This window comes from Hyposmocoma kahamanoa, unplaced genomic scaffold, assembly GCF_003589595.1.
Source record: "Hyposmocoma kahamanoa isolate Upper Pololo Valley unplaced genomic scaffold, ASM358959v1 100021, whole genome shotgun sequence".
In the NCBI taxonomy this organism is placed as follows: Eukaryota; Metazoa; Arthropoda; class Insecta; order Lepidoptera; family Cosmopterigidae; genus Hyposmocoma; species Hyposmocoma kahamanoa.
The window spans coordinates 8,515,861-8,587,949 of NW_020653200.1; the positions used below are offsets into that span (position 1 = coordinate 8,515,861).

Consider the following 72,089-nt stretch of genomic DNA (forward strand, 5'->3'; position numbering starts at 1 on the left):
ATTTCCCCTTATTATCCAGAGATGAATTATAAACAAATTAGAGTGTTAATAAGGGTGTAGAAAATAGGATGAAATAAAATTCGCTTGGCGTTTACTACGTCTTAAAAGATTGAAATATATTTTTTTACACAAAATAACAACGGAAAATGTTGTTTTACTTTGCCACCGCCCAGTGGCAGTGGCTTGCTGTGGAAGACAAACAAGTCGCTCATCTGTCGTATCTCACTTCCCACTTACCTCTTTTCAGTGAAGCTCTTTTCGAGTAGAAGATAAAACTATTTTACTCAGTCCCGCTAAGCTCTTTGCCGCTCATTACCCTCACAGTGGAAGGCAGGCATTAGTCTATGTCAACTTATTACGAGCTGTATGTCAATCAAAATTTATTCTTGGAGTTTCGATTTTCACGTAACGGCGAAACATTGCAGAGAATTCGCGTACAGCGGTTGCGATGGCAACGCGAATAGATTCTCAAACATCAAATTCTATAGACTTATGTGTGCCCCCATTGAGCGATACTAAAACTTTTAATACGGAATAGCTAAATATAGCTATGCAAAATGTTTAAGAAACTTAATGTAAATCTAAATATAAATACTATGCCATATATCGGTTTCCTACTGGAGCTCAGCAGATATTTTTATTTTCTATTTTTACTGGAGTAAATATTTTCTATTTTTTCTTAGTTATGTGTTTAAATGCGTGTGTAAAATTTTGTAGCGGCATTTCACATGGCTACTTGTATTCGTTATTAGGTTTTGATTTGTTTGATGCACTTGGAACAATATTTGGCATACACATGCAGACGCTGACAAATATGAACGTCTACGCATGAAGCCAAATAATGTATATGACTATAGTGTGGACAGTTTACTTGCGCATTTGCCTATTGCGCTCTTTTGACGTGTGTCGAGAAACCCACCATCGCGCGGTAACGCGAGTTTAGTGTTTGCTGTATTTGTCGAATACGCAAACAAGGCAAATACTTTTTCACAGATGCTATCTACGCACGGTGATTGTTTGACAAATGATAATATACGCATACACAAACAGCCATGTGAAGTGCCTCCGTTATAACTGAATATTTTTTCCACTGACAATATGGTTTAATTCGACCTCCATTATTTCAGATCAAATCGAAATTTCTGCAATTCAAAATTCGAACTTCGTGATAACTGCCTCTGTGGCCACACGGTTACCATGCTGGACTCCCACGCTGAGATCCTAGGATCGATTCCCAGGCCGGGAGTAATATGTGTATGACCTACATTTATTTCTCTCGCTAGTTTGGATGTAATTTGTGGTTGTCTGTGTGTGTGTTCATGGCACCCGCGATACAGTATTTCCCTAGAGCGGGCCTATGAGTATGTTTTGCGTTATTATTATTATCCGTTTAATTCTATTTTTTAAACTAGCATTATTTTCAAATTTCATGCACGTCGGTTGAGAGTTGAGAGTAATACATTTTACATTTTCTTGGTATGTACAATTTGAATGGATACCAAGAAAGTTTCTCTCGCTTTGATAAAACTGTACATATTGACTGACGTATCAACTCAAAGCCAAATCTGCTAAATCTAAAAATATGAAATTTTGACTGCAGGTTCATTTTACGATGTAAGCACCGCATTAGAAGGGATTTTCCTACACACGTCTCCTAAGGGGTGAAAAGACATAAAATCGATGAATGGATATTCTAAACCATTGAAATACGTGACTGAAAGACGTGACGAATGTATTCATTAGGTTCGCTACAATGTATAAAAACGTGTTTCAATGTATTTGGAAAATTAACCCTTAATAGGGTGAACCAAGGAATGAAATATATGAGAGTCCCATAATTTAGGAAGTTAGTAACAAGGAAAAATGGAAATGGATAGATGGAAAGTTATGATGATCTTTAAGGTCTTCATTAAAATAAGCAAGTACGTGTTATACTTTGTTTTTAAAAAAAACAACGTTATAGGAGCGAATAATAGATACAAGATTGTTGTCAAGTATGGTATCCATCCACGTCTTTACAAAAACATATTTTTCACTTATATTTATTTACTTTCGAAGTTTTCAAGTTGAGATATCTGTAATAAGTGAAGTTAAATAATGGTCGTAATAGATTATCCTTTAACTTCTCTTACAATAACATTTAGGCATATTTTTGCATAAAAAAGTAAAATTTTATTTTTGACGTTACATTCCCAAACATAATATTATTATTAATAATTACTACTAATACTGTAAAACGATACATTTATTGATTTTGAAAAAAGGTTGAAAGACGGTTTTTGCGTCAAGGCGCACACGTGCCCACACACGCACGCAAGCACGCACGCACGCACCCACGCACGCATGCAGTACAGCTCCTTGTGAGAGTTCGTCGAGAGAAGTACTGCCACCTTACCTATTTTTGCTGCAAAGCAATAATGTGGCCATTACTGGCTTCCGGTTGAACCTTATCGTCCACAGAATAACAGTAATGTATATGCATGTGGACTTCGTGCATGTCTTTTCTATAAACGTACAGGTAAGTAGGCTTTGACATATTTTAGAACAGGATAATTGTTACTTTAAATTAATCATGTCGTCTAAGCGCCGGCGTGTCGGCGACGGCGTTGAGATGACAGAGTGTACTATGCCAGCGGCCAATGAAGTGGCAGGCGCGCGGATGAAGGGTGGCAAGCGTTGTTTCCATGAAGTTTCCATGTCCATGCGTAGCAGTTTCAAGTCGAGTAAACTCGATGTCCACCTGTCGTCCACTATTTTGAAGCTCTGAAATACAGTTTGTGCTACCAAACTTAAAATCCGTTCTTCAGGTTTAGTATTGAGGCGTTAAATTGACGGTAAGTGTTCAGCTCCATGATGTCAACAAAATATAAATAAGTTCCATGTCGATGTAGATTCTAGACCTTGTAAAGAGTGGTATTGGTTTACATATTCATGGTTCACACGGTCCTGAAAGCGATGAAGTAGCAAATGAATTCAGCCAATGCCAGTAACTTGTAATTAAAGTAAAGTTGGAAGAAGAATCTTTTTATTACCAAGAACTTTTTTTTTTCAATACATGCAATTCTATTACATCGTTTTTTTAAACATCGTCAACAGTAGTGATTGTTAATACAAAGAACACTAAGAAAAAAATGTTTTGAGTCGGTTGGATCCGAACCAGCGTTTTCAGCATACCAGGCCGACGCTCTCCCAACTGAGCCATGGAACGTACGTGTGCGTGATAATAATAATAATAAGTATCTCGACCTGGCGCACGAGATTACCGACATGTGGGAAATAATCCCAATTGTTTTGTCCGCAAATGGGTTAATTCCAGTCAGACTTTCTAACAGCTTGAGGCGGTTGGATTTCTGTGGCGTGTCGCTTCCAGCACAAATGGAGAAGGCGGTCCTGCTCGATACGACATGTATTGTTCGCCGGTTCTTGAACCTGAATCCCTGACCCCGGCCGACTGTGCCAGTGCCGGGAAATACCGCCTCTCCCATTTAAAAATTCAAAATTTATATTTTAGGCCCAAGGCCTATTATTATTACTTACTATTATTATTATTATCTATTTTAGATAATTAATAATAATAATAACGCGCACACTCAACATAGCCCCGCACTAGGGAAACCATGAGTCACGGGAGCCATGTACACAAACATAGACCACCACAAATTACACCCAAATTCACGAGAAAAATAATGTAGGTCATACAAATATTTCTTCCGGCAAGGGAATCGAACCTGAGACCTCTGCGTGGCAGTCCGGTATGGTAACATTGTGATGCTCAATAAACTTCATACTACAATTATAAAGCAGTGATCATTTTTTTGTTAATCACTTGTAATGTCTATACAGCCGAATAGTAGTAATATCGTCCAAATAAATCCTTTTTGCCAATATGTTTTTATATAGAATTCGAATGAAATATTCCTTCACGTTTATTGATATTAAATTTTAAAATTTGATTCAATGCTATAAAACTCAATTTTATGTTCTGCAATAACAAAGCACTGGAACGATATTTGTGTAATAGGTGCTTACATATAATATTATGGAACTCACCTGAGGATCTGCAATGAAAGGTTCTTTAATTCTGTTTGTTTTTATTATTTCTATTTCAAACATTGTCAAAAGCAGCGTTATAAAAGGTAACTGTTGTATATGATGTACATCGAATCTAAGCACTTTATGTAATTAAAAATGCACTATTCGAAAATTAAAAAATAATAATACATTATTTGCCTTGTTGGGAGAGCGATAGCCACGGTATAGCGAAGTCGCTGGTTCGAGTCCGGCCGTATCGAAGGAATTTTCTTTAATGTTTGTTCGATCTTTGTGTTGACAATAAACTAGTGGAATATTTTCACAAAAAAAGTATGAATATCATGACTAGAAAAAACAAACAATCATAAAATAAATATTGAATTATTGACCATTGATTTTAAACTTACAACTTAGGCTAAAATTCGCGGTGTGGACCTAAGGCCGCGTTCAAGATAGCAAACAAGAAAAGTGATGGTGGAGGTCACATACCACGTAAATTTCTTCCGTGGTGGAGATAATATGCCTACAATGTTATTTTTTAATTTTCAGAATGTTTGAAAAATATTTTAGGAGAATGTATACAGCCATTGGTAAAACACCACAAAGTAAAAACGACGCCCTCTATAGCGGCCAATGTAAATGGTATGACTATTCAAGTAAATAATGTAATCAGCTGTAGATAAATAATATTCTAAAGGAGTAGCGTTTGTTATTTTTGTTTCTTTGTTGTATTTATTTATTTGGGAATCTCTGAACCGGAATTATCCTATTACCTCCGTGTTATACAGGATACACTACATATTATATACTACATTTTAAGCGATGATAATTAATGATGACGAGAACGACGAGATGTTTGCCAATGCTGTCTATCCCGACGTGCTTAAGTATACAAGACAGTGCCCAGTGTATAAAAGTAAGGGTGCCAAAACATCGATCGACAACTGTAGGCCAATATCGATAGTACCTAACATCTCCAAAATCATAGAATCGATTTTGTCACAGCACTTAATGCACCACCTTGAAACCAATACTTTACTGACCGACAGACAATTCGCATACCGACAACACATGTCCACTACAACAGCAGCATGTAAAATAATTGACTGTATAACCACAGGCATCGATGGCAAGTGTAAAATAATATGGCATATTCTGCGACTTGTCCAAAGCTTTTGACGTCATAAGTCATGACCTAGTCATAAAAAAAGATAATGTGCTACGGTCTACGAGAACGTGGTAGTGACCTACTGCGATCGTTTTTAGAAAACCGAACACAAACGGTTGAAGTAATGTCGGGTGGAAAAAGGCTGAGGTCGGAGTCTGGTAGCGTGACGGTTGGGATTCCACAAGGATTTGATTTGCGCTAGGGAATACCCTTTTTATGACCTTTATAAATGACCTACCATCTGCCGTATCGGAAGGTCAAATATATCTGTATGCTGATGACACAACAGTAGTAGTCAGTGCGCGCACATACGAGCAACTCAATAAAAAATCACTACAGTAGGCGAACAACTAGAAAGATGGTTTTCAGGAAATGGTTTGTTTCTCAACGTTAACAAATCAAATGCTATGCTCTTATGCTCTGGTAGGCGCGTTCCGAATGTGAGTATCCAGTTTCCTATTCCGATGAGTGACAAATGCAAATTCTTGGGTTTTACGTTGGAACCTACCTTGAATTGGAAACAACACGTAGACTCACTATGTGATAAGCTGAGTGGTGCGGTGTTTGCTCTGCGTAAACTAAAACTGTTGGTGTCTCGTAATGCGTTGAGGCAGGTGTACTTTGCACACTTCCACTCAACTATGACTTATGGTGTTATTCTGTGGGGCAATTGTGGGTGTTATTCTATGGGACAGACGCTGATAGGATAATGCTTCTACAAAAACGATCGTTACGAACTATGGTTGGCATAACCTAGAGGCAATCCTGCAAGGCGCTGTTTGATGTACACCGAATAATGACCCACTACTCACAATATGTTTTTGAGGTCATTATGTTCACGCGGAAACACTTAGCACAGTTTGGGCGAGTGGAAGTGATAGGTGGGTGCCTCAGTCGTGCGGGACAATTCCGAGCAGTACCGCGTCGCACTGCACTTCACGACAAAAATCCGCGGGTTATAGGCCGACCTACTATGAACATCTACCTGCCGAACTAAAAAACGAATGTTGTGAGGAAACGTTCAGGTGCAGACTGAAGAACCTTTTACTGGAAAAGTCCCTTTACTCAGTAACAGAGTACACTCAAAGTACATAATAAATAATTACATTATTATATTTATTAATGAATTTGACATTCATCGTATCATTATACTGTAATATACATTTATTAGTTATTAAGAATCCATATTGCCATTTCATGTATACACTTGACATTGTTCGTTTCATTCAGTTATTTATTAGTTTAATTAATCATGTTAATTTTGTATATGTACACTATTGTGTACTTATGACCCACTATTATATAATTATTTCTTCATTATTTTGTAAACTGACGTTCATTTTTCGAAGAGTAGTATAAAATTACATGTAATTTTTTTATTAATTACATGTATTTGTATGAAATTTGTCATGTTGAGAGAAATACACTAAACTAAACTAATAGGGCAATATACCTACAGTCTATTCTGCATCGCTGAAGGGAATCAAATACAGCCCAGTATTGTACAGAATCGAAGCTTTTTCGTAGTGGCGGTTATCCTTGCAGCGGCGGAGTTATCCTAAATTCCAGTTAAAGGCAAATATACCTAAAACTTACTACTTTTTCAGAAAAACATTGAATCATATAATTTAACTAATCACGTATAACTAATTAAATTTTTATTGAATTGATATTCAATTATTTTTTGTGAAATTACTCCACTAGTTTGTTATAATTATTAATACAAAGATCGAACACTCACAAAAAACACTCAGAAAAAAATCCTTCGATCCGGACGGATTCTATTCTTTGATGAGTTCGATCTTTGTATTAATAATTACAACAAACTAGTGGAGTAATTTCACAAAAAATAATTGAATATCAATTCAATAAAAATTTAATTAATACAGTGAATAGCGACATCTCTCGCCAGGACTGGTAGCTGTAAAGGTACTAACTGGGTGATAAATCTGTAATAGATTTCTCATAGATGGCGCTACGACAAAAAAGTCGTTGAAAGACCAAGTACAAAGACACGACGCAAGCACATAGAAAAATTCGTGAGGTCCGTCGTTCCGTGGCTTAGTTGGTATAGCGTCTGGCACGGTATGCAAGAAGACGTCGGTTCGAATCCGACCGGATCGAAGGAATTTTTTCTGAGTGTTCGATCTTTGTATTAATAATTATAACAAACACGTATAACTATTTTTACTTTGTAAGAGCCGATAAATAAATTGAGTGATTGGTTGATTGATTGATTGACTGTCATTTTACTTCTTAACAGACTAAATGACGTGACAAAAATAAATGATTGATTTGTCAAGGGTTCAACCAAAGACACAGATATCGTTGAATTCAACTAGCTGTATGTGGTGAAACATCATGGTTTATTGTCAGTGTCAACATTGTAGAAAATGTGCGTGTAATTTTTAATTCAGGAAGCCTATTTACGGATAGTTAAAATTGAAATTGTCACAGGACATTGGCGAAATCGCCATTTTTTTGTATAATTTTTGTAATAATATTAAACTACCGTACATAGTTATTTTAACTTGACATTGGCAAAATCATTGATTATTTCGATGGAGCCATAACATTTAAAAGAAGAAGAAGAAGCCTATTTACATATTTCACAGGCACTCTCTCATTTCAATTTACTGAATTAAAATTGAGAATGAACGAAATGTATAAATATTTAAAACCCGATCGATTAGAAATCGATTCGACGTCGAACGTTTCATATCAACAACAATGGCTGCATTGGAGAAAAACATTTGAAAATTTTCTTCAGGAATCAAGACCAACTAGGGAAAGTGTAAAGCTTAAACTTCTGATCAATTAAGTATCACCCACAATTTATGAAATGATAACTTCTTGTGAAACCTATTTGTGCGCTATTACAACGCTAGAAGGTATCTCCGTGAAACCAAAAAGTATTATTTTCGCGAGACACAAACTGACTACTTGTACTTAACAACTTGGTGAGTCTATAGATCAATATGTACAAGCTTTAAAACTCGGTAGTCAAATACTGTGATTTCAAAGCCGTTAGTCACTACTCCAGAGAATGAATGACTGACTTGATTCACGGAGCATTCATAGCTGGTTTAAGATCACCGCAAATACGTCAGCGACTATTAGAAAACCTAACATTAACACTGGATGAAGCTCAGAACAAAGCGCGCGCTTTAGAGTCCGCGGTGATTCAATCTGAAAGTTTTAATGTTCCATCTCATGCTGATGCTTCATCTCATGTTGCCGTTGCGAGCATTAGCGTAAATAAAAATAAGGCTTTATTTTTATCAATAATATACATGAGATAATCTAGCTGAGAAATATTACTACTGCGGAAATCTTAGACGTCTCAACGTCGGTTTTGCCCAGCCGCTAACAGCACGTGTTTAAAGTGTAGGAAACGCGGGCACTTCGTTAAATCATGTCAGAGTCAAACTTCAGCATTTACTGCAAATGCAGAAGAGGAAGATTCGATTTCGTCTAGTTTATTATAGCTACAGTTGGCTTGAACAGATGTGTAATCCCAATAAAACTAAATGGGATAAATGTCAAAGCTCTAATCGACACTGGGAGTACAGCAAGTTTTATTGATGAAAAAGTTGTACAAAGGTACAATATTCCAACACGTTCATGAAAACAACGTATCAATGGCCTCTCAATTATTAAAATCTCAGAAAACATCCGCCAGTTATGCGTCTATACAGTTAAAAGGAAATGTAAATCTAAATACGCTACTTCGCGTCATGGAGAATTTATGTTCTGATGTTATAATGGGACACGACATCATGGGGCAATGGTTCTCATTAGAAATTAAATTAGATGCACCCAAACCCTCTTTGCCTATATCTGCATTAAAAGAAATGAAAATATGTAACCAGTACACCTCTTTCCGCACCTAAGCCTTATTTGTACACCTATAGCTGTAAAATCAAGAAGGCACTCCACTGACGATTTGGTGTTCATAGAATTTGAAATTCTAAATCTCCTCTCTGAAGGAATAATAGAAGAAAGTACACCATCATGGCGGGCCAAGACTCTGGTAACCTCTGGAACGCATCACAAGAAGCAAATAAATAGATTATTCGCAAACAATCAATAAATTCACATACATAGATGCATACCCTCGTAGAACAGTTCCCGTTGAGTTACATACAAAAGAACGCTTTTGATGAGTTGATAATTATTATATCTAAGGCATCTCTTTCAGCTATTGATCCGAAAGAACCTTTCACTGTTGAAACTAATGCTTCAGACTTATCTATTGCTGCGTCTCTTACTCAAAATGGGAGGCTTATTGCATTATTCTCTAGAACACTCAGTGACTGTAAAAAGAAATACTCAATTATAGAATAGGAGGCTTGTGCAATAGTTGAGAGCTTGAAAAAGTGGAGGCATTATCTCCTTGGTCGTAGATTTAATTAACAGACTTCAAAAAAAGGAGGAGGTTCTCAATTTGACTGTATGTTCTTTTTATATATGTTGCGCGATAACTCCGGTATTTGTGAACCAATTTTCATGATTCTTTTTTTGTTGTAAAGAGGGTACCTCCAAAGCGTTCCCATTTAATTTTGAAGAAAATCATCCACCTCTAAGGGTGCTGTTCACGCATGAAGATTCATTTTTATAAACAGCGCCTACATTTTAGTATCATGAGCAATTATTTTAATGGTTGATTTTGCTATTCTTTATCAAGGCGTTTTTCTCTCTATATACTTTGGGTAGTGAGAACCGATTTTTATTATCTCCCCGTATAGTCCCGAACTAGGGGATGAATCCGGGTTTGCGCACTTTACGGTAACAGATTTCAAAAAAACTTGACAAATAGATATAATAATTCCACGATAGAAATAATTCCACGTACTTTTGAGGTCGGTATTTTTAGTACTCTGTACTGAGATTATCTTATAACTTATCAAAAATCAGTTGCATTTATGTTGCAAAACCACGCGGATAAAATAAATAACGATAAAATTCAAAGATGGAGACTAGAGCTATCTAGTTATAATTATGATGTGCGATATCGTTCTGGCAAGGATAACGTCGTTGTTGATATGCTATCGCGACAAATTTGTGGTGCAATCACAACAGATAAGCTCGTCACGTTACATCGGTCTCATTCGGGCGTTACTCGCCTTACACACCTAGTCAGACAAAAGAACTTACCATACTCTATTGAAGAGATAAAGAAAGTTGTATCAAGCTGTCGATTTTGTTCGGAAATAAAGCCTAGATTCTTAAAATGTTCTGGAAATCTGATAAAATCCTCGGCTCTTTTTGAAAGACTGACATTGGATTCCAAAGGACCTATACCAACAACTACTAATAATAAGTATTTGTTGACGATTATTGATGAATATTCTAGATTTCCTTTTGCTTATGCTTGTCCTGATATGAGTACAAAAACGATTATTAAATGCTTGACCGATATATTTTGACCACGGATCGTCATTCGTGTCTTCAGAACTAAGAGAGTTCCTTAATAGCAAAGGAGTAGTACTGAGCCATCTCGCTTCCTATAATCCACGTGGGAGCGGTCAGGTAGAACGCTTCAACGGGACTCTCTGGCAAGCCATACAACGGGCACTCCGTGATAACGAGCGACCGATTACGATGTGGGAGTCTGTACTCATACAAGCTCTCACTCCATAAGATCGTTACTATGTACGTCAACACACGAGATTCCACACGATAGCATGTTTACCGATTCTCGCAGGTCAACATTCGGAGAATCGATGCCCACATGGCTTCAGCCAGGCAATAAAATTTTGAAGAAGAACTTTAATAGAACGAAATACTACGAGATGATAAACAGCCGTACATAGCATAATTCACTACCATTATAAATTGTAACGTAAAATGATGTTTTATATTAACGTACAGGTTTCGTATTGAATAAATGAAAACTATATTCAAATATCAAAGCCGTCTTCGCGCGAAAACGGCTCGCCGGCAGCCTTGTTGACCGGTAATGCGCGGGGCGTGGTGCGGTATCTAAAGCTAGGGAGGGGGAGAGTGTCCGTTCTCTTTACTTTTTGTTCTCTGATACTACTATCCACACACAACTACATTACAGTGCCTACCTCCAAAGTTTGCCTGGACAATAACCAATTAAAACATTTCTTACGGAAAGTACGTAATGACAAAATATGACAATCTCGCACAGGCGGGGAAAGATCATTCCACACCTTTGAGGCGGTTTATTTAGTCCCAAAGTATACAGGGTTTACAGTAATTGATAGATACACCGAAAATACCTTACAGCTTAGCTTAAGACTGTTAAAATTCACGCAAAATATGCGCCTTGACGTCGAGTTGCGGATACATAGTACACAAAACAAGTACATAGAAATACGTATATGTCCCAAGTAGTAGGTACCTACCTAAGATTTTTTTTGATACCAAGTAAGCGACATGCATGTTCATAGCAGTTGCAGTGCCACTCAGAGCTTTAAATCGCAAAGATCTGAGGAGTACTGAGACATTAAGTTGACAAGTCCCATTTGCCTGTAATTACGTCAGCACCCTTACCCTTCAAAACCGGAACGCAATAACGCTCATATTACTTCTTGGCGAAAAAAATAGATAAGGTGACAGTGCTTCTTTGGATTAACTTGTTCACAAGGAGCTCTACTGCTACTATAGATAAACTATTTACTGTATCATTCACCTGAACATTGTTTGCTTTTTAAATTGTATTTGACCACTAAGGGTCTTGTATAGCAGACTCATTTATAGCAGTCGGACGTGTTTAAATTGATGGAGTATATTGTACATATTTGTAAATAAGTACTGGGTACACCCAGTAATTTCGAAAATTCTCGTACCCGATTTCTCGAGTTGTCCTAGACATTTAAATAAAATCGTATATAAATATAAATAAAAACACAATTTACTTTATTGAACTTTTCTAAATAAGTTCTGGTCCGGGTGTTCCGAGTAGTGCCTCAGAGTGAATTCCATTTTCATTACATTCGCGGAATCTTTTAATCCAGTGCCCACAGTGCATACCGTTGGGCTACCGAGGTTGGCTTATTTGTACTCTGATTCGTATGAAATCTACAAATTTCTTTAAAACGACCATATTTTCATAAATCAAATTCCCTTGAGATGAAATATTTAGTTTATATAGTTGACATAAAGTTCTATATTGCATTGCTATGTCCAAAGTCTGCCTTTCAATCAAATATGCCTTATTGTTGAAAAGCTGCCGGCGATAGGATGCGACGAGTGACGCCCGGTAACAGGATTTTTTTAAATAATATCTAGTGAGGGGTCTGATGGTAAGCTACACGCTAAATCGCAAAGATCTGAGGCGCACTGCCACTGCGCCCATCACCCTGAGACATAAGTTGACAGGGCCCATGTGCCGTTAATTTCACCAGCACCCTTACCCTTCAAAACCGGATCGCAGTAATGCTCACATTACTGCTTGGCGCCAGAAATAGTAAAGGTGGCAGTACTTCCCTGGACGAACAATGACCTCTAGTGCTACTAAGAAATGTACACTTATTATTTAGTAGAGAATATTTTGTTTACTGTACTGCATGTTATAAGGTGCGCCCACCGCCGCTTGTTATATCTTTTTTTAAATTTTTTGTTTTAAAAAATGTAACCTTATCTCGAAGAAGATAATACTTATATTACATTGCTCGTTTTAATGCATTGCGTTGCCTTGCTGCGGCGATTTGAAGCGACCCTAAGAATGATCAGAAACAATCGCGTAACCTCTTAAGTAAATTTTTCAGTGATTAAAAAAGATGATTCGAGAAGAGACTCGTGAAGAGACTTGAGATGAGTTTCCGAGGATATTTTTCTTGTCTCGAAGTTGGCCACATTTCTCGAGACTTCACGAGTTGAAAAATCTCGAGCAGAATCCCTAACAGGGTTTTTTTTTTTTTTTTTTATTTATTTAATACTTTTACAAAAACTTAAACATATTACAAGCAGCTGTAGCTCAAAAACCACTAAGGGTTTATCTGTCCACAGACTAGACAGGGTGGCAAACTATTAGGTACCTTTTGGTTAGTTTGCCTTTGGCTGCTCAGTGGTGTTGTGGTGCGGTTTTGTTTTTTATTTCGACAGTGTATATTATACTAATGACATAGATTTCCTAATTATGTTATGGTTTTTCAGAATGCAACGAATATGGAAAATGTGTTGAAACAACTACAAAAGAATCACTTCGCGGTGGTATGATCAATTACATGCTCGAAGGGGGTAATTTGCTTCAAGTACTACTACGATAATTATACATACTAAGAATATTTAAATTTTAAAAATAGTAGAAAGTACCCGTACAGTGTAAATTTTGAGTTTCAAAATATTAGTTCCTTTGACAATTAAAATTTTTTACGCGTTTTTTCGATATAAGGCCTGGAACTCACATCAATTTTTTTAAGAGAAAATCTGAAAAATATTAAAAGTACTATATTTTTCTGTGTACTTTGTGTTTCCAAATAGCAAAAAAAAAAGGAAATTATTTATAAGACCAGTCTACAATTATTTATTTTTTTGTTACTGAATTGTCTTGTTTTACTCAATAGATAATTCAACCTACGATTACAAAGACATGAATTGGGAGGTTCTTTGCAAGATCCAACCCAATGGATGGAATTGTGGCGAGAAAGGTTATCGTTACACGTAAGATAACATTTTCATCAATAGTTACGTCGAACGCACTTTAGTGCGGTTTCTGGTTTCACAATTTTGGTTGGTTTCACAATCTTTAAATCATCTCAATTGTGTCAATGGTAGGATTTTAGGTATGGGTTTGTACGTTTGGTATTCTGGTGACAGTTGAGAATAGTGGCCTGTCAGTGGCTATTTATTTATATTCTGCTCTTAAAGAGCGAGGCGAGTCGGTGGCATGTCGATGGCTTGGTGTATTAATATTCCATATAATTATATTTGAAGACTAATTTGGTGAATTAACGAGATAAAAATTTATTACTAAGGCAACATCGATCCTTAGATTTCTCTATTTAGACTCTACTGCCATTGTAACTAGATTTTAGCAGAAAAATAAATATTATCATAACATAATCTCAGTGGAGTCTCAATGGAATTACAATGAACACTGGTTTCAAGAAAATTAGCTGACTTGGTGCCCTGATGATAAGCGATAATGTGACATACGACGGTACCTGTTATTTGAAAAATGCCTATCCACTATACTTTTCGGGAAACATAGACGCCGGTTGTGTGGTTCATTCCTTTGCCGTATGACAATACATATGTATGCATTAGGAAGGAGGAAGTAAAACGCTGGGGGTGAAATCAAACTGAAAACTTCATATGCACATTCTTCAAAATGTATCCGACAGAAAACTGACAAACAAGCCACTTTTCTGCAGTGGTCGATTTTGCGGCTTCGATCGGCTGCTGCCATCTATGAAACGATTCTGCTAAATACATACTGGCAACCACGGAATAAAGGAGTGGAAATGGTATCAAGTGACATTACTATGAAAACCGGTGTCGCCACACGCACACACTTGTGAACGTAATCTTACATATAGGGCATTGAGTAAAAGTTTTGATTGGATATTAACATAGGGCGCACTATAAGTTTCCGGAACTGGCCACTTACATAAACAAAATTTAAAAAGTAATTACAACATTTGAAAATCGAACTCTTTGGCTGTAGAATACAGTTTGTTTCATCTGAGTGTCATTTGTTTTTACATTCGTCATTTTAGAAATTGGTTGTCTACATCACCATGGATCATGGATCACCATCACCGTGAAAATTTTTCTTAATATGATTTTCTACGACTTTAAATGTAATTTAACAGCTCAGCGAAGCTTCGTTCGGCTTCAAACTCCTTTTGGCGATGAAGCACCATGCAAGATGACTATTTATAGCTGGTTACCAGAATTCAAACGCGGTCGTGAAAATCTCAGTGACTAATATCGTGATGTTTCGTGTGTGATCAACAAAAACATCGATGCTGTGCGCCGTATGATCAAAACAGACAGGCATGTTACATACCTTGAGATTCGGGCATCTTTAGGCATAGGCATGAGTCAAATACAATCAATACTACACAAACGTTTGGGTGTGAAAAAGCTGTGCTCTCGGTGGATCTCACACAATTTGACTGAGGCTCAAAAAACGGATCGCGCGCGGAAATTTGGTGTGGAACATAGTAATGGGTGACGAAATATGGATTTATAGTTACGATGCCGAAACAAAGCAGCAATCAAGCGTATGAGATGTTTCGAGATGAGCCGAAACCATCCAAAGTGGCGCGCGTGCAAAGTGCCTCTAAGCGGATGAGTCAGAAAATATGTAAAAAAGTACAATAAAGCAAGTTTTGAAGATTATCCCAGTATATATTTATAAAAGTACCTCTCGCTACGCAACACGAGCTACGTCCAAGTCTACAGTACCCAGCTTTATCTGCCTGTTGCTTCAGCCCATTTCTCCTTTAAAAAGGAACCGGCGAGAAACTAAAAAAATCAGTAATAAAACTGCAAATGTGTATCATGCATGAAACTAAGAATTCAAACTAGTGAAGGTGATGCATAATAAGCAAGTAGGGAGATAGAAATCATGTTGACGAAGGAAAGCCAATTCCCAAAAATTCTTCATTTGATATACCACGAGCTTACGTGCATGGTAAAATTATCGATACTGTACCTCTCCTATCTATATTTACTTCATATCGTTTTTGCTTAAATTGAAAATTAATAAAATAAACTTAAATTAATTTATACTAACTATAGGTAGCAATTTAATACCCGCGCTATTGTGAATGTCGAAACCAAAACTAAGAATTTTGATTACCTAAATGGTAATCAAAATTTTTAGCTTTTAAATACCTGTAAACAATTATTTATGTTTACGCACCGCTATAATAAAAAATGTTTTACTAAACAAAAACCGGGTTTTTAAATACAGTTTCTAAATATCGATAATTTGATTACAATGCGCGAACTCAGTACCAAGTGCAATAAGTCGATAGTGCAAGCAATTCATTGAGCGTCATTCGAATTGTTCTTTTGATGGCGGCAATGGCTAGCAACCAATGTAAATTGTTATTAACGGTTTGCAAGAAAATATTTTTGTTTCGAAATATCAGTATTGTATCGTTCAAAATATTAGAAAATACAGAGTTTTAAGTACTTACCGATGAAATGAAATCACTCACGGACGACGACGCCGACCACACTGTGATCCGGGACTCTAATGCGAAAGTCGTCGCGGTTCGCCAGGCATTGTAGCTGGAAAACAGGACGCGACGCGACGCACGCTTTGACTCTGCGCCAGTGTGAGTTGAAGCTCATAGGAACATCTGCTCATAACAAGCTAGGTAACGCGTGCCCGCCCACTACCCAGTTTGTTACTAGTATTTATGTGGTCTGTGCTAGTAACCTTGGATTTAGTTGAAAAGCGTGCGTTTTACACGACTCGGAAATAATAGAAGTTGCAGAGAATTGCACGATTTAATTCCGCCTTTCCAGCATCGGGGTATTAGATGTAGGGGGTTCCTTCCTATAATGTGGATACTACAAGAATTCGCACGAAGTGTTCCGCTTCTTCTGTAAACGGTGGAACTTGTGCTTTATAGAAATTTAAAAAGGTATGAAGTACTGCTTGAACTTGTTTGTATACCTAGTTTTTTGACAGCAGTTTTCGTCAAGCACTCGATATTGTGCCCAAAGTTGAGGTTGGATGATAAGTCTACACCAAGTCCTCCGAGTCCAACCCAAGTAGTACAAAGGGATTGAGAGATAAATCTAAGACGTATACAGAATAGTCTACAACATAATGTTAATGAGCGTTTTCTGGGCAATGGCCATTTCCATTTTGACGATAATGAAAATTGTTAGTTAAATTGTTAAAAAAAATATATTAAATATTTAAAAAAAAAATTGCATTTCATAGTAATTGTAGAAGTCACCGGTATAACATGGTCTATGGGTTCTCTAATGAAAGTCTGTCTATCAATCTGATCAACGGAAAACACTGAATAATTTTGTTGTTTTATTGCTATGGCTATACGATGCCACGTCTGGTGTTGTACCAATAGGCAAATGACGTGGAAGTTCATCGTGTTTGCGTAAATATAAAAAAATCAGAATTGTGTTTAATTCCTATGAATTGCTGGGCCTCACCCCGGACTTTGTGGTAGAAATAGTGAGTTCAACTAGACAAGCGATAAGTACCTATCCGTTCTTATCTAAAATGTTTTGTCAAAATTTATAATGAATCATGAATTTATATAGAATTATTTATTTCATATTATCAGTGTCACAATAGTAAAATAAAAAATATGTTATGTTAAGGGATATACGTAGTGTTAAGGGATAATATGACCGTCGCTGACCCAAACAACAATGATGAATATAAAATAAAGTAGTATAACTCTGCTTGTCTAAATATATTGAAACGTTTCAAAAGAAACTCATCGACACTGTAGAATTCATTATCCTATAAAAGGTGTTTTAGCCGGGTATTACGTGGGGTGCACTATGTTTCCGGAGTAAATAAGAAAAAATATTACAAATGGTCAGAAATGATTTTATTGTTTCTCAAAATATTCTCCGTTAGCGTTAATGCACTTTTTCATATATTCGAATGAAAAAGTGCATTAACGCTTAAAAGTGCATTAAAATACCATACTAATCTATGGTGAGTTAAAGGACAGTTTTATACAAATGAACCAATTTTGAAAACATTTATGCGCCTCCTCCGTGACAATCTCCGAAACATATTTTTCATACTCTTCGACAGCTTCTTCAGGTGATGAAAATCGTTGACCGCGTAACTGGTTCTTAATTTGTACGTGTGATGGCTCATAAGGTCAACGTTGTTCACCTTCAAAAATTCATTTGATTGTCGGGCCGTATGAGAACTGGCATTATCGTGGTGCAAGCTGATACGGCGTTTACGGTTATTTTTGCGGAGTTTTTCAATAACTTTCGGCAAACAAATGGTCATGTACCAATCACTATTCACGCTACAACTGTTCTGCAAAGCAACAATAACCACGTGTCCAGTTTTATTAAAAAAAGAAGCCATCATCCGCTTAGAGCACTTTGCACGCGCGCCACTTCGGTTGGTTTCGGCTCATCTCGCTTTCGAGCAGCAATCGAGCGTATGGGTCTTTACCCATACGCTCGATTGCTGCTTCGTTTTGGGATCGTAACTATAAATCCATGTTTCGTCACCTGTTACTACCACTCCAAATTTGACGCTCTTTCGTCGAATCTGGTAAGCATGGCATTGCACCAAGTGACGCGATCCGATTTTGAGCCTCAGTCAAATTGTGTGGGATCCACCGAGAGTACATCTTTTTCATACCCAAATGTTTGTGTAGTATTGATTGTATTTGACTCATGCCTATGCCTAAAGATGCCCGAATCTCATGGTATGTAACATGCCTGTCTGTTTTGATCATACGGCGTACAGCATCAATGTTTTTGTTGTTCACAGCAGGTCGCCCGTCTAGGGTGACCATCACGAAATTCGTCACTGAGATTCACACGACCGTGTTTGTATTCTGCAAATCAGCTATAAATAGTTTTCTTGTATGGTGCTTCATGGCCAAAAGCAGTTTGAAACCGAGCGAAGCTCCGCTGAGCTGTTAAATTAAGTAAAGTCGTACAAAATTATACCTACTACGAAAATTATCACGAGTTAAATCCATGGTGATGTAGGCAACCAATTTCTAAAATGACGCCACAATGTAAAAACAAGTGACAGTCAGATGAAACAAACTGTATTCTACAGTCAAAGAGTTCCATTTTCAAATTATGTAATTACTTTTTAAATATTGTTTATGTAAGGAAGTGGCCAGTTCCGGAAAATTGTAGTGCGCTCTATGTAAACGTTCGTCGTGTGTAACACTTTTCAGGTTTGTGGGTAGATGTTCGTAGAATCGGGGACCTATTACCCGCAGATGTAAGAAGTACCTACTAAAGGTTTTGTAGCAGCAGAGCTTCTTGTGAAAGAGTTCGTCCAGAGAAGTACTGCCACCTTACCTATTTCTGCTGCCAAGCAGTAATGTGAGCATTGTTTTCCGGTTTTGAAGGGTAAGGGCGTATTTATTCGACACGAATGTCATCGCGCTCACCCCGAGCGGATTCTGCGTTTTCGCCGCGCAGCGATTGCGTGCGTCTAACTGTCATGGCAAAAAACGCTATATTTATTTAGCTTTACGTTTTAACTTAAATGAGCGCTTCGGGCCTGGCTTGAATGTGATTATTCAGTTGTATTATTGAGAGGAATTTAAATGTTGTTGCCCAATAAATAGAATACAGATTCGCCATTAATGTACTTAAAGGCGTGGTAACTGGGCGGTCGACGCGCCGCGTGAAAACTTTCGCCTCGTGTAACTGGGCGCTTAGGGTGTTGGTGAAATTTCAGGCACGTGGGACTTGTCAACTTGTCTCAAGTTGACAGGCGCAGTGGCAGTGCCCCTCAGAAGTTCGCGATTTAAAGCTTTGAGTGGCACTGCAACTGTATTCGCCAAGCGTGTAGCTTCAGTCACTTGATATTATAAAAAAAAGTTAATTTTTATTTTATTTGCGTTTCAGTTTTTACTATGACATTAAGCTCTATGGTTGCAAGACTGCAGTAATAGGTGTAGCATGTGAACATAACCACAATAGTTTCAATACGCTTGCCGATTGTACTGCGATGTGCAAAGGTAAGTGTACATAGTCCGTCATGACAAGCCACAACAAAGTAAATAAACGGCTTAGACTATTATTTTTTTCCATCCTCTAAGGTAAACTGTGATTTAACATTTATTCTAACGCTTATTATATTATTCTATGGTACTATGGAATGTCATCTCCCGGATGAGGTGTATTATGAGTTGTTTGAAACCTTTGCCTATGTATCTGTGGGTCTAACTGTCTACTTAATCATCGAGTATATAACCGGCTCGATGACTGTAATGTTCCTTTGTTTTGTTTTGTGGCGATAAATAAAGATATTTATTATTATTACAAATTTAATTTATGTATAATATTTTTAACATTTTATTAACTTTAAGAAATTTCGTCAACAAAAGGATTCCCAAGAATCCTTGCCGAGCGTAAAACATTTCAGGGCTATTTGTCTTGAAATATTTTATTGAATGATACATTACAACATTATACAGAGTTTTTGAGGACAAGACAATGTTTATGTAATTAAATTAAGAAAACCTGAACCGAGTAGAAACTAGATATTCTAAGAACCGGTTCCCCAGTAAGTCGAGGATCGTCTTGAAAATTTTAGCGCGTTGGGTTCTATTTCGGTCTTCATAATCTACACATATTTTCTCATTTCCTTCTGATAATTAAAATACATATATTTAACACGTAACGTATGTAGGTACACTATTAAACCAAAATTCACTTCTCTAATGGAGATGGCAAAGAGAACTTTTAATGTTTTTAGTTTAGCTCCCAACTCAAACATATAAGGACACATTGATATTGATAGATAAAACGTATATTAAACACAAGCAATAGTGTTACAATAAACACAGACAACCTTATATGAATCAGTCACTATCCATTATCCAATATCAAAGGCTTTTAACATAAATACTGTAAATTATAATGCTGTTTACATCCGCTTTATTTTACGGACCTTGTAAAAGTAAAACAGGTCTGTAAGTGTCCCTACACAGTTTTCAGGCGATTTAGAAAAAATAGTATGTTTTTACTAGTACCCTGTTGATTGCATGGGTTACATTGTCACTACCACTTCTTGGTTGGATTTCAGCATGATTTCAGCAACGCATTTAGCTCTGTTGACTAAACATTTAACTTTCTTGTTGATTTCTTTAATATTCTGGTTAATATTTCCTTCCTGTTATAAATAAGTTAGTTATCTTCTTATCTCTACAGTTGCCATCAGTGTGTGAAAATCAATGATGGCTCGTTATCCTGGCATCATTTAACCGATGGTGTGCTCCAAGGCGGCATTCCCTCAACCTTTTAAATTTTTATTGTTTGATTTGGCTATTTATTTACCTAGGCGTGTATCTTATTTATAGAAGGTGATCAAAGATCATTCTGGTGTTTGGTAGAAGCCCGATAACTCCAATTTGGAAAAGTTTAGTTGTTCCCTAGCAATAAGATTCTGTTATTTAAAAAAATAATTACTAATTAGTTATATTCGCAGATTTAACTAGTTTCGCAGTTTGGAAAACCGTGATTACTTCAATTCACTTAACATTTGATTGAGTTCAGTAATGTTTTCAAAAGTAGTAACAACGGCATATAAGATCATTGAGTGGTAAACATTATTGGAACTAATTAGTAATTGACCAATTTAATAAATTCTCAATGACTCCAATTTGATCCACTTTTCATTAAATGAAGTACATTGGAGTAACCAAGTTACTTCCAACATCCACAATCCAATGTAAATAAATACTACTGATTGTGTATGACTAAGTTTCATCTAAACCGTTCATTTAGTTTTACAAGATTTTTTCTAATAATCCAAGTAACAAAATAAATGTGAAGCAGCGGACTTGTTCGTTGAATTTCACAGCCCCTAGCCACACTACAATATAACCCAGTGTTTCATCTAAAAAAATAAGTATTTTATGCCTACCTAAAACTAAAACGCGGCTAGGTGATAAAATAATATTTTGAGATATAATAAAAATCATAACCTTGTTTTCAGAATATTGAAATTGTTTAAAGATATTTCAATATGCATCGTTAGGGTAAGTTCCGATAAGTCGTACACGTTAACTAATTTTAACTGTTTTTAAAAGAGAATTCTGTGCTCTATTTTTTGCTATTTAAAACGGTTATTTGACCATTTGTCACTTTGCCGCGTTTTAGTTGGTGGACGGGATAGAGCTTAGTGTTCTATAATGCTGACGGCTCTGAACAACGAGTAGTGGATTTACGTTTTATTGCGCTGCTTTGTCATGTTTAGTTGTAATTTCCTGAGTAGTGCTGCACTCACTACCTTTAACAATAAAAGCTTTTTCAAGTGTTTTTCTTATGTATCTATTTATTTAAGGATGTCATAATAAAATGATAACTTTGTAATTTGTTTACTGCCTGGCTAAACGTAGGGTAACTTTACTAACCACGGTCTGCGTCAAATTATTTGTTTATTGTTATTATTGTTGTTATTATTCGATTACCTATCTTATTATTCGGTTACCTATGTTGAGTGTGTGCGTTATTTATTTATTTATTATTTATCTTATTATCTTCATATCTGATATTGATTATAAAGCCCATCTAGCAGTTGGTAGTATTATTATGTTTTCATTGTTTGTTAGATGCAGCTACGTCATGATATATTCAATTTTACAAAGGTAATTTTAATTACTCGAGATTAAAATTAGCCAAAATTGATTTTGTAACTTGTTATTGTATGAAAATGTCTGCAAGTAGTTTTATTGTACAAAAAAAAGAGATTTTGAAAATTTGAAATTCTAACGATTGACGATCAGGGTCCATAGCTGAAATAAAATATAAATACATGCGTTAATTTTAAGCTTATTGTAATGTAATTATCATCATGACAACATATGACTTCAACCTCTTACATGTTGACATGTTTGTTGTACCTTGCTGATTGAATACATTCAACATAATAATATTTTCATTAGCAATCGTTGCATAATGAGCATTCTTAAAGTCGAGTGCCGTGTTAGGCCACTGAGTGGCCTAATCACGGGATTTTGAGACCTAATTATGTAATGATACATGACAATACTTTTTGTACGAGTAAATAAAATAAAAAACATAACCAATATTTAATATATATTTTGTTAACAATTAGGGTAGCCTGGTTTAAGACGACGCACTTAAGGCTTAAGGTTTGAGATCGTGTAGAATGAAAACAAAAAGTGTTAGAAAATCAGCTATTGTTTTATTTTATGGTCTACTTATCTGACTCTTACATACTAGCGTGAAAAGTAGTTATATTTAACAGTGTGGTTGTAATTATAAAAAAGTGCAACGTGGGTTTTGCGTACTCTTACACTGTGCTATGGATAAGAGTACGCATGTGCGTCGGCAAGAGTACGCAACACCTTTTTTGAAAGGGCTTCGTTTATCGAAATCACGAATCACCTCCATACCTTTCTGGTAATGTGCCTTTTTGTCTCGGCATGCATGGGCCTTAGCTCATGGAGAGCTGAGAAGAGTCTACTTGTGGCGCGGACATACCTCAGTTAGGGTGGTGGTGGTGCTTCAGGTGCTCTTGCAGCCGATATTTCAGACATATTCGGAGCACATGCCTCAGGTCTGTTAAGCCTTCAAAAATACTAGACTCCCACAAAAGGTTACAGTTCATTTAGAACGAGGCGTAGCGACAGAAATTTTATTCAGAAGTACACTTTTCTAAAAAAAATGGTATGAGACTACGCGCGTACTCTTGCAACCTGTCAAATTGCGTACTCTTGCACACTTCAGCCATTTCAGAATAAAACTGCTATCAACCCCATATGTTGCAAGTGACCAGAATCGTTTGCAGTTTGACCTCTAGACGAGTTTTTGGGCGATTTCATACAAATATAGTTTTAAAAAAATATGCTTAATTTAGTCTCAGTAACAATTTGAAAATACCAAAAAGTTTTATGCAAATACATCAAAATGTTGACTTAGGTAGTTTCTTAGTTTTCAATAATTTTTGATAATTTTTCCGCACAACAAACTCTACTTACTAGCACTACAAAATGACACTGAACTTAGCTGCGTATTGTAATAACTTCTCGGCAATCTATATTCAGTACTCTTATCGGATGCGTCATCTTAGACCAGGCTACCCTATTATTCGTGACAACAAACGCGACTACATTCATAATCCTGCACTAGCGGCGGACGGCAAGGCAGAGTGCAATGCAGGATAATGAATGCCCCCTTTTAGATAGCAAAAATACGACGTTCTTGAAACTCTCTATAATTCTGTGTACGGTACTATATAATATGCATTATAGTTCTGTGTACACAACTTTAATGAATTTTTTAGCTCAGTGGCTAGTACCATTGATAATAGAATTTTTATTCAGAACTAAAATGAACGCCTTTATGATATGCCTTTAAGATATAAAAGGTTATTTTTGGTATACAATGTTTCAATCCATTCGAAACAAAAGGTAAACAAGCAAGTCACTGACCTGATCATAGACGGTTTAGTAATGGCCAATTTTACTGCCAACAAAAAATCGATTAATTGAATGAATTGATTTGTTTAATTGAGTCATATTAGCGGTTTTCCCTACATATCCTATGAAAGCATATTTATTTAAAGGTTTCGAAATCTTAATTTTAAATCCTCCTTCAAATGCTTATACTTAGACACTCGTTCAATTGCGATTGAAATTTTCGATTTACTAATCAATTACAAAAACTTTAATTGAATGAACCGAATGTTTTTTCCGTCAAGCACTTTAGTTATTATTAGATATTTTCGACCCTTAGAGTCGTATTCCAGAACTCTAATCAATGCTCAAGTCAGGACTTGATGGCAAACCTAATGGCAAGTACTTGAGTATGGTGTCTAGTGCTTAAATCATACTCAAGTTCTGACTTGAGCATTGAGTAGATTTCTGGAATACGACCATAGATATAGACTATTCATATATAGTTACTTATTCGATTTATTCAGTGATTGCTTTAGAATTGTAACCAAGATGTTTTGTTTACTTTTCGTCTTAAAATGGATTGAAACAGACTATAGTTCAGGTTATTGACCGCCGCTTCTGGTAAACTTTGCCGACACGTTGGTAGTTTTGACCATTGCTGGGCACAGATAGAGTAAGAAACTACTGCTGTTAACGATCACCGGCACTAAGCATGTAAACTAGCTACCTATTGCTAATGTTCTACAGTAAACTATAAATCATCTTGACGCAACGAGATCTTCAATATCCTTTACATCAGCTCCTTGGTTTGCCTGTTACTGGTCACATATATTCACAACTGGAGTTCTAATTTTTTACTTGGCGATCTCGCTTTAATTTTTTTACTCCTTAAATGTAGGCATGTAGCTTACCATTTTGTTCCGATTACAAAACAATAGGCAGACAGAGCATACGCAACAAACGAAGCGAAGCCACTTTTCATTTATTGTGTGCGTAACAAATAGGAGGAGCACTCTACAGTGTCTTACACGCAACATATGTAAGATTGCCATAAGCTGCGAAAAAATTTCCGTATTTCTTTCTGTTGCTTTCTATAATACTATTACAAACTAAAAATGTTATTTTGCAATATAAGTACTAAAGTGATATTAGAATATCAAGCAAATTATATGCAATATAAGTTAATATTTAATTGTTAATATTTGGTTTACATCACACATCAGAAAAAGAATATTTTATTAAGAGATTTTAAATTGGAAAATTTTGATAGTTCAAAATATTTATTTCAATCACAGTTACGCAATATCTTATTAACCTTTATTTTGCACACATTTTTTATAATGCTACCGTTTTGCGTCTATACATCGAGCATTCTCATCATCTCACCAACAAATATTTTTCTATTAATTTTTTTATTAAATTAACTTTGTAACCAATTCCATACCATTGACGATTATGTTCTAATTTGACAAAAATTGTTTGGTTACCAATAAAACTCTTTAGGACCTGTGAAGTTATGTACAGTCAAGAGCACATCAAGCTTGACACTTTGTACTTTGGACTGTTCTTATCGTAAGCGGCATACAGTTGCATTTAAGTCTTAAGTGTCAAGTTTGACGTGCTCTTGACTGTACATACATTATAATTTATTTATTTATTTATTTATTTAAACTTTATTGTACAATACACTGAAGTACAAATCGCTTATTTGGTGCTACATTGATGTAATTGTAATTTTGGCAAATTTGGATAAAGGATGTTAATATGTAATTAATTAAGTCTTAATTCAATTATGCCAAAATTGCAATTAAGTCAATGTTGCACTAAATGAGCGAAATGGCGGACTTAATGCCATAAGGCATTCTCTACCAGTCAACCATTGGGCCAAACAGAAAAAAAACACAATAGGTTGGTGCTACACTTAAACAAGAAGAAATAGAAATACTAGAAAACTAATCGATAATTTGTATGGTATAAATAAATAATATACAATAAACATACTTATTATACATACATAATAAACTTACATATATATATTATAATAATAAATAATATGATATATGTACCCAAAGCAACATTAAACAGTGTCTTAATTTTGACTATTGTCAAACAGATGCTTGCGCAACATGCGCTTGAAAGATAATTTGGTCTGAGCTTGTCTTACATGGAGCGGGAGCGCGTTCCAAAGACGAATTGCATGAAGGGTAAAAGAATTAGACAAAAAATCAGTGCGATGAGAAGGAATGGAAAGCTTAAGGCTACGGGAAGATCGAAATTCGCAACCCGGTCGAGCGTTTTGAAATTGAAATGAACATTTAAGATAATCAGGTGCAACCGGGTCGAACAAGATGGAGAAAAGAGTGGTTAAAATTCTTAAGGACCTGCGTTCACGGATGGGAAGCCAATTTAGTTGACGACGACAAGCAGATATATGGTCATACTTCCGCAGACCAAAAATAAACCTAATGCAGTTGTTAAGAAGACGATCTGATCTATTCAAAAAGACTTGAGAGATGTTACTGTAACACACGTCAGCATAATCAATCACAGGCAACACTAGAGCTTGAACAACGAGAGTTTTGGCTTTAATTGGAAGAAAGTTCTTAAACCTGTATAGAGCTCTTAGTGTATCTGTAACCCTACGACAAACGTCAGACACCTGGGAATCCCACGTAAGGCCTGTGTCAATAATAAGCCCCAGGTTTTTTACCTGATTTGACAGAGGAATCACTACGTTCTCTTACATTATTGGTGGCACGCACGACAGATCACAAGACGAAAAAAGGCGTGAGCTTCCAAGGATGATGGCTTGACACTTGGAAGGGTTGACATTGATACCAAACCTTTGGGACCAAACCGAGACGCGATGAAGGTCATCATTAATTAATACAATCGCATCACTTATGCCACCGACATTAACCTCGGTATAAAGCTGCAAGTCGTCGGCATACAGGTGGTAAGAACATTTGATGCTGGACGTAATCAGATTTATGAAAATAGAAAACAAGAGAAGAGAGAGAATTTCGCCCTGAGGTACCCCGGAAGTGAGCTTACACCATTCTGAGAACGAGCGATCAATACGAATCGCTTGTTGGCGATCGCGGAGATAAGAAGAGAACCATTGAGCTGCCATTGAAGAGATATTTAGGTGGTCTAAGGTAGCAAGGAGAAAGTCATGATCCACGACGTTGAAAGCATTGGAGAAGTCAATTAGGACCAGCACAGTAAGTAGAGTACAGTCCATGCCCCTCCTTACATCCTCAACAATCTTTAGCAATGCAGTATAATCATTTTTTTTTTATTGACACGTTTTCTTACAAAATCACTCTGTTTATGACATGTGCACATAACAATGAAAGTTCTCTGTATCGATAGGGCTAAAATTTTAGCTCGTTTTGAACATTTTCTTTTATGTAGTTAAAATTACGGTGATTAGACATTGGTTTGAGAATAATTTAGGTAAATCTGAGTTACCTAAAAAACAATTTTGGATCGCTGCATTTGGACATTCTGTGTGTATATGCATGTATTATTTAATTTCTGTACAAATGTATAAATTATTCGATGCTCCCATGCATATTTACCTAATTTCAGGAAACTCATTCCAATATAAACTACATACAACAAACATATACACTACAACAATATAAACTACATGGCAACACATTCGTATTTATGTCGAGGTTCTGTGTTCCGAGAGAATCTCAAAAAATATCGGGTAAATAAATTACAAAACAGTTAAATTACCTATAGTTCCATGTGAAAAGATATTCATCTTATTTTTTTTTTGTTTTTCGAAACAATGTTTAAAGACACAAGACGGCATTTTGAAACATAAAACATTTTTAAACTAATCACTCGTGACATGCAAACAATGCAACGCTGAGCTTAGGACTGACGCGAGTTTGTATTAGTTTTTGAATTTATATTTGCTTTGGTAGCTTCACTTTCGTGTTCGGCGCGCTCTATCTACCTATTGTTTTGTAATCTGAGTTTAAGAGAAATAGGATTCTAGTTTTTTAGCGTTAAAAATGCAGTAGGAAATACAACCCCATAAATGACATGGCTGTAAACTGGAAACAATAAACTGTCGGTCCAACCAGTATCTTTTGCAGTGAAACCTACGGAGTCCCGTGTGTGTCCCCGAGGGATATACACAGGACTCCATGATAAGCGGCTTTTAGTGCGCCGCGTTACAGCACCGATGACCAGAAAGAAGGCTGGTAGCTACTTCCACTACAGAATAAGCTTAGTTATCAATGTTTTCTACACTGCCAGCCTTCTGGACACGATTTATTTCATTTTTAATTCTTAAATGTAAAACTTTAAGACTTTCTTTTTTCTCTTCTCTTCTACATTGAACCTATATAGCGGACTCTATCAATGGGTTAAAGTGTGGGTGTTAACAACTAGTGCGCAAGGCCAAAGCAAATGTACTTACAGCTTATTAATTTATTAGAAAACACGTATAGCTTTCAAAGCAAAACAGCAAACAAAAATCAAGAAATGGCGCCAAAACAATCACATTTAAATTTTACGTTTAAATACAAAACTAAGCTTAAAAAGACCATATCACAAAATATATACAAAGAGATTGGTAGCGACTGCTGTGATTTGGTACCACCTATGGTGCAACACTATTTGTTTTATTTGAATGTGGGAGTCAGAAGGGTTTGAAGGGTATCAAAAAAATTTGTACTTCCATCAGAACGAAGTTTTAGCAATATCAAAGGTACACCCGCCATATTGACTGTCATTAGGAAGGGTGTACCTCGGATTAGGTACCAGTATTAATAAATACTAAATATAATAACTATAAAAACTTCTTATTCCAAAAATTTTTACCTTAATAGTACTCTGAAGTAAAAGAAACTCCAGCTCGATCTGCTGGTTAGTTTCTGAGAAATAAGACAAAATATGTGGAGATTTCAGAGTGCCGTGCGCATCTAAACGAATCCTGACATCTTTGGTGCCAAAAAAATGTACCAAAATTGTACTATTCAGTACTTATTCTTAAAAAATTTGTACGTCTCTCATAACGAAGATAAAGCGAAATCAAAATTATGCATATTTTCGTAATTTTTAAAAAATAAATTTTCGCCTTTTATTTGGGTAACTAGCTAAAAGATTCCACCATACAGCTTCTTCATATGTCAGTATTTTTCCTTGTTTTATTGGAAAAGTTTTTTTATTGTAAAGATTTTTTTGTTGTAATTGACAGTCAATACGGCGAGTGTACCTTTGATCCGTTAAGGTACATCCGCCATTCTGACTCTCACTATTTGAAGCCATGTAAATATCTCTCACCCTTGTTGTAATAAGGCCACATCTGCAAAATTACAACTTTTCAGGAGAAAGGTTTAACTATTCTAAGAACGAAATAGTTGATAAACTTTCTTATGCTTACAGAGGAGAGTTAAAATATATCACATAAAAATAATTTGTTTCATGTAGTTCGTATTAGTTTCGTGATTTTCATGCGATAAAAGCACTTTTGACGTATGATCATACGTGGCTTTATTATATCAAAAAGAAGGTCTATCGATTTAACCAATTAAATTAATCGAATTGTTACCATATTTAGAGATTTCCTTAATTTATAGATTTAAAATTACCTAACTAGACGATCGACTTTACAATTTTAAGACTTATATGTGTAGATATTAAGGTATAAATGTAATTTGTCAGATGATGGAGAGCACGCAATAACGCACCTTAAGCTGCCACCAGCAGTATTTTGCCGTTTGCAACCCGATTTCGGCTATTGTGATGGATACTACCCCAGGTAAAAAATCAGTATGACCAGCGGACATTTCCCATAACTTCGGGTATTTTTATCGTTATCGTACAATGTTGTCTTATTTTACAGTGATGTATCATAATTATATTCGATAGCTTACTTTATTGTTCTTTTTGCTTGGTGAAATGGTATCGTGGTTGCGTAGATTTTGAAGCGCGTGAGATAGGCGCGGAGACAATCATCGCACATGTTCAAAGCGTGAAACTCACAGAGAGCGGGTGCGGGTCGGGCGTGTGTCGGGTCGGGACCGCGGCGGGTCTAATTCCGGGTATGTATGTGGACGACAACACTAGTGTATCTCTAATAACAATCGAGTGAACGTATAAAAAAATAAAATTTTGCGGAACTTTGTGTTTTTTTATCGAGCTAAGTTTAGTCAATGGTGTTTCGGGTTCCAAATTAGTTCACTACTGATATTTGTTGTTTTTATTATCAAATAAAAAAAGTTCGTATTTTTTAATGGCGGAAAGCTGATTTTCCATGTGTTCGAAATACATCAAAACCTCTAATTTACGTCTCACTTTAATTAAAGGTACTTTATGACAAGTTATGACGATTTTGAATATATATTTTTTTTAATTTCAGCTTCTACTTTGATTTGACCAATCGACGCTGTGTAGGATTTTCATATAGTGGTTGTGGAGGTAACGCCAACAGATTTCAGACTTCTCAACAATGCGCCTCTGTATGCAAGACTCAGATAAATTTTGAGCCAGCTGCATGAAACCATACATCGAAAACGGTAAATGTGTACCTGGATATTAATTTGAATATTGTGGAATATAATAAATAAATTGCAACTATTATGTTTTTTCTTATACAATGTTAGTTCAGGCAATAAAAATGCTGTACGTATTTTTGATATCGAGTTGTTAGGTTTTCGCGGTTGTTACATTTAGTAAATCAAATTATTTTTTCGGACCTACGTCGCGTACCTATAGTTGGTTGTCAAACATCTTGAAATGGCGGACGCAGAAGTGGTCCCTTTTGAAAATGAATTCACATCGGATTGTTCCTCACATTTCGCCATTTCACTAAATTGTGTGAATATAAATTTAAAGTTTCAAATTATTCCCATTGATTCGGTAAGGAATGTTTTTGAGCTTTTTATTAATTATCTCGTTTCCGCGAGCATGTTAATGCGTCATTACGCATGTTAAAACAAGACAAAACATAATGTCATAGATTAATAACCAATAGAGTGTTCTACACAATAATATAGTATGTTTAATACGAATAAAACAGTTTTTATGGTGACCATAATATAAAAAAGAGTAAGTTGCACGGTCTAAAGATTTTATTTCAGGAAGTTATACTCATTTACTTCGTATGCCTTGAGGCGCAGCATAGAGGGTCACCATAAGTTTATTTATCACTATGTATTTCAATGTATCTACTGTAACCTATGTTGACGAATAAATATATTTGAATTTAAATTGTAAGGAAAATTAATAACTTAACATCGAAATAAAAAAATACAGACAATTAATAATCTAGTTCAGACACAGATGTCTTGCTGTAAATGCAATATTGCAAGCTTAACACTGTCCATGTGAAATTTGTAAGTTTCTGAAATAAAAAAATAATTTAATAATTTCAACAACTCGACTGTAATTTTTCTTTTACATAAATTGTTTTTCTTTTTAGTAATTCGTATGTTCTCTTCTTTTAAACAATTAAATAATGCCATCGTGTGTACGTTGGTATCGCAAAAAATCTTCAAAAATATCAGTACAGAAGTGTGAATAACCTTCTACAGGTACGCGATTCATTTGTTTTGGTTTTGTTATGTATTATCATACAATTACGATAATACTGTAGTCTAGGCTCTACTCTATGAGTAGAAGTACTGGCTGAGTAAATATAGATTTGTATTTAGAATGTGTTTAAGAAAATAGAGAGAGAAAAGAACATCTTGGCAGATCTAGAAGTAGCCTTCGTAAGTGAACATGTAAAAAAATACAATAAACATCTAATTTTGAAGTTAATCCCAGTTTATAGTTATAAAATACCTCCTAACCGCTACGCAACCTGAGCTACGCCCCCAGGTTATAATACTATCTCAATATTATCTGCCTGCCTAGCTCATTCCCAATCCCAAAAGGTATAATAGACTGTCGCGTCTGTTCACGGTTCTACGGTACTGATACTCCGACAAAATTCAACACTAAAACAAAACACTTTCACTATTGATAGTGTTTTGTTTGCAACATATAGTTTCTGTAGTGTTATGTTTTGCACACAAATTGAAGTCTTTGAATTGAATTAATTCATAATTGCCGTGGTCGAGTGGCACGCACACCGGTTTTCATGGTGTCGCCATCCCTAAGATTCAGCCGGCTGGATCAATGTAGAAAAACTAAGTTTTCTATGTTATCTGAAATCTGGGTGTTTGTGGTACCATCGTTGTTTCTGATGTCCATAACGTAAGTCTTTTAGGAGTACTTAGTTACTTATTTCGAGATCAGAGTAACGTAGGTGATGTTGTCTACATAACGTAAATATTTATGTCTATATTCCTTTTAAATTATACTGCGTATTATGAGCAACACGCAATAGATGGTTTCGTTATTTCTGGATTAAGTTTCAGGTTCGGTAATTGAGGAACGAACAAAGACACTGCGTTTGATTCTCACGATAATTATATTAACTTGCTTACACTGCAAAACAACAATGTCGGGAAGGATAAGTAGGCTCTTGCAGCCATGTTTCGTCATTGTTTTGTCTATTTTGTACATTATTAAGGGTTACCTCTCTCAAAAATATTTATGTAATGATATTCTATTGTATTTTGGACCGATTAAAAAAAAGTAAATGTAGTATAAGGGCGCCATCAAATTAGACGTTTGTATAAGCGCAGCAATAATAAATTTCGTACAATACTTAGAAGTTCATTTGCAGCGCCACGGTCGTGACACGCACGCGCCACTTTTGCAGTCACATGTGAACTAAAAATTATTGAAGCGCCACAGTGTCGCGGCTGTCGCACCACTGTCGCCCCACTGCACCGCTTTTACAAGTATCTAATTTGAAGCCACCTAAAATGTGAGGAACACAAGGGCGTGCTGTATAATTTTCATTAGATATTGGCCCGTTTGTCCATTATGGTGACGTGTTCATTATATTCCACAATTCATGCGCTGACAGAAATACTATAGTAAAATGATCAGACATGGCGCAGTATGGGCTATAATAAAGAAGTAAGTCCTTGCTAAGCCCAACAAAAAAAATTTAGCTCATTAGCCTAAGAAACGCGACAGTGTTAATTTGGATTATCTTCGCAAAATTAATGAAAGTAAAAAGTAAGTAGGTACTTGATTACGAAGATTTATGTTCCTTTTTAGCTTTTGTTCTATCTATACATTTCGTGAATTATTTTTTAACCACGACACGGTGGAAACAAATAGCATGGTAATACGAATTCACACATCGAGTATGACGTAATATCCATGAGTATAAACCACGGAACAACTAGCCTACATATAAAGATGTCTCAAGTGGGTTGTTAAGCTCCGGCGCTATAGCATAATAGGTATTTTGAAAACTATCTACCATGCCAATAACGCACTTCACCCGATCGCACGCTTACACTTAGGCTAAATTTACATTGCGGGGAATGGAATGGAAGCGATATTGTAGATACATAGTATGCTCGACAATTATGTTGCGATGGCAGGCGCAGCGTGACGTCAAGCGTCTACAAAATAGGTTGTTTACATACTATACCAGAAATAACATGGGTTCAGGTGAAAAGTCTCCATTCTATCTATTTGGTGCAAAAATATGATTGTTTCTACAATGTAAAAGCTAGAAACCAGAGCGACAAATATTGTAAGAGTAATTATGCATGGGGGATAAGTCAGAAAAAGTCGGTGGATAGAGATATAAATCTTCGCGAAATATTTCATATTGTCTAAAAAGTTTTCGATAAACCATGAATCGATTATTTCGGTTTCAGCGGACATATCTTGCTCTTGTCTGCCTATATAACAATCTTTAGATAAATAACATGTCTTTTTAAATGCGTACAGTCAAGAGCACATCAAGCTTGACACTTTGGACTTTGGACCGCTCATATTGCAAGCGGCAACCTTTAGTCTGAAAGGGTTGTAACCCTAACAACCGTGATCAGGATCATGGCAGTAAAACAGGAAACTTCCGGTCCACAAATTTATTTAACGTGAAGTAAAAGGTAAAGTAAAAAAACTGTAACAAATAAAGGTAGATGTAGAAAACAGTACATTAATAAAAAAACACTCCCTAATTTGACCTAAAAATGGTAGATGTTAGATTTAGGTACTTACCCCTTATCAGGTTTTATTATGTTAAATTACAGATATTGGATAGACTGTTATTCGCTCATTATGGTCGATACATTGATTGTATTATGATTAAACTTGAAAATAATAAAAAAATTAGACAATTTTATTTAGTAGTTCTGTCCTCTATCGCGGTCAAGCAGAGAATGACCGTGGTACGAAGCAAAAATGAGAAAATGAATGAAGATGGAACAATTCAAATTTAAAATTTAAATATAGGCAGAAGAAAAAATGATACGATTCAAAAAGTTGAGATGACGGTGTAAGGAGGTCACACCGTCACAAGTCTCAAGCTTGACGCGCTCTTGACCCTGTACTTTATATTATACTAATGTTTTTTTTAACATCAATTGAACTAAATAGAACTTGTAATAGTATACTATATACGTTTTTCAAATTTCTTTAATTCTGTTTGTAAAAAAATTACTTCAGAAATAAACTCAGTGTCACTGACAGTGACACCTAAGCAAAATGAACCGCATTAATACGGGAAAAACTTGAATTCGAGCTGAGGTAGTGAGGTAGTAAGTCTTAAGTAAAGATAAAAAATATGGGTATTTGTTGTATAAAATTACCTACTCGTGTGCGCCAAAAACTTTTTTAAGAAAATGTTTATTAAACGTTTATTAATAAGACAGGTAACGTACAAAACATTTAAAATGGAAGTTTCCTAAACAATTCTAGTTGATGTTTATGTTATTAGCAAGTCTGTACTAAAATTCAAATAAAGTTAAAACAACGCTGTGAACAAGTTGGCCAGGATGTTGGAATTAATTTGATTTTTAGGTTCAGTGTGAAGTTGACACTGACACCCGTATTATTAATGCAGCCTATGTAGTCTGGTATTAATTGCGTGTCGCTTGAAATTTAATTCAGATCTCGAGATATGTACATCTTAAGTTAAGGAGCTCAAGTACCGAGTGATGTTCATTAGTGAAGGTTCATTTCAAGTATTTTGTTAAAAAGCTAATAAACGACTCGGTTTTCAAGTATTTTATTAAAATAATAGTACATTATGTATTAACTTGTGTGAGGTAATAAACGATACCATTTTGTAATTTTTTGCGGCCCGTGCTGTATACAATATTTTTCGTCACATTTGCGACGAAATAAATACAATGATAATTTATTATAACGCAATAATTACGGTTTTTGCAAAGAAATCCAATAAAAAAAAACAAGAAATCCGACATTACTTGTTTTTTTAATCTTAAATAGTTTGCCAGCTAAACTTCCATTGCTAATATAAATCGAACTAAAATATTGTAAAGGCGAAAACGTATACAGCCATGCCCGTGCCTGTTTGTCATTACATTACATCTCTCTTACATATCTAAATAGTTTTACTAGTAGCATCGTAATTTTTTTCATAATGAAATCTATTCAAAATATTCCATCAAAACATGGTCATATTTTTGTACCACGGAACCACGGATGTTACTTATCGTGACATTATGAATTCACTCAACAACAACGCCCCGCTTGCTCAAAGTTACCTAATGCTATTGGTTGTTGAAACAGCTCGCCTTTGTTCCACTTTGTTATATAATTAATGGGCTTAGCACTTATAGGTCTACCGACTATTAATAAGTAGTTAAAGTTTACTATATAGCTATCTGTTCAAAAACATCTGCCTTTTAGGATGGTTATATAACTACAAGAAAATATAATTACAGTCTGAGATGGGCAAGCGCCCGGGTTTTAACCTGGCGCTTTATTATCACTGGGTTTAAATCGGGTGTAATCCCCTTAATGCCCAAAATCGAGGGCAAGAACTATTGACAACTAAATATTTTTTGTAAATCGAGTTTTGTACAAATTGAAGAAGAAGCTGGTGAAATTATAGGCACATGGGACTTTTCAACTTATGTCTCACCCTGAGACTGTCTCATGGTGACGGGCGCAGTGACAGTGCCCCTCAGATCTTTGCGATTTTAAGCTCTGAGTGGCACTGCAACTGTTCTAGACACGCGTGTAGCTTACCATCAGACTCACGACTTCTTCGTCCCGTCACTTGATATTATAAAAAAAAGAAATGTTTATTACTTTCTGATCTAGACGATTCGGTTTGCCTTGCTATTGAATCGATTCGTTTGAAAACCACATTGAAATAAATCGATACAAAAAATCGTTAGATCGTATTATACTTGGGAATCGGGTCATAATGTTGCGCATCCATAGTAGTGAGAAGAGTAATATAGTATGGAATTATACCAATTTCCGTATTAGCCATTTCTGCTCAGGATTTTAGGTAGAAATAGGTTAAACTCGGTAAAAACTCACTTAAAATCCGGACGGGTTGATTAAGTTTTAACCCACTGCCCATCTCTGATCACAGTTTGAAAACTGAAATGTGTATCTAAGTACCGTCCAACCGTACCGTGAAACCTAAATAAATTTATTTCAATTTAGGATTCGTCCTATTCTTCGGAATAGTATGTATTTTTGGTTAAGAAAGTACAGTGCCAAAAGCAAGTCAAGATTGATATTTGAGATTTAAATTCAACTCTATTCCGCTAGCAATAAGAACAGTCCAAAGTGTCAATCTTGGTGTGCTCTTGATTATGGATCAATCTCACAGGACATTGGCGAAATCGCCATTTTTTTTGTATATTTTTATAATAATATTAAACTACCGTACATATGTAGTTATTTTTACTTGACATTGGCAAAATCATTGATTATTTCGATGGAGCCATAACATTTAAAAGAAGAAGACATTGACTATATCTACATCTATTTACATAATGTCTATGATAGGTAACATCTACATATTATATATAACTGTAGTACTACAGTTATGTATATAATATAATTATTATTAAAGGCCACTTACATAAACAATATTTAAAAAGTAATTACAACATTTGAAAATGGAGCTCTTTGGCTCTTTGGTTTGTTTTATCTGTCACTTGTTTTTACATTGTAGCGTCATTTTAGAAATTGGATGTCTACATCACTATGGATTTAACTCGTGAAAATTTTCGTAGTATGATTTTCAACGACTATAAAGTGTAATTTAACAGCTCGGCGGAGCTTCTCTCGGCTTCAAGCTGCTTTTAGCGATGAAGCACCATGCAAGACGATTATTTATAACTGTAACGGTTTGCAGAATTCAAATGCGGTCATGTAAATCTCAGTGACGAAATTCGTGAAGGTCGCTCGTCCACTGCTGTGAACAACAAAAACATCGATGCTGTGCGCCGTATGATCAAAACAGACAGGCATGTGACATACCATGAGATTCGGTAACTTTAGGTATAGGCATGAGTCAAATACAATCAATGCTACACAAACATTTGGGTGTGAAAAAGCTGTGCTCTCGGTGGATCCCACACAATTTGACTGACGCTCAAAAAACGGATCGCGTCAATTGGTGCAATGCCATGCTTACCAGATTTAACGAAGGGGCGTCAAAAGTGTGGGACATAGTAACAGGTGACGAAACATGGATTTATAGTTACGATCCCAAAACAAAGCAGCAATCGAGCGTATGGGTCTTTCGAGATGATCCGAAACCAACCAAAGTGGCGCGCGTGTAAAGTGCCTCTAAGCGGATGATTGCTTCTTTTGTAAATAAAACTGGACACGTGGCAGCTGTTGCTTTGGAGAATCGTTGTACCGTAAATAGTGATTGATACACGGCCATTTGTTTGCCGGAAGTTATTGACAAACCCGTAAAAATTACCGTAACCGCCTTATCATCTTGCACCACGATAATGCTAGTTCTCACATGGCCAAACAGACAAATGAATTTTTTAAAGTGAAAAAAGTTGATCTTATGAGCCATCCCGCGTACAGTTCCGACCTGGCACCTTGTGACTTTTATTTATTTCCAAAAATTAAGAACCAGTTACGCGGTCAACGATTTTCATCACCTGAAGAGGCTGTCGAAGAGTATGAAAATATATCGAGTTCTAAGGTTTTCGCTATGTATTATGAAAATATGTTTCGGAAAATGTCACGAAGGAGTGGCATAAATGCTTTTAAAATTGGTTCATTCGTATGAAAAAGTGCATTAACGCTAATGGAGAATATTTTGAGAAACTATAAATTCATTTCTGACCATATATGGTATTTTTTCTTATTCATTCCGGAAACTGACAGTGCGCCACACGTATAGTAGTAGAAACCTTACACAGCTCGCTGGTTTATGAACACATACTTGGACAGATTAGTGGTAGTAATATAATAAATATATTTAATCACTCTCAGAAGGCGTAAGATTCTATACTCCTTCTACAGATATAAATTAAATATCAGAAAAATAAAATTAAAACTATTTATTTAGTTCCCATTTAGATTTATAACACAATAAAATAGCTGCGGTATATAATAAGTAATACGGTATCAAATTGCGCGTGCGCGTACGTGCGTGCGTGTGTGTAGGCGTGCGTATGCGTGTGTCGGCGCTTGTGTGCGCAATCATGGGCATGTTCATGTGTGTATGTATATTTTATGTGTGAATAAAAATTAAATATGTGTGTCATAATTTATACATTGGCACAAATATTTCTTTTTAACTCGAAATCTTTTTTGTTAAACCACTTAGACTTTTAACTTCGGTCTTTCCTTACAGTGTTCAAAACTGCTAAAATGGCTACTGAAGCACTATCCGTGTCGTGTCCCACTATAGGAATATTACCCTGTGCACGGGGGTAGCCCACGTAAATTAGATTAGAGTGGCTCTCAATACCGAGAGCGGACGCCGACGTGTTCAGGGCGTACTTATGAAGTTAAAACATACGTACGTATAGCACAGAATAAGTAAGAGTATTGACGTTGTATTACTATGTAAATTTTCTTGTGATCCAACAGCCTATATGAAAACGTAGTCAAAATGAAATAAATCAATAATTTTTAATAAAGAGTCCTTATTTAGCTTAAAATCTGTATTAGGTTTGTATGTTGCATATGTATGTTGTATGTTGCATCTGTATTAGGTTTGTGTTTGCATATGTGTGTATATGAATAAAATTGAAATTGCGTGACATCTATTTGCCCGACAAGTCCACTGTTACTTTACGACATTACACAGTAAACCTGTCACTTACCATCATCGATACACTGCTCTCTCTCTGCTGCTGGCTCTCCCTCGTCTTAAAAATTACAGACACGTTGCTACTCTTTCGCTACAAGCAACTTGAAACTGTCTACTAGCTATTGTTCAATAACTTTGTGGCATTCTATTGATACTTATTTTACATCAGAGGATTACATTTCATACAAAATCTTAATCTTCTTAATCTTATTATAATAATAAATAACGTACAGATAGATTAATAATCCTCCTTTAGTAATTATGAACTAAATACGTAACGTAAAGTATATGAATAACAAATGTAACTAGACAGATGGGAGTTAAAAGCTTTTTAAATATTTAAAGTAAAATAAGTTTACGGGTAACAAAAACAACGAGTAAACGCAAAAGATCTATACACCCTTTCTAATTAAAACAAAAGGAAACTCTTTTCATTACTTACACAATAGTGTATATTATGTATTATAAGTCTACAAAAGGGTCCCTGCTGACCCTTTGTGTTTAATGGGTGACCTTTTGTCTGTCGCATTAACGAAAATTTGTTTGAAAATAGTAGCAATGAATATGTTGGTTATGGGACCTACCCAATCTCATTATATTATCTAAAGAATGTTCAGGCAATTTTAAAGAGTCACACGATTGCACAGTCAACTACGAAAAGATTTCATTAGCATCGACACTTTTACATATTGCTGTGGTAAATGGACGATTAAGAGCAGAGCTCTCACTCAATTCGACATTATTTTCTTTTTGTGTGGATGTTATGCGATTACTCCGGCATTTGTGAACCGATTTTGATCATCCTTTTTTTTGTTGGAAAGCGGGAGCTGACGGAAATTTTAATGTGTGTGATATTTGTATTCGTATTACTCAAATTTTTGTCACATATATAAATTTATAGAAAGGTGTACAGAACAATGTTTATTTTACGTAATGATTAGAAATAATACACAAACAATACTTAACAATTTTAGCTTGTTGGCGCAATAAAAAACAGTTTTATCCAATTAACGAATCCAATTAACGAGACTCGAAAATTCATGACACTGCTTTTTTATTACCGTCGTCATAGCACAAAATTTATTTCGTATCTTCGTTCGTTTGATACATTTTCTGTATGGTATATTAAGTAGGTAAGAGTTTGGAAGTTTCCACCCAATGGGCAGTAAAGGATCGGTGCGGTTCATCGTAACGAATAATTTTCCACACCGACACGTGGGTGGATAATAAACGTTTTATGCAATATTTTCGTACACCACCACTTTTGAGCTTGTGATACTGCTGTTTTAACAAAACAGGCGGTACTGTGAATTATTGATGGTCAAAATTATCTTGGACTTGAGTTGGTGGCTGGTTGAATATTGACCGTGTGATCGCAAATCTTTGGAATACAGGTGCTGACTATCCAAGGGTTATTTTTACTTCCTTCTTTATGTCACATTTTAATTGGCGCTTAAGTTCAAAGATACTTTATTCTCATTAAGACAACTGTCGTTCACACGAGACCTTAAAAACGAATTAGTAAATTAACAATATTCCAGTCCAAGTCATGGTACAAACTACGCAATGAAATATTACTACTTTATACAAACACAAGGTTAGAATTCAACTGTTTACGAATTTACTTTCGTAATAACAATTTGTATATAAAAAATATTTAAAAAAATCGTTTATATTTATTATACAAATTGAGTCCATATTTCAGTAGTGAATGGTCGTGAACAATTTATTTATACAATTTAAATTTCAATAAATTAAATGACATCCTTTATATTTGAGGACAGTTTGTTAAAGATTTTTTTTATAACATCAAATGACGGAACGAACACGTCGTGCGCCCGACGAGAGTCGTGTGCCACACAGAGCTTTAAATTGCGAAGATATGAGGTCACCGTGAGACATAAGTTGACAAGTCCCATGTGCTTGAAATTATAAATGTATAAAAGATAGTATTATAAAGTACTTATTAAGAATTAAAAGCGAAGTCCTCTAATTATTTTTCTAATTTATATTATGTGAATTAAAGTTTAAGGTTTCAGTTAAATACTAGGGCTATAAATTAAAACAAACTTCTTTGAAGACTCTACCCTCGAATTACTACCTGTGTAGCAGCTACGAATTACCTTCGCCGTGTAAATACTTATGCAAATACAGAAGCTATTTTCTTTAACACCGATATCTCGCAAAGCTAACGCACACACTATTTGCTTGTACAAAAATATTTATTATGTGATACTGAATATAGCATGATAATAAAGAAAAGTAACATGCGCTAGTGAGTTTTAATTAGACAAGTAGGTACTTCGAACGTCATTTGTATGCTAATGTCTCTCGACGCGACTTCTCTTAAACTTTTATTCATTTTTAAACTTCAGTGTTCAACTTAATACTCAGCAGTATTAAATTTAAAGTTGCCACATTGTTAATTTAATTTATGATTAATTTACAGTAGAATTAAAACGCACTCAAGGTTTCTTTTAAAATTTATAAAAACTAAACATATGACTAAGGTATTTATAAAATATTTGGTTACCCTATTAAAATTAAATAAAAATATTATTATTTATATTATTATAAATTTGTTAAATACCTTTTTTTAATTATGAAATTGAGCAAAAAAAAAACTATTGGCGTCAAAAAGAAATTCAAGAACCTGATTTTCCATAATTGGTAAAAATGTGCTTGATCCCTAGATACTTTTGTTGAATGTACTTGTCATTTTAATAAGTTACCGCCTTCTTAAGAGGGTTAAAGAATTTGTCACGTAGGCTGTGTGCCTTGCTGCCAAATAACTGGTCCTGAGTTCCGATACGAGCCTCGTAGTATCTGGTACAGAGTGAAAGGTCTTGCGGTTGTACTGCTCTGACACAGCCAATCACGGCTCGTACTCGCACGGAGTCGCGGTGGGTAGCGGTATCCGAAGCACCGTACTTCGCTGGCAGTAATGCGAGCATTACTGCGTTCCGTTTTGGAAGGGTTAGGAACGCCTAACCCCTTCCAAAACGGAATTGCTGTTACGGAAAATGCTGATGAAATTACAGAACGCCACCAAGTAAAGTAAAACCAGAATAAAAGATCCAAAATCGTATATTCTGTTGTGTTTACTTCTGGTGTGTGTACAATTTGTTTTTATATGAGAACATAATTTTTCTTTCAAATAATGACAAATGATACATGACAAATACTCGTAATCCAATGGTCAACTCTAATTTTAGTGATATGCATAGTAACCTATTTCGACACACCCCTTAATATGTATTTTCATAAAAATTAAACGTCTCACAAAACAAATTAAAAAGAAAGTAGAAGAAAGTGTTACAAAGGATAAATAATATAATGCCTAAACCAAATATGCATTATACTGCTTAATTTTAGGTCAAGCCTTCGTTAAAATATAGGCAAGCATAGAGTCAGTAGGTAAATACTGATAGAGCTCCTCCGGCTCTATCAATAAATGAGAAGACTGATTTTAATAAAGGTTTTTAAATTATGTATATATAACGTGAACAAAAAACAACTTGACATGAAGAGAGTTCTACGAGGTAGCAAAGTAATTTTGAAAGAATATCTCTCAATGTCACACCGGCTGTATGGAAAAGATTGCACATCCATGCTCTGACATTCCTCCTCAATTATTTACACCTAGCTTTCCTTATACTATAAAAAAAAACCTTGTCAGTCATGAACACTCAGTACACATCCATTTATCTACGGCAAAATTCATACTTGCCCTTTAACACTGCTGCAGCAACCATGCACATTGTTTCGTAATACTTGAGTATCCTTTTTTAATGCTTCTCTAATAACATGATAGCGAACATCAACATGTTTTGTCTGCTGATATTGCACCGGATTTAGGGCTATTGCCATAGCAGATTGACTGACATACAGACTATCTGTATGTATCGTGATAGGCTACTCCTCTTTACACGTGATTTCATTCAGAAATCGTTGTAGAAATATGGCTTCTTTTGTAGCTTCTGATAATCTGATGTACTCGGCTTCAGCTGTCGATAAGGTTGTACATCTTTGCTTAGTGCTCTGCCAAGAGATGGCCCCATTTGCCATCTTAAACACATTGCCGGAGTCTGTTATATTTCCAGCGCAATCAGCATCTGTAAAACCTGAATATTTCTACAAGACACGTCGTCTTAAGATCTCAAGATCCTTTTAGCTGCGATCTAGTGTACTTCATCATAACAATTGCAGAATTGACTCTTGAACTTTACTGTCTTTGCTATATCTGGCCTTGAGCATACTTCTGTGTACATTATGAGCCTATCAGCTCTCTGTAGGCTAAGTTTTCATTTGTACACTCTTTCCTTTTTTCAACCTTTTCGAATCAACAATGTTGGTTGCTTCCTCGGGGTTTACTAAAACCCACGTTTTGTTTAAAGAATCCAGCTCCTCCTGAATTGCCTCTTTCCATTGCTTTGCATCCCTTCGTGACAATGCCTCTTGCACTGGGCGTAGGATCATTTGTTTCGGATACTGCTTGGTAGCTAATAAAGTCCGGAAATTGAGTGGGTTTTCTTTGTCTCTGTGGGTATCTCCATTCTACCACTACAGGTTCAGATGAGGTATCCGGATCATATGTTCCCTCTTCATATGACAACCATTGTTCTTCTTCGTCATGTACTATTTCAGTAACTTCATCAACATGATCTCTATCACTCGATTGAATATATATACTTTTCATATTTTTTCTGATCTCGCTGAACACTTTTTCTATTTTGTAACGGTTCGTAATGTATATCACCATTCCCTAAAGTAATAGTTACTGGTACAGGTACAGGTACGGTTTTTTCTTTTGGTTTTGTGACGTCGTGATACATTTGATTTCAAAAGAAAATAACATCACGTGCTCTATGAAGTTCTCTTGTTTTAAGATTAATCAATCAAAGGATTTCTATTCTTCAAATATACTGCGGTATTTACCGCCTCGATTTATACCGTGTGCGATTGGCACGCTTAGCAACACCGTTCTGCTCCGGTTTTCTCAAGCACTTATCGACTTTCATATTAACGTTTTCGCCTCCATTATCCGTCCTCAACACCTTCAGCTTCTTTCCGGTTTGAAACTCTGCAAATTTCTTAAGCTCCTTTATTTTTTTAAAAGCCTCACTCTTCGCCTTGACAAAATATACAATATAGTCATCAATAAATGTAATATAAAAACGAAAAACTCTGAAAGACTTATCACTCATTGGTCCACTAATGTCAGAATGTACCAATTCTAGAAGCTCTTTGGCTCTCGTAGCTTTATTGCGTTTAAATGGTTGTCTAGCTGTTTGCTCTTCAAACAGGCTACACAGTCCAGTTGTCTACTAGAAAGATTAGGAAAATTCACCCCAATAGCTAGTTTATCTCTAAGTAAAGTGAGGTTACGAGTACCCAAGTGTGCCATCCTTTTATGCCAAAGCTCCAACTCACTGCTTACTCCTATCACCATTCCCATGGCCTGTGGAAAACATTTAAGTTTATAAACATCTCTATCAAATACTCCTATCATACTTGGTTGATCCTGTATCGTACTCTCTCATATCAAAGATCTGGTATCTTATTTTAAAGAACACAACAATTTTGTCTTTTATATTCACAATACAGCTTACACTCAATAGATTAGAAGCAAGACCTGGTGCATACATTACATTACTCAAACTATTGCCATTCTTTACTGAACCAAAACCATCTCCATACACTTTACCTCATTTGCGCAACACACTTCTACCTTCGTTCCTACTTTCATAAAATTATCCATCCAATCTCTCCTATAGCTCATATGTGTTGATGCTCCGGAATCTAAAATCCATTAATCTTCATTGTTCTTTTCTTGATGAACAGAAGTCAGTGCTGTTGCCATATGATTCGTCTTGGATTGACGTGGATTCTGCGGGTAGTCTAGCTAGCGGGTAGCTTTATGTGGTACATTGACTTTGTAAGTCAATGGTCCCGCGCTTATGAAATACTTCACGATCTTCTTTTGTTTGTTCCTCTGAACAAGTTTTCTACACTTTTGCACTGTAGTAAGTGCCGGACTCTGCCCTGGAGTGCTTGGACCTGCGAAAACTTTGCTCTTATCTAATTGAAACAGTTTTGTATTTATACAATCAGTGCTTAATGCTATGTTGGTATTCTCTAATGCCAACCTCATAGGCACGTACTCCTCTGGTAATCCCTGTAGCATCAGTGCCGCTAACAATTCATCATCAATTTCTTTCCCAAGGTCTAACAGTTGATTAGCTACTCTCATTAGCTCCGTTACATATTCGGTTATCGAATTGAACATGTTAAGCTTTAGGCCCACCAGTCTCGATAGTAGCCTACATCTGTTGTTAATGCCTTTGTCTTCATATGCTGCTTTCAGACTCTTTCACGTCTCATACGTCGTTGCTTTACGTACAACTACCTTACAAGGGTTCTCAATAAGTAAGCAAATTTTTGTATGTGGTTTTTGATCATCTCGCTTGGCAACTATAACTAACTAACTAACTAATCTATGTTGAGTGTGTGCGTTATTATATTATATTATTATATTATTAACTGGATCAACAGCTGCAGGCGGATTTTCAACATATTGCCAAAGATAATTATGGACTAATATGGACTCAAAATCAAACTTCCAACTGCTAAAGTTACTACTTCCTTGTAGCTTCTCAACTCCAGGAAGTCCAGATACCGACATAGTACTAATTTCTCTAACTAGAGTATTATTTATAGGGTAATCTCACCATTAATCTCTCTATGATTCCAATCACATAATTACGTTCGTATACTCTTTGTACTAAATCTGTTCACTCAATATTTAGTAGCTGCTGGTTCCCATAACCTGATAGAGCTCCTCCGGCTCTATTAATGAATATGAAAACTGATTTTAATAAAGGTTTTTATTAAATTATATATAACGTGAAAAAAAAAACAACTAGGCATGAAGAGAGTTCTACGAAATTTTAAAAGAATAAACTCTCAATATCACACCGGCCAGCATGTAAACGATTGCACATCCATGCTCTGACAAATACAACAACTCTATGCTCTTGATGTCCTTTAAAATACTTCTTGTAAAATGGTGCCTTCGAGATATAATAGGCATATATAATATACATAAATATATATAATAATATAATAGATCTGAGTGATTGCTTCCAGAATAGAACAATGAATCATTCGCGGGACATAATTATCGCCCCTTGATTATCTACATGTATGGTTAATCGTGCGAACTTACCTAACCCACTTGCAGTTGAGCTATATGTAGTTAGTAAGCTAAAGATCTGGTCTGTGGCTAAAGATAAACAGCTTCTTTCATACACGACGACAAGCTCACATATTCAGCCTCACACGTAGACGTTGCAACACGTTGTTGTTTCTGTGATTTCCATATATGCTTGCATCCACCAGCAGAACAAGAGCGTCTGTTTACTGAACATCCTCCCCAACCCGTATCTAAAGTGCACATGCACTTATAATGACGCCTGTTTTCTTAATCACAAGCTAGTATTCTTTCGTTCTTCTCAAATGATGCAGCGCACGTTTTGCTGCATTCCAACTTCCTTATTCGGCCAATTGGAGAATTGGGAAAATTTAGCGACATTATTGGTCTCGTTACAGTAGATAAATACATCAAACTTCGTACTAGTTCACGATATGGAACCTCATCCTTTTCGTATTTATCCTCTGCATTAGCAATTTATTTTTAAATACCATTGGTGTGGAAACCGAATTTTTTGAATTTTCCATTCCAAATTTCTTATTTTTTTGCGAGTGGTTTGGCTTCTGTCCCACTGAGGACAATAAGTAAATATTCTTCTTTTTTTAAATGCCACGATTATTCTATTCTATTTTTAAGTTCATGTAAATCGGAAATATAATTTCGCTATGACAACCTACTACGATTGTCACATTTATCTAACTATTCCCAACATGTATTTCACAACTCCATAGTCTTTTAATTAAAACTCGGCAGCCAGCATTTTTTTATAGTCATGAAATTGTATAGATGATCATTATATAAAATTAAATTAAAAAGCAATAATTAAGCCGGATTTACATTTGTCTATCGTGTCGTGTCGTGACGCGTCAGAACGGTATCGGTTTCATACATTTGATATGGTTAGATTTATATTGGTGAGTCGCAATCCGACATGACGGCTTGTGCTGTGTGTACCGTTCTGACACGACAGACAAAAGTAAATCTGGCTCGACACATTATATCAAAACAAAGAGTTTTACATTAGATTCAGTCTTTAAAATAAAGACAATGTTCATTTAACGGTGGTCGCAATCCCATACGTTTTAATTGCTCGTCAAGTCGTATGTTCAACGACCTTTTTAGTAGACACACGTGACGACGTGCCAGCCTTTAAATCGTTCAATATTTTCTTAGGTCATTCATGAACATTTGAACCTTGTGCTTCTGTTTCTATTAGCTTACATAGAGATTCTTCTTAAAGTTCTGGCACACTCATGTAGATGTCCTCTTTTAACATATCGTTCTAGTAAGCCGTATTACTGCCCAACTGAATTTCTAGGTTTACCTCAACTGCAAGTGCAGTTAACAGTCTTACTGTATCAAGCGTTCTCGTTCATTCTTCAAAAATCTATTTAACACTTGGTTTCTTGTAAATGTTTAATTTGCTAACGGTAAGTAAACTTCAGGTTTTATAATTAACCATATACAATTCCCTTAACTATCTCTAAATGTTCAGATCATGGAGTTCCGACCACAGAGAGTACATTAAATAGTTGCCTCGTAATGTATGCTTAGTAATGTATTGTTAAAGTTTCTTAACTTTTATTTAGTATTCAAATTTTACTCATTAAAGTTAATTTAAAATATTCCATTCCGGATATTATTTATGTAGTCAATTTTTCATTTTGACTCGCTTTATGAGGAACAATTAGTGTCCCCCTTAGCTAGGTTAAATAGACTACAGGTGTACCTACTATAGCAAAATAATTATCAACTTCTATATCAAGCAAGTCGATATTTGTCGCATCAAGCTTGTTTTACTTAAAGACAAGCCGGCCGGAAACATATGACTGAGCAAATTGTGGCGGCCGACGCTTTTTACTTTATAATGAAGTGCGCTACTTAGTTGCGATTATAGAACGGCACGGAGGCCGAAGTTTGTGCATAAATTGTGCTCCCGGGACGTTGTTACACCCACATTACCTCGGGAAGAAAGGGAGGAATTCCGAACAAAGGAATTTGCGAGGCGGTGCGATAGTCATGCAACAGGAATCGCCTGACTCTATTATAGGAACCGTACCACCAGTTTACTTTATGTCTAGAGATTTTTTCAGTACCTTTGTCAGAGAAGTATGAGTTGTTTTATTCGTCTATAAAAGTTTGGTGCTGGCACTGTTAATAATTATGAACACTGCAGTAGTATTTCTCACCCAATGTTGGTATCTAAATATTTTGCGGATATAATAGCAGTTTGAATTGCAATCCGCCGTAGGTGCTTCCACAATCAACGCAGGCTTAAAACAAATTGAAGTTAAAATACTTAATATTGACTTGTTACATTTTATGATTTTGTATTTCGAAATGACCTGCACCAAAACTATAAGAGCTTTTAAAATAATAGATGAGTAATGTATCTAATCAAAGTATGTTATGTGTACGTAACTTAAAAACTTGTAAGTATAGCGTCACGATTTAATTTTTCATTGAAATTCATTTCATTTTATTACGAATTCTTGTTTATAAATTTGCGGTTTCGTGTTCTATGCATAAAATAACCATGTTTCGAATTTATTGAATGCTTACATGGATGATTCTGAATATCCGGCAACTGAAACTACTTTACTATAAAAACTAGACATTAAACGGATATCCGGTGACTGTCCGGTATCCGGCCTATCTGGCCTAATTTTACTATCCGGCCGGATACCGGAGAATACGACAATCTCCGGCCGGATACCGGATATTAAAAACTGAGACAAATTCGCAGTCAGTATGTCAAATAAATTGATTTCTTGATTAAAGAGGATAATAATAGGATAAATAAATAGCAACTACACGATATCGTTGCCAATCTGTTCATTATTTTAACTGTAAAGAACTACGAAGTTAGATAACGTAATCTGTAAATTTAGTACCCAAATTTCAATAAAGGAAAATTTTGGTGGATGAAGACCAGTATTTCTGCAATAGGTGGTAAAACTCGGTTTCGTTTATTTTCATAGGCAAGACTAGCTTCAGAGGACAGCTTTTCTCTGTAAACTCTTGCAAACTTTGTTACATTTAAGTACTGTTTGATATTACCAGACCATCAAATAAAAGAATCGCGATCACGACCGATTCGAACTGTCTTCAAATAATAATCGAATTAAAATAATTACTTATGTTTTCGTACGAACAATGTGTAACGATAATAATGAAACGTGTAAGTAGATTTAGAAAGGTCTAGTTGTTTGCAGGATATCCGGTATCCGGTATCCGGCCAAATCACTATCCGTTTCATCTCTAATAAAAACCATGAGGTAGGGTTTCTTCTGGTTCAATCGTATGTATTGAGTCTAGATTAGTTAGTTTCTTACCTATTAGATAGCAAGGTATTTTGAATCTTACTGCTGTCGTCCACATTACCTCCATTGCAAAACTAGATGGTTCTCTTACCCACACTGCGGAAGAGTAAGCGAACCTGCCTTCCTATTAGTGGATGATTCGCGGCTACCCACCACTTACAATTCACCATCTACCCTTGTTCACGTCACTGGTGGTAGCCATTATACATACTAACAAGAGATACTAAATATCTATAAACTGTGGAAGTGAATATGGATTGTGGAACTGTTGGAATTCCAGCAATTGTCCTGCGTAACTGTGCACATGAACTGTCTCTAAGCAAAAAAAGGCGTAACTTTTTCAAATCGTATTTTTTTGTTCCCTACCAAGAAGGGTCGAGGGGTAAAAGCGAAACCGTGTACACTTCAGTCGATTTCACTTCAGCTGAAATTAAAGCTAGCTAGGATCAGCGGTTTTTGAGATTAAGGCCGCTCTTTGTTGTTGCCACTAGTATATTATAATGGTAATAGTACATACAAAAAAAACACAACATTGTATGAATTCTAATGCTCTATTGGCGCCTTCGTAATATGGGTTACTTTGCAGCGTAGCGTAAGAGAGGTTCTTGAATTCATTTGCGTTTTCATAGAGTGGATGCGTATGCGCGAATATTGGCGGAATTGGGCAGCGCGTGGAACAAAGGTAAGTAAAAATTACTCTCACAGCCTTTGCAACGAAACATTTTTTGTATGGCGCGAATGTAAGTGTGGGCGCTATTTCTGCAAGCGTTCTAAATACATGCAATGCTCTTTTCTAAACCGATTTAAAAACCACTTAAATTTACATAATATGTAGCATAGCGCCACACGTGCGAACTGAAATAGCGCAGTCACCCCCAATCCGCAACATCCGAATAAGTAAATATGGGAAAATGCATATAGAGCGTAATAGCCAGGTGATAACTTTGTTATTATATGCCATTTCTGGTTTTAACATTCAGGTTGAATTCCTGATTCTACAACTTTGTAGAGTTCTTGCCTATTTGTAGATTCTTTTCTTCGAGTACAGTTTTTTAATGAAAGTTTTAAATAATTGGGGCCAACTTATCTTCATCTACGACTTCTCGATGTAACAGTCTGATGCTGATGAGATTAGCCACTTCTGCTTTAAGTTCCTGAACCATAATGTACTTTCCTTGGTTTTCGACATCACTGAATCTACTAGGTCAATTTTTATTTTCTATTTATAATTTTCGTAGCTGTCTGTCCAAGATTATAAATTTTTACTTAATGTGTTTATTTGAACCTATTTTTTTCGAGTCTAAATCGGTATATTTGTTTTTTCAAACAAACCAACGTTTCGGGCCCTTTATATGTGTTTAAAAAAAAAGAAATATACGCGCTTTACATCCAAAAAATAGAATCCTATGTGTAACAATCACGAAAGCCTAAGAACTCGATATTGTTTATTTCTGTTCAAAAAGCAGATTAATGAATGACAAATTAATTTAATATCTTGGAAACGCTATTGTTACCATTTATGTGGTCTGTGGTTATCATAAATATTTATTTTATTTAATATTACTTTTTAATTTTTTTATTTATTTATTCTTTATTTACTATTATTATATTACTTATTAATACAAATTTAACACTCAAATACGGTTTAGGTAATCCGCTACTACGGTGCCAATAAAATAATCCGTACCGTTAGTAAAGTCACATGTGATTTATACAAATAATATGAACTACTTGAAACAAGCTAGGTATATGGGAAATTTTATAACTCTTCGTCTTCTTTAAACCTCTCTCCTGACAATTTGTAATTTCGCAGATGGGGTTCGCCTTATTACGAATTGTTCAATTGTTCAACTGAACATCTACCTACATGTGCAAATATGCAGTAACAAAAAATTTTTCTTCAGAAAAATCGATTTCATGTTGTCAGATTTCTCATTATTTATAAAGCAATCAATGAATTAAAAACTTGAATAAATAAAAAAAAACCGTTCGACCCTAAAATATGCATTGACCACTGACATACTAATAGATACGCCTACGCCGTAAAAGCAACCATATTAGAAAGAGAAAGAATATTTATCAAACAAAATATGAACTGACCGCTTGCTTGACCATGCATGAGGCATGCGCCTGCGTTTAAGCTCTATACGAGACGCATTGCTGCTGACTCACCGGAACCTAACCACTTAGGAATTCGGGTAACATAAATAATTACCTTCTTTATCCTTTTAAATTTCAAAATAATGTATCTAGTTTTTAGGTTTTCGCGATTGTTACACATAGGGAATGAAACTATTTTTCCGGATTTAAATCGCGTATATTTGTTTTTTCAAACAAACCAACGTTTCGGACCCTTTACAGGTCCCATGGTCACGGTTGACTTGAGTAAATGATCAAAGACTTTTGACGTTGACTTGAGTCAACCGTGACCATGGGACCTATAAAGGGTCCGAAACGTCGAAACGTTGGTTTGTTTGAAAAAACAAATATAGGTACGCGATTTAAATCCGGAAAAGTAATTTCATTTCGTATTCAAAATAATGTTTTTAAAATGCATTGTTAATTTATAAAATTAAATTTATAGTAGGTTAATTTAATATGGGAAATAATATTTTGTTAATATTATTATTAATTATAATATTAATAAAATTACCATACTAAAAATAAGCTGCATTTCTACATCAAGCAAATAGCATTATTTTATAAAAGGTAAGTATATAACAAGTAATATAACCTCCAAAGACAGCATAAGTTGTAGTGTTTATTATGTAGGTACTTATTCTGTACTTTTATCCATGGATCAGGCAAATCTGATTACTTTAGGGTGAATTTTGTGTTGCTTTTGCTGCAACATTCGAAATTATTGTGAATTGGATATAAAATCAATTGCAATTTATTTTAACTTAATATACCTAAAGATGGAAAATTGTGGTTTGTACTCGAACTGAGTCTGTTCCTGTTTAATTGCATGTGACACGACATCGCATAGAGTGCATCGGAGATTATTCCTGCGGGAGTCGTTAGTCGCGAAGGTATGATAGTGAATGGTGAAACAATGACTCTGGAGCATGATTGGTGGGCATCATGGAGGTTAAAGCACCCCCCGCGCGGGGTGCGCTGCGCGACGTTGCCGTTCCGCCTGGAGGCGGCGGCTTACGGGTGCGCCGCGGCCGACTTGCCCGTTCGTGTCATACCGCGCGGTTCATTCTGGCGAGCGTCCGTGTGTCGGAGTCGCCCGCACTCTTCGTCGCTCACCTCAAACAAACTTAAAAACTCACTTTCCGCCGCCGGAAACTTGTTCCACCTTTTCAAAAAAACTGCTGTTACAACATCGTTGCAGCGCAAGATTCACTACTAATGAGTTTCATTGAACTTTTGTGTGAACTTTACTGAATGTACGTGAGATAACTTCGACACAACAAAACTTTGAAATAGTTTGTTGTAAGCCCTCGATGGTTGCCGTGTGCATGTGTCAACTTTAAAGTCATGGCTGAACGAAGTTCTTGCTAAACCGGTAGGTAAGTAAACGAAGTTTACCGGAAAGTACCTACTTGAATTCAATGTGAATGTATTACTTTACATTAAGGCGTCTACAAGGGAATCGAGTGCAATATTGTCTACATAATTAACTGAATGGTTGGTAATGACCAGCTGGCATAAATGGTTATCAGGGTCTGTACTGTCGTGGGAGATGTCTATTTCATTATACGGTCTGCGGTCGTGTTGCATTCCCAACAAGTCGGCGTCGTTCCACAAAGACGCCGCCATCGCATAATAAACAAAGGTGATGTTTATAATGTTTAATTTCTTCGAAGTTAGCGCTGTTTGACAACCAACGCCTCCGAGTAATTGTCCCCTGTTACCGATATACGGGCTCATGTTGCCCGCAACTGTCTTGCTTCGGACATTTCAGAGAACTACCCAAGTCTTGCTTGTGCGCATCTCGCCTTATCTTATTAACATTGGTAGAGTGAAATTTGACCTTCTTGAGCTATTTATTAGTCATCAATTATTTTGGAGTTTCACTGCATTTGCAGTGTGTTTGAACAAAGGCGAAGGTTTGCTTTTATATCTGGAAAATGGCGCAATAAATGAGTAATCAATAAAACGGTTACTTTAGTAATAAAATAACTAAATACAATGTCGTTTTGCACGTGTGCGATCCTTGTCTGAATGGAAGGTGAATGCAATATATTGCAACATTCTTGGATTTATTCGTATATTGTATTATATATTTCAAAATTTTATAAATACAATTGAAAGGGGCAGTTACAGTCTTACTCAAAAGACGAGAACATAAATTTAAATTCCAGAAAAGGCTTATTGAACAAAATATTCTGAAAGGTAGCAGAACTAAATCGGTTCATAAAATGATTGATGGAACATTACTATAAAACACTTCGAAGCTGTTTGTGGTAACGCCAAAAATCACTCTTCCAAGTTAAATCTAAAATGATGATTGATGTGAAAATTTTACCTTTATGGAAGAAAGAAATACTTACATAAAAATGAGATTAGACTTATGTATTCCATCTTGAGGTTAAGTAAATATTGTTATTCAATTTCACCTGGCCTAACGATTTGCACTGTGGGCGCTGAAAGTCCCGTCTTCGATTCCCGGTAGGACCAATTTGGGGAATGAACGTTTCTAAATTGATTCTGATCTGGGAGTTCCGGGTAGTGCCCCGGAGTGAATTCCGTTGCTCTGGTGTTCATAGTACACGGAATTTCATAGGAAGGTCTTCTTTCATAGGACCCTTTGTGAGCAGATTACCAAATTGTAAACTCATATTGTGAGTTTGACAATTTTTGTTTTAATTTCTGGCACATTGTTAGCGATTTTTGAAAAGAAATAACTACTATTTGCGATTTTTAAATTATCTATATCATCAAAAGTGTCTAGGGATCAAGAACGTTTTTGCCAATCACTGAAAATCAGTTTTTTTTGGTCAATTTCATAATTTAAGAAATAAATAATTTGTTGAATTTATATTTTTATTTAGTTTTAATAGGATAATAATAAAAAAAATAACCTTGATTCCTAGACACTTTTGATGTGTGTGTATCAGACATATTTATTTTTTATTGTTGTGTTGTTTTTGAATTTGGTTTACCAACAACTAATACATTGCGACTTATATTTAATAGGTACATTGCATACATTGTTTTGTGGTTTTAAATTTAAAGCACAGTTAAATTACAGTTCATGCAAAAACTTACAAAAGAAGCTTTTTTAACTCTATATTATATTAAAAACAAATGGCTACCTACGTCTGTACAACAACATGCTTATTTTATTTTAACATGTCTCGAAACCAGAGGCAAACAATCGTCAAGCACGTCCAAATATTCACTATTAATATTATAGGTCTAACCTACTACCTAATTCTATATATAGGTAGGTGGGTTTGTACCAAATTCAGTTCTTGGAAGAGATAGGCAAAATTGGATATTTAGTTGTTTTTATGTAATACCAAGTGACAGGACGAACAAGTCGTGCGCATGATGGTAAGCTACATAATAGTTGCAGGGTCACTCAGAGCTTTAAATCGCAATGATCTGAGGGGCATAAGTTGACAAGTCCCATGTGCCTATAATTTCACCAGCACCCTTACCCTTCAAAAGCGGAACACAGTAATGCTGACATTACTGCTAGGCAGTAGAACTAGGTAAGGCAGTACTACTCTGGACGAACTCTTGCACAAGGAGCTCTACTGCTACTAAAATATGGTTTTATATAGCAATATGACAAAATGATTTAGGACAGTTGTTCAGGAATGCCGTTAGATTCACCGCATTTTAATTATCGTACGGTCATGTGACAAAAATAAATAAATATAAAGCTTCACGGCCATAGTTACATAAATACTATCACGCTTTCCTCCGATGAGGTAGGCTGTGACTACGGACTTTGATTTGCGACGTTCCCGACATACCTCTTTTATCTCTACTTAGCAGAAATCGGTTTTTTCGGGTTTTAATTCTCGGCTACCCGGTTACACGGTTTTTTCGGAAATTTTTTCTACTGTCACCCTAGTAATTCTTTTAAAGTGTCAGAAAATTTAAAAAACATCAAACCAGTGTTTTGTAAATTATTTTTATTATTCATAAGGTAGAATTCACAGCTAATGAGATCAATCAATATCTCAAATTCTAATAAAAAAATTGACGGAATACAAGTCTAAAGTCTAAAACATCGAGATATTATAGAAAACACGTTGTTCTGGCGAATGGGCGAAATATCCATAAATAAATGAACATTGTATTTACAGACAAGGAATTAAACATCATCTTTTTCAGTCTGATTCTCTGTTTAAGATGTTCTAGCATCTGAGTGAGAAGTCTGATGAGTATGAGCAGCGGCGCAACTTGTTATTTTGGGGGACTTTAATGCTCACCATCAAGGATGGTTATGCCCATGTCAGATGACAGATGCTAGGAGAGAGACGCGAAAACTTGCGTTGACCCTTGTCAGTAGTGGCGGTACTGACAAGCGTCATGACAGGATCCCAGATGTTGAGTCTTATAAGGCTAATTGCTCGGACCTTCTAGCAGAAGCTAACAACTGAACCAGACTGATACTCTGGAGAATGACTTTCCCAATGGGTACTTCCGATCATTATCTTTTGAAAGCTGTGTCCGTATACTCCCCACCCGATCAGGACCCTAGTGGTAACAAGGCGGGTGTGGCGATATAGGTTAGCAGATTGGGATTAGTCCCAATGTAAAATAAATAATAATAAAGCCAGAATGGCTTGCTTTACTTCAGGGAAGTCAAGTTATGCTGGTGCTGTAGTCGACCCCAAGCTTTTCCATGGTTTAGCGCTTACTTTAGTCATGCTGAAGCACAAAAACAGTCCGCGTAATAAACTTCGGCAGATGCTTGACTGCGCAAAGCTCCAAATACCTACTCAGAATCTGAAGACAGCCTTTAATAAGACCGCCAAGAAGATTCTCCACTCGAATACACTGACTCAACGTTTTTTGAAGACATCCTTAATCTAGTTGAAATATGTACGCCGAGATCGACTATTTATGACTCACATTTTCATCCAAATTACATCTACGTATAAATTTGTGCCGTTACTCCATTAACTTCCATCCTTTCCACATGATGAAATCAGCGAAGCATTCCTTTTCTATCCTGGTCACTATATCATTTTTCACCCCACAACGTTCTCCAATCATACTGTTCCTCATTCTGTTTCTAATAATGATACCACACCTACTATGCAACGCTCTCATTTCATTGGCATTTACTTTAATGCATTTTCTGCTGTGCATCAGGATTGAAACCGGGGTTCGAAATTATCAAGATATTTTAATTGTAATGAATGTTATGATGTGTTACTACCATGATATTAATTGATTTTTTTTATTATTATTAATACAAAGATAAAACACAAAGAAAAATTCCTTCGATCTAACAGGACACCAACCTGCGTCTATGCCAAACCAGCGTGACCGCTCTACCAACGGAAATAAAGTTCGAGTCAGTAGGTCTTACGAATTTTTCTATGCGTTTATTACAGATTTTTGTGTATGGTTTTATGCCGCAGCGCCACCGGTGAAAAATCTATGATAATTGTTCTTTACTCAACCAGTCCAGTCAGATCGAAGGATTCTTTTATCTTCGCTGTGTGTATTACTATTATTTTCTTAAGATACTTATTTTCTTTGATAATTAACGTGATATTTATCTGATCATTATCCGATATTTATCCGATAATTACCATGCTGATTCATAGTTTTGTTTCTTTAATTTTGGAGTAAAAATGACAAACCGTGAGAACACTAAATAAACACGAAGAAAGATCTTTGGGAAAACGATTTGGTTTGTGACTTTTTTGAGATTGATAATTGACGCGTCTTAACGTGTATATGTAACGTATCTGAATACGTCTCAAACACAAAGTCACGCCATTTCTAGCGGTAGCATTTTGTTGCTCCAATTAATTTCATAAATATGAAGGTATAATTATCAAGTTATTAATTAGTGGATCTTCTGCCATTCCCAAAGCTCCCTACATGTGTCAGGAAACCAACAGGAAACTAACAACGCCTAACTGCGAAATTAGCTGTTTGTGACACACTATGGGTTACTCAAGGGTTTGCGAAATGCAATGCTATAATATTATTAGCACATAATTTAGAAACTCCTAAAGCCAAATATAAAATATAAGAATAAGTGCAGCATACTCGAATTGATTGATTTTTGGGAAACAGTCTCATAGGCAGATGGAGCGCGCCGAACACGAAAGTAAAGCCACCAAAGCAAATACAAATTCAAAAGCGAATACAAACTGGCGTCAGTACTAAGCACAGCGTCGCATTGTTTGCACGTCTCGAGTGATTAGTTATTTTATATTTAAAAATTATATTTTGTCTCTTTACAAAACAAAAAAAAATAAGATGGAATATCTTTTCACAGGGAACTATTGATTATTTAACTGTTTTGTAATTTATTTACCCAACATTTTTTAAGATTCACTCGAAACACAATACCTCGAGATAAATTCGTATTTGTTGCCAATTTATATCGAAATAGGTTTCCTTAAAAATAGGTAAATATGCATGCGTGATAGGAGCATCGATTAATTTGCACTTTTGTGTAGAAATTAAATAATGCATGCATATACATACCGGCTGGTCCATTCACAGCGGTCCAAAATTGTTTTTAGGTAACTCAGATTTACCTAAATTATTCTCAAACCAATGCCTAATAGCCATTATGTACACAAAAGAAAATGTAGCCCTATAGATACAGAGAACTTTCATTGTTGTGTGCACATGTCCTAAACAAACAAAAAAAAATTTTTCTTATTAGACGATGATTGTCAAGCTATAGAATTGATTACAAAGTGTATTTAATAAAAAAATTATAGAATAGTATTTGATGGTGCGATTGCACTACATATCAAAATCAGAAACGAATGCTCGATGTATAGAGGCGAAACAGTAGTATTACAAAAACGTGTACAAAATAAAGGTTATTAAGACATTGTGTAACTGTGATTGTAATAAATATTTTGAATTATCAAAGGTTTTCAATTTTCAAATATCTTAATAAAATATTTTTTCCTTTGTGTGATGTAAATCAAATAATAACAATTACATATTAACTTATATTGCGTATAATTTGTTTGATATCCTAATACCACTTGAGTTCCATATTGCAAGTAAAATAACATTTCCAGCCTGTAACATTAGTATTAAAGAAAGCAACAGAAAAAAATGTGGGAGTTTTGTCGCTGCATCTGGCAATCTTACACGCATACAAATGCGCCTACCCTTCCTATTTGTCACGCACACAATAAATGAAAAGCGGCTTCACATCGTTTGTTGCGTATGCTCCATCTGCCTATGTTTTGTAATCTGAGGGCTCAATATCAAGTGAATTATCGGATAATTCTCGTTTGAAGTCAAAATCGAAATTCTATATTCTAATAGCATCTCTAACTCAAAGGAAAATACCATTTTCAGAAATAAATATTTTACAATTTTGTACAAATACTCATAATACATATTACGAAAGACACAGATATACCTTAAAATAAATTTCCTACGTATAAAAAAATAAGACAGGAACCTCGTTACGAAAAGGAAGTCATAGTAATGGGATCTTCTAGGTGCTTATGTTGATGCTATAGCGAGTGCTATCTATTTTTAGGGCTTACATTGAGTAGAAATTACAAACTCCCTTATAAATCTCGAGAGTTTCGTGAAAGCATTGAAGTGGTATGTTTGAAAGAGGCTTTTACTTTATATTATATACTTTATATTAGTAGCAGTGGAACTCCATATGAAAGAGTTGGTCCAGGGAATTACTGCTACCTTACCTATTTTTGTCGTTGTAGTAGTAATGTGAGTATTAATGCGTTCCGATTTTGAAGGGTAAGGGTGCTAGTGAAATTATTGGCAAATGTGACTTTTCAACTCATGTCTTAGGGTGACGGATGCAGTGGCAGTGCTCCACAGATCTTTGCGATTTGAAGCTTTGAGTGGCACTCCCAGTGTGTCTTTGAGAGATAAGTTTAAAGAGGTTGACATTCTTACACTAACGTCACAGTACATTTATGAAAATGTTATTTATGTTAAGAAAAACATAAATCTTTTTATGAAAAATAGTGAAAGAAATGATATTAATACGAGGTATAACAATAAACTTGCTGTTCTTGGCAGTCGTCAAAAAGGGCAATATATTGCTTCTATTAAAAAGATTCCGATTGACATTAAAAATTTGTCATTTACGAGGCTTAAAACTATAATGAAACAAAAACTTTGTACTAAAGGTTATACAGCTTCTGCGTACTTGGATGACAAAAATCCGTGGTAGTGCCCGTTTAGCTCTCGCAGGTACTGTCGATCGAAGATGGTTACATTAAATATTGTAATAATAAATGTAATGAAATGTGTATTTACAAAGAGCAACCCCTAGAGTTTCTTGCTCATTCTTCTCATCTGGGAATCTGCCTTACGAATGAGTAGAGTTTAATCAGTATGACGAATTCAAGTGTAATTTGCTTACCTATGAAATGAAGTTTATTTGAATTTAACTGTCATGGACAGGCGTGTGACTTACCAATAGGTGAACTGTTTGTGAACTGTTAACAATAGGTGAACTTGTTCGTCCCGGCACTTGGTACCACAAAAAACATTAAAGCAAAACAAAAATTACCTACTAAACGAATACAATTTCATATTTTCATTATAAAATTAATTTCTTGTATGGACCACTTCACCCCGAACTCCTCTATCAAGAGTACTTAGATACTAAGAGAATGATCGAATTCGCCACAATGTAATGGAGATCCTTAAATTTACGGCTCTGATTTACTGAATTTTGTTCATTTAAGTTATACCTTCAGGTTTAAGTTTACGAGAGATAAAAATTCTGAAAAAATCTATACAATAAACGAGGTGCTATTTCTTGTAGAAACTATCATTGCTGAACAAACCTATTGAAGCTTGTGTACTATATTATTGTTATGTGGACAACATGTAACAAGTACGTATTGTATTAGCGAAACATTAGTTTCTTTTAATTAGGCTGTTATGCACGGACTTTCTCGACTTCCACACCTACGGTTTGACGCAATGTAAGGCCAGACCCTTGTATATGTACGTGTCTAAGTAATAATAATAATAATAATAATAATCGTTTATTTTCTCCCATCATGTACATAATATAGGTTGAAGTGATACAGATAAAAGCGAAAGGATGGGAGACAGGAGCTCAAACTAGGATAGACCTGTGCTATGAGTCTCCTGAACTCCAACACCCGAATACACATACTTGTTTTGAATCGAAAATGACGTAAGGCACAGAGATAACAAAATAAATAATAAAAGACTAAACAAAAATCGTTCAAAACTACAATACAAAACAAAAATTACATAGATGAGTGGGTAGGTTTTATGTGTGTGTGAGTGAGTGTGTGTATGTGTGTGTGCATGCATGTCTTTATACAGCAGGAGACACTAGTAAATCTTCTGTCTTCTCGTAGTTCAGTTTTTGAAGCCAGCTCGAAACAACCCATTTGCATTCTCTTTGTGTTTTTGAGTAGATATGACAGAATTTGTTGACCCTATTATAGAGTCTACCACCCAAGTATATAAAAAATTTGTTTATGAAAGCGGTTTTACCTTTAAAAGGTTTACAAACCATGTCCTCTCTTCTACTGTTTTTGTTCCCCTTTTCCATGGGGTACTCAACATGGTGGTGTTGCCTGACAACAGAAGTCAAAATAAACAATTGCCTTACTGTTAGAACCCCACATTCCTCGTATAAGATTGATGTAGGATATAGTCGAGGCTTAAAATTACAAATTTTTAAGATCATTCTCTGCGCCCGTTCAGCTTCAAGCATAAATGTTTTAGACGAGCCACCCCAAGTCGATATACAGTACATAAATAGCGATTGACAAAGTGAGATGTAAACCATCTTCATGATATTACCATCCGTCACGTGTCTCAACTGTTTAAAAATATAAGAAAGTTTTCTAACTTTCTTTGTCAATGCTTTAATATGTTCGCAAAAGTTCAAGTTGCCGTCTATAGTTACTCCGAGGTATTTAATGTACTGCGTTTTCAGAATTATTGGACATGAACAATTTTCCCGGGTCTGCTGCGAGAAACAGGAATGAGCGATGATGTTATACTGTTTACTGGATGGTAGTAGATAATTGCGAATTGAGAAAGTAATATACTTCGTCTTCTCACTGTTTAGAGTCAGAGAATTGTCAGCCAACCAATGACATACATGAATAAAACCTTCTTGAGCACTTTGGTAAACAGCGTCCCAAGTATCTCCATGGAAGGTTAGAGTGGTATCATCGGCATATGTGATTATATCGCAACTATCAATTTTTAGGTTACACAAGTCATTTATGTAGCATAGGAATAGAGTAGGCCCTAAGACACTACCTTGTGGAACGCCAATTTCAACAAAGCTGTCCGAACTCTCTAATCCTCCTATTCTTACCCGCTGAGTACGATTTGTTAGATAGTCCTTAAAGAGTGACAATTGCGTACCTCTAATTCCCATTTTCTCCAGTTTAACCAACAGCCTGGGCAAGGAGACCGTATCGAACGCCTTTGCCAGATCCAAAAATATTGTAAGGCACTTGACTTTATTGTCTAGTTTATTAGCCAAATGATTGACAAAGGAGTGAACAGCATCGTCAGTCGACCTACCCGACCGGAAACCGTACTGAGACGGTGACAGAAGCTGTTTAGATTCTAAAAATGCTATGAGTCTAATATTAATTATTTTTTCCAAGATCTTCGAAACTGCAGGTAATATTGAAATTGGTCGATAGTTATTAATACACGTCTTTTTGCCACATTTAAATATAGGTATGACAACAGATTTCTTTAGTGCACTCGGAAAGACACCTTCATTTAGACATCTGTTAAAGATATAGGTGAGAGGACGTACGATGACATCTTTAATAGCTTTAAGCACCTTTGTAGATATGCCATCCCATCCCACACTGCTACACGATTTTAAGTTCATTATAATTTTCTCTACTTCATCACAATTGGTTTCTGAGAGAAAAAATGAATCAACCTCTGCTCGCCTGTTAAGTAAAGACTTTGGAAAGTCAGGAATATTATGAGAGATCTTATTAGCAAGGTTAGGTCCTACATTGACAAAAAAGTTATTGATAGAATCAATTGACTCTCTAGGCGAAGTACCAGTAGAAAGTAATTGCAGGGGAGGTTCATAAGGTATATTTAAATTTGAGATGTTTTTAATTGATTGCCAAAGTTTTTTAGATATAGATCCAGCTGCTCTAAGTTCTTCCCTTTCATACTGCCGTTTACATTTTTTAATTATGTCGTTACAGAAGTTTCTGTATCGCTTATAAGTTAGTTTTAGAATATCATTATCAGGTTCTTTTTTCAGTTTCATGTGCATTTTATCTCTATTTCGCATACATCGAAGAAGTCCACCAGTAATCCATGGTTTCATGGTAACTCTATTTCTAGGTAGTCTATATTGTAATGAATTTGATAATATTAATTTTTGAGTATAATTGATAAAAATATCAGTAGCACAGTTCAGATTATTTGCCTCATATACAGGGGTGAAATTCATAACAGCACTGTCCCTAATAAGGTTTTTCATGTTAACCTTAGTGTGAGATAACTTTCTTTTTACTTTATTTATATTTTTAATTTCAATACATAGAAGTATTGCATCGTGATCCGTTATAGATGATTGAAGTAATAATGTCAATGTAGGAAGCCTCGTTTTCAAAACAGTGTGGTCGAGACAGCTATTACCTCTCGTAGGCAAATAATAGGCCGGAATCATACCGGAATACGTTAAGATGTCAAGGTAATTTGCAGCATTCGTATTTAGTTCAGCTATATTAATATTTATATCGCCAACCAATACTATGTTTCTAAAATTTTGTAGTTGTTTTAATAAATTAGAGAGCGAGAGGAGAAAGGCCTCAATACTTATAAAACAGCATGGTCTATAGACAGCTATTATAACCGTCTCAGATCCGATTTTTATTAGCAAGCAGTTTGCTTCAGATAAATTAACCTCTTCCACACTAGAATTAAGTTTATCATTCACGAACACCACAACACCATCATTTTGGTTAAAGTTATGTGTTGTACTATAATTAGTGTAGCCATTAATTGTGGGTAAGTTGCCGATACATGACAACCAGCATTCTGACAATACAATAACATCACAAGTAAAGCTAATGCGCGCAAGCAATGTTAAAAGAGAAGAAAAATTTTTATTCAAACTACGTATGTTTTGTTGAATTATCTTTAGATATGATAAAGGGCTTATCACGAGGTCCTGGCATTCCTCTGGAAGACAACTAAATGATTTACCTATATCAAAATTATCAATTTCATTAATTAATTCATTTAAATTACCCATTTAAAAATAAGTATACAAATATTACTGAAATTCACGAAGACAAACATTATAAATATGAAAAATCGTATTGTCCTATGTTGCATATAAAATATTTTGAATTTTATTTCCATTCTATTATTATCCTGTATTAAGGTTTTAGTACGTATTAGAAAATTTAAAAATATAACTAAATTGTGCTGTATGGTGCATGCATTTATAAAGTGTTTCTTAGGTATGTGTATGTAGAGTAAAGTGTGTGGTAAGTGTGTAAAATAGAGAGTGATAATGAGGTGACTGAAATTGTATACATTACTAGGCAAAAAATGTAAGAAAAGAAGCAACATTGACACGGAGCAATAAGTCATCCCGCTGTCTCTTTTTTGGTCTGCCTCACCACTGTTAGCCACACTTCTTCGCCACTACCACCAAGTGGCTGTGTGAACCTATCTCTGGGGGTGTATGCGTCAGACGTATTTTTTTTATGATTCCAAGTGGCGGGACGAACAAGTTGTGTGCCTGGTGTTAAGAGACACGACTGTCCATAGTGGTTGTAGTGCCACTCAAAGCTTTATATCTCAAAGATCTGAGGGACACTGCCATTGCGCTCGTCACATTCAGACATATGTTGACTAGTCCCATGTGCCTGTAATTTCACCAGCACCCTTACAATTCTAAATCGGAACGCAATAATGTTAACATTACTGCTTGGCGGCAGAAACTCTTCCACAAGGAGCTGTACTGCTACTAACTTATCTAGCTCAATTCCACCTCAACTTGGCAGTCTTTTTCTCAAAGTAAATAATATGCTGCGTTCCGTTGCTCCTTGGTAAACATTGCTCTTGGCTTTTGATTATCTTCCGAGTCTATGTTTGCGCAGCGTAGGTTAGGATACTATGAAATGTATTAAACACATATTAATTTATTTATGAGTTTTCGTTGTGATTGGTGAATCAGTCAATTTAGATGAATATATATATATTAACATCATGTTTACGTACTTTCATTGGCATAGGCATATAACGCACAAATATTTTTTTAATAGGGTCAGGTGGGGTAAGAGGAAGGACACCGAGGAAGAGGGTCTTGAACGGTCGAGAACACCGAGGAAGAGGGTCTTGAAATCTTAACTCATAATGTAAAGAGTTTAGAACTTATAATTTCTCTGCCTATAAAACATGCAAAGAAATTGGTTCAAACGATTTTAAAGATATGTCACTCCGATACTCCAAACGACGATAATGAGAAAAAAATAAATTTGACAGTTGTGGAAATTTGAGAACTCGACGTTTATATACATTACTTTTATAAGAAATATTCAAGAGAAAGTATATGTATATCGAGTTTATTTACTGAAAAAGTGTATTAAGGTACCAGGATAATAAAGTTAACGTTTATTTACTGGAAAAGTGTAATAAGGTACCAAGACAATAAAGTTAACGTTATTCAGTGAATTTGTAAGGTTAACAATAACATTTAACAAATTAGATACCCAATGTTACAAATGCGGATTCGCCCACATATGACGTCATTCAGAGGCAGCTTCCGTTTTGCCGCCTCCAAATGTTGAAATGACCTTCCACCACCAGTGAAGACGTTAGAGTCTTTTTATACATTCAAAACATTGACTTACAAAAGAAAGTGCAAGCAATGGCTTATTTTCAACAGAAGTTGTCATGTTCCTGGTCGGTTGTGGAATGTAATCAGTATAGTCTGATAACAGTCATTTGTACCCTTTCTCGTCCTGATTAGATTTGTTTGTTTTTGCTTGATATTTGTATTATTATCACTAGTAACTAGTAAATAAATAGTTAGATTTTAGTTGAATTAATGATGTTTGTTTTGTTGTAGTCCTTTTGTTTCAAAATTATGTCCCGATAATTTCGGACAGAGAACACAGACGGCAGACTGAAAAACAGCACTATGCTGAGGCTTCGTTCTTTTCATCACTCATTAATTTATTAGTACATATTATTGTGTGATGTTCTATGTATATGTGTGGGTGTGTTTGATGAATAAAGTCCTATTTAATTTAATTTTAATTTAATTTATAAAGAAGAAGAATGGGGACTTTGAGATTCTTTTGGTTATCGGAATACTTACGTCCAGTATAAACGGTATTATTGAATATTGTTGATCCAGTTTTTGTAACAGTCCATTCATACGACCTATTTCCATCATGAAAAGTGTCTGGTTTCTTAATGGAAGATTTTGAGATTTGTCAAGGTAAATATCAACAGAACTACAAATTTTTTAAACGATTGTAAACAAATTTTTGCCGTAAAATAGCTCTATTTTCCGGGTAGAAGATTATAGAAAGCCAGTGTATTAAGATACAAGTGACTTAAGATCTTGTCATATGTATCTCAGCTAGCAACGCATCTTTTGTCACAATGCGTTAAAGATGGAAGATAAATGTATATATATTGTATTATTAGTGTAACGTCTAAAACTACTGATAATGATGTCTACGTCTTCTCTAAGGATTTTTGCAGCGACATAAACCCGCGTATGTGAAACGCGCGATTCCATCGCGACGTTTGCGGTCTATAGGTGGTTGTATAGAAGATTAGCTACTACATTGCGACTGAATCGCGGCAGACGCACTGCTAAAATTCGCCGCGTGTAAATGCTCTTACGTTTAAATACGTAACTCGCTGGAGCTGTTCCTGTAGCTGTGGAGCACGAACTATATAACTAGAACATTTGTCAAAGGACTGTGGCTATTAAATGTAGTTTGGTTGCAAATGAAACCCATTAAATTGATAGCGTAACTGCTAAGAGATTTATCGACCACGGGTCACAAACGGGATAAATACGAGTAAATCCCTTTAGGGTAAACGAGATCACTTTGGCAAGAGGTTTCAGCGAGGAGGCAGGCTGAGATGTAATGGAGTCAATACTTACTAATATATAAATGAACATACATAATTATATAATTTTTTTTTACCGGTACATAATTGTACACTAAAATAGTTTTAATATTGATTTTTAATGAATATTATGATGTTTTACTACCTTGACATACATTTATTTTTTGTGAAATTACTAATCACAAAATTCGAATACAAAGAAAGATTCCTTCGGTCTAACGGAACTCGAATCTGTGTCTGTTTTGCCTACCCAGACCAACAAATGAAGAAAAAGAAAAACATAGATTTCAGAAAAATATACATAGATTTCTCACAGGTTACTCTACAGTACGCTACAGAGTTATATGCGATTCGTTTTAATACATTGCATTTCAAATTTTTTAATTTACAATATCTACTTATGGAGATACCTAATCTACATAATATATATGAGTGTAAATTGTAAAGTTCGCCCTTCTGAGTGCAAACATTATTGTAACAAAAGGATATTCGCCGTTTGCCAGCGAATTTGATAGCCCAATTCCACAAGCAGGAATGGCTCATAAAAAGGATTCTCTGTTGCAGCTCAGAAATAAATAAAAGCGATCTTTTTTAAAAACGAAAGAAAACGAAAGTAATTACACGATTCCACGATTTAATGTTGGCTTTGATGTCTTTTCGAAGGAGGGAAAATACGTTACAAATTTTAATGTGGTTAACTGTTATTTTCTCTGCACAATGGCCTCTCGTTGAAATCCTTAGCTTCCGAATTACGAGGCTTTGATCACCAACATAATATACTTTCTAAATGTCAGAGTCAGTATTTCATCACATCCAATTCAAAGAGGTTTTTTTTAAAATAAGTATTAGTTGAGTTTGTTGGAGTCTTAAGTTTTAAATCAGGAAATTTTCAGCATTAACTATATATCATGAGTATGAATTTGATTATTTTCATATTGAATTTCCATAAATAATGAGGGCCTTGCTTCTATGATTTATGAAATAAAGTCATTTTACTATTATTCATAATTTCAATGTGACGCAAAATTGTGGCGTAGTTATGAGATACGAATAATATTGGAAATGAAGTTAATAAAATATTAAATACTTTTTGAAATCATATTCACGTGTGGATGATATTCATAAAATTATAGTGTTATTGGTTACACGTTTACTTATGCAGAAAAAAATTGCAATACAATGGAATATGTGTTATTTAGTTGTGTTTTCGATACGCTTGAGTGATTTTTTTTGTAACGACCCCGTCTTTGGACGTGTCGTGCAACTACACTTACCAGACAAATTTTAGCGTTTTGTATGCCGCTATATGTACTTTACAAAGGTTTGTAGTACCATTGTACTGCTAAAATTACTTTACCTCGTTTCTACGAATAACATACACTTAATAATTTTGACATTAAGTCCACCGTGGACTTAATGTCAAAATTACGTCTTCACATATCATCTGAAACTCAAAATGCCTTGAGCCCCTAAATACCTGAAATCTGGAAAACCTGAATGGTTATAATTCTGATTAAGAAAATGACAATCGATGTACAGTCGAATACAATGTATACATCTTCCTACCTACTTTGCGAGTTAGAAGAAAAAGTAATACAACTAATTAAAAAACGAAACCAAATTATAGAAATATTTATTTCATATAAAATTATACGGATAAATATTTATCTATAACGATTTCTTAATAAAATAACATTCTCCAAAAAAGACATTGGAGTAATATTTTCCTCTCTTAGCTCTCGTAGTTGTTTTTTAAAGTTGTAGTCAAAGCTTATTTCATTTCGTTTACGACTGGCGTGTTAAATTCATAAATAGAAATAAATAAATACTTATTTGGCTATTCACAATAATATTTCAAACATGGTATCAGTTAACACGTCGAATGAAAACAAAAGAGAAGAATAAAATTAAATAAACTGAAATACATAAGAATACCCGAAAACTCTAGCTAGGTCAGCTTTATGCTCGGCAGACCCTCAGCTTTGATTTTCGGCATTTTTAAATACACTTTAAACACATGTTCAAAGACAACAGCAATGTCATTGTATATTTAGCACTATTTGTTATAAAATGCAAGTTTGAAAACTTTCTTTACATTATTATTCTACTTACATGTGCGTATTTGTAGACAGAATGAGGCAAAATTATCACTTTGTACTTTCACAATTGTGAATACGTTAAGACCATTGAATGAGGCTCTAAAATTACAAACGGAAGATTTAACTTGAAAGTGCAAGAAAGCGTACACATATTATTTAATGAACTATATGGTACGGATTAGGAATGTCCCAATTAGGCAAAATCAATACAACCCGAAATGTACTTATAGGCATACATAGAGGAATGTTAAAAAAGGTCGAATTAGGATAACATGTGAACCTCTAGCTACATATTCCAGAACGTTTAATCGAAGTCAAAAGACGCTTAAGGTCAACCTTTTTTCAAATTAAACTTTCCGATATTGTATGTGGCCATTGGTTCATAATTTGAACATTGTTACATAATTTAGCCTTTTTTACCATTCCTTTAAATATTATATGAGAAAAAACTTGTTAAAATCAACAAAAAGATGAAAATGAGGGTAAGCCAGGATAGTAGGATAGTAAGTATGGACCCATAGTCTCTAAGTACCTCGCCCAAAGACTGGTGTAACAATGTTTGTGTAGATGAGGCACTTAATTTAATAGCACGGGAGATTACTAAATTCATGAATAGAATGTGCTGGGAACGTAATTTATTTTGGTGTTAGTATAACTTTTGGTTTCGAAGCGATTATTAAGACCGGTTACACACTGCAACTGTTAGCAGCGATGCGAACGCATGTTTGTGCGATCGTATCACTCCCGTTGCAACTATATTGCGTTTGCATCGCCATTATATCGATGCTTAAGTCGCGCGTGTATGTAAACGTAGACGATAGTGACTGCATCGCTTCTGCATCGCGACTGAATCGTTGTAGACGCTCTACGATTTTTGACAATACGAGCAGCCTTTTGAAGAAAATATCGTTAATATACATATTGTTATTGTGCTTTCGAGTGAGGAGGCAAAGTATTTTTCTTTAAAGAATTATGAAAAACCGGACGAAGTGCAACGGAAGATCACAAATTCAAAACCAACATATTGCTGCTAATATATTTTAATATCCTATCCTTTCTTTATAGCAATTACATCTAATGCTAAAGCTTCGTATAAATGATAAAGACAAATTGATAATTATAGTCGAATTTTCAATTAGAGACACAACTAACACACTAACATTACTTTGAAAAATAATGTGGCCATGTTATTACGACCCTAATAAACGGAACGATTCGTCTTCACGGCCCATTGTCATCGTTTCAGACTGATCGAAATGACGAATCGATAGTATAAAGGAGTAGCGACGCGACGAGTAGCAAAACGAGGAATCGTCTGTATACCGAATCGCCTTTATACAGCGATGTGTTTAGTTCAGTTCTCAATTGGTCAAAAAGTTCACATTTTATTTGCAATTTTCCTTTGTACTATTATGTATTTTTTAATTTTTTATTAGAAATTGATTGATTACAATTTTTATAAACATATAATTTACCCTAATTACCTTAAAGTTCATCTAAAAGTAGCTGCTCTAATTTATTATTCCTAGTTGAAAATCTAATAAAATTGTCAAGTATCATTGATGAATGAAGGTGTGAATATTAGTTTAGCTTTTGCGTCGTTAAACAATCGATACTTTTATTCGATTAGGGAACTTACTCTGCCACGAAATACCATAAAATAACAACATACGAAAAATAATAATCAATGAGTGATAGAACAAAGCAGCTAACTAATGGAGCTGGTTCTTTATCAATTATATTCAAAGTTTGTAGATAGGACAGTCAATGTGTTGAAAAAAACGTGTTATTTACTGAACTTCATACAAGGATAATATTGTTAAATGTCGTGAAATAAGAAAAGATATATTAATGTATTTCCTGCTCAGAGTGGAAAAAAAACCAATTTATGTTCTAATAAGACGCCAGCTTTGTATACATATAAGGTATATATTTCGCCTCGGAGTTATAGTCAGCTATGCGTAAGAAGGTGCAGAGGCTTATATAGGAACTCTATAAGTATCTTTATACTGTTTTATTTAAAATGGAGAAATATGACCGTTCATTGGGCAAAAGTGTTGCCCGCTTACAAATTGCTAGTGAGTGCAGTCGATAAATACTCTATCGACTATCGACTAAATGTTGGTTCGTTTATGCAATAAATGGGCTCACTTGTTTCATTTGACTCGTCATCGGCCCATTATGTGTCCAGCTGCTGGGTATAGTTTCCTTTATAAGTAAGTTAAAACGTACATCTACAGAATTTATAACTATGTCTATTAAAATTTACAAAAAGGAGATCAGTTGTAGTGCCATTCAGAGTTTTCAATCACAAAGATCACACATACCCTGAGACATAAGTTGACAAGTCCCTTGTGCCTGTGATTTCACCAGCACCCTTAGCACCCTTCAAAAACAACAGTAATGCTCACATTTTACTGCTTGGCGGCAGACATAGGTAAGGTGGCAGTACTTCCCTGGACTAACTCTTTCTCAAGGAGTTCTAATGCTAGTAGCACTGGCGACAACAATTGCATGACTAATTAAAATTTTATGAAAACTGGCAACCCTGCAAATGTCATTTTACTCCGTTTTCAAAAAAGTCAGATTAAGTGCTTTACGAAATGAAAAAGAATTTAACAATATCAACATCAAACAGCCCTTAGTCTTTAATTGATGTAATTGAATATTGCTACGCCATACGTCTTCAGATTACACCTAACCCGATAAGCTAACGCTTCTGAGTCATGAAAACGTATTAATTCGGGGTGGGCCTATTTTCGTTTTACTGTTCT

At 35.4% G+C, this 72,089-nt stretch overlaps 2 protein-coding genes across 7 annotated transcripts in view; both read left to right on the top strand.

Moving 5' to 3' along the window:
• Positions 1–4,019: 4,019 nt before the first annotated feature.
• Positions 4,020–30,864, top strand: LOC113225741 (tissue factor pathway inhibitor-like). The gene is made up of 7 exons (XM_026458145.1): positions 4,020–4,136; positions 4,582–4,674; positions 13,328–13,411; positions 13,738–13,834; positions 19,739–19,851; positions 29,950–30,046; positions 30,647–30,864. Exons 1-7 carry the CDS (start codon positions 4,064–4,066, stop codon positions 30,783–30,785), a joined length of 696 nt encoding a protein of 231 aa, XP_026313930.1. The 5' UTR covers positions 4,020–4,063; the 3' UTR covers positions 30,786–30,864.
• A 22,316-nt stretch (positions 30,865–53,180) lies between these two features.
• Positions 53,181–72,089, top strand: part of LOC113230571 (carboxyl-terminal PDZ ligand of neuronal nitric oxide synthase protein) — a 206,509-nt gene continuing 187,600 nt past the window's right edge. For 5 of the 6 annotated variants that reach the window (XM_026464994.1, XM_026464924.1, XM_026464602.1 and 2 more), the window contains exon 1: positions 53,181–53,475. The gene's annotated coding sequence lies outside the window, so the exon portion shown is untranslated. The remainder of the gene's footprint in view (positions 53,476–72,089) is intronic. The other variant, XM_026464685.1, reaches the window with a different exon arrangement.

What these genes read in the sequence shown, in the direction of transcription:
- LOC113225741 (XM_026458145.1), top strand. Translation starts at nt 4,064, where the DNA reads ATGAAAGGTTCTTTAATTCTGTTTGTTTTTATTATTTCTATTTCAAAC. An exon ending in TTGTACTGCGATGTGCAAAG is followed by an intron (nt 19,852 to 29,949) that starts GTAAGTGTACAT and finishes GTAATTTGTCAG; the next exon opens with ATGATGGAGAGCACGCAATA. An exon ending in TGTGATGGATACTACCCCAG is followed by an intron (nt 30,047 to 30,646) that starts GTAAAAAATCAG and finishes TTTTAATTTCAG; the next exon opens with CTTCTACTTTGATTTGACCA.